The following is a 71,794-nucleotide window of genomic DNA, read 5'->3' on the forward strand; positions in this document are numbered from 1 at the left end:
CACCACGAGAGCCGTGCTGGCCATGTACCGCAGTTGGTCTCACGAATCAATGAGCGGGAACCTGCTGAACATTGTCGGGCGAATGGACTTCATTTTTAATATCCGGAACGTGTTCCAGCAATGTTTAAAGATACTTTACGCGTAGCCGTGGTTACGATCGGCATCTACTCATAGAACCTTTGCATGCAGCGGCCGTATTAAAACTCCAATGATTCGACGGACATCGAACAGCTGATGTTCTAAGAAATTCGGGAAGACGTAGGTGGGCAAGCTGGAGATGAAGGCATGAAGAACTTCAGTGCTCGGTTAGCGCATCTCACGTAGAAGCAAACGCCGAGTACGAAAACGACTTCAACTATGGCAAAATCTAACGCAGCTGGACCGGCTTCTTTCGCGCACTAATTTACGTCCTTGGGACGAAGCCTTAGACTATCACGAGCATTTGCTGAATATGCTGAAGTCACCAGCGACGACAATTTACAAGTGCAAGGTTCCGGACTCGCGCACTTTGCAGTACTCAGAGCTTCGTTTGTGTTCTCCGACGACATAATGTTCACGCATCGCCAAGTCAGCATAGCACAGGAGGCTACTTACTGCGACGGCAATATTATCAAACTGGTCCCTCTGTGGGATATGGCTGCGACAACCGAAATGACCTGCCCCAAAAGAGATGCAGCTGTTCTGAGCATGTTCGAAGCTATCGTCGCTGCTGTGGCGGCAGAGATGAAGGTTTTCCACGACGGGGCTCGCTTGGAACATCTGTGGAAGATCACTTTTTCCGTGCGTGTGCAACGAGTATAAAACATTCTCCTTAGAAGTGATTACCGGTAATTACCTTTGTGTCGCAACCTACGCACAATTACGCTTCAATGTGTGCCCTCACCACGACGATCGGCCATTTGTCAATTTCAATAGGGCAAAAATAAACCAAACCATAGGAAAGTTATGTACGGCGTGACATCACCGCCAGGATTCGCACTTCAAGTTTAAATAAATGCCTTGTTTCGCTTTTTGATTATTGTTCATTTTGTTGTAGTTTTCAGTTTATTTACGTTAATCATGTCTCTTTTCCCGGAACAGGAGCGCCCCCCCCTTCCTCCCCCCCCAAAAAATTGGGTGTACGCCTTTGTTACAGCATGCCTGTTAAAGCGGTGTACGTACGCGTGCCGACAAAAGAGCGTGATCTGGGCTCCTAACGCTTTACAAGCATTAGCAGCAGCAAACACAGGCTACAGTCAAATCTCGATACAACGAATTTCAAGGGACCGCTAAAAATAGTTCAGTGTTTTGAATAATCGTTATAGTGAAAAAATGAAAAAAAAAAAGTGCGCGGTAAAAAATTTGTCAACGTAACAAAATCATCCACCTACCTTTACTGGGAACACATGCACAATCGCATCAGCCTCTGACGCGGGTCTGGATGCGCGTTTATTTGCAGAAATCGGTGATCTTTGCCTGACGTGTGCCACTCAACTGCTGCAAGACGAACGATTTGACGTTGTTCACGTTCTTGTGCACTGCCTCGGTGGCATTGGCACACCTGCTAAGAAAAGTGCGCATTTTTGCTACGGACTGCAAAACATCGGTGTTACACACGGCTTCCTCGCCTTGGCTTGCGGGCACTGTCTCAGCGTCGTCGTCGTCGCTCTCGGCGTCCTCGTCGCTGGTTCCGTCATCGCGACGAACGGTGTTGATGATGTCTTCAGTGGCCAGTTAAGCAGACGTGCAAGCTTCATTGACGCACTGCACGTAACCTTCAAAGGTGACCGCAGCATCCACGGCGAGATTTTCTGCGACTTCATCCCATGCATCGCATTCTTCACTGTCTGTCACCATGTGTTCGGCTTCATGTGGCGTCTCAAGTGGGCCGGCCTTCCTCCAGCAGTTCTCGATGGTGGTCGCTGTCACGCTCCACCAGGCCCCGGTAACCATTTCCGCGGCCTGTCGCGCATTGATTGCGGTCGCGACCTCGTTCGTTCGTCGTTCACACCAACACGATAATTTCGTACACTCACATGGAATTCGTTATTTTGAAGTGTTGCTTTACATGTAGATGATAAAATTCGATACGGTATTTTGAAATAATCGGTGTTGTGAAATTCGTAGTAGTGAAATATTTTTACATAGAAATTAATGGGGGCTTGGTAGGGAATTTTCAACATGTTCGTTAATCTGAAAAAAAAAAACATTGTTAATCTGAGGTTCGCAATAACGGGATTTGATTATAGAAAGAATTAGCAATGGAATACTGCTGGGCTACACGACCATTACGGAAGAAATTCCCTCTGTAGACAAGATCCTAAACGAAACCGATGTGCTTCGCGACGCTTCCCATCTTGCTTGAAATACCGTAGCAGGTTGCTGCTTTGTATGCAGGCTTCGTTCCACCGCGCATAAAGCACTTCGAGAGGTTGGTGACAAACCAGTGTAGGAGCCGGCAAACTGGCCTAGCACATGAAGCTTAACCGGCGTTTATAAATTTTGTTACCGGGCATGCTAAATGTTACCACTGCGTAGCATTCTCCCCCCCCCCCCTCCTCGGCCTTAATTGTGTAACGCTCTGCATTTGCACAAGAATGCGCACTCGGCGGTGTTACCCCATTTAATCATTATAATAACGAAAATGGAGATAATTCCTGGAACGGAAGTTTAAAAACCGAAAAATAAAGAAAAAAAATGTAACAGTTATAAACGTGCATACCAATGAAAAAAATGTGCGTTTTCTACATGGAGTTCAGACAACGAAAAGAAAGATGAAAAATTTCGCGAAGGAACGACGGCCACCCGAATAAGAAAATCGCTAAAACAGACCAACCACGTGTAGCGACCTGCATTTGCAGAAAAGTGCGTAAATGACGCAGTTAACACGTTAATTCGTTTCAGTACCGTAACTGGAGATAGTTTCTCGAAAAAATTTCGAAAACTACAAATTATAACAACATAAAGTACTATGCAAAACTGAACTAACGAAATAAAAAAATCAGTATTTTATCCAGCTCCCTCCAAACAACGAAGGCACAAAATAAGGGATGCAGGAAGAAACGACGAAAACACGAATAAAACTCCGGCACCAAATTACGTAATTGGCGAAGTTAAGGCATCTATTAGTTATAATAGCGCATATGTACATCACTGACAACAAGAAACAAAGGAAAACGTCGGAAATATGAAATAACCCTAGCTCTTTGGCTAGCCATAGCCAAATCTGGCTAGCAAAAATAACGGTAGAGACTGCCGGGGTAAGAATGCTAGACGTAGACAATTCTCTGAATTTCCGCAGATTTTTTTCCCTTTGAGCAAAAAAGCCCTAAGGGTGTAGGGGTAAAATCAATGTAGGGTAAAATCAAAATCAAAATCATTGTCCACTGCGCCAGACTGGCGCAGTGGACAAACTTTAACCGCCATTTATAAATCTTGATACCGGGCATATTAGCAGCGTAGGGCCATACTGGTGGCCGCGGAGTGTTCAGGTAGTCTCAGCTATTTTCCGCGCACTCTATTTAACCCTTACAGGGGAATGGTCACAAACTGGACAACAGCTATACGTTTTATGAACCCAAGCGGAGTACCTTTTATCAGTGCGTTTTATGAACCCAAGCGGAGTACACCAGAACTGTACATCGCCCTCCAACAATCAATACGCTGTTTTCTCAACTCCCTTTTATTCCATGTCCCCCACCTTTTCCTCACCAGGAAGACTTGTCTCTTGTCTCATTAAAGCCTATCAATCAATCGATAACGACGTGCGTGACGCTATTATGCGTCGTCTCAATCAGCATGTAAACATCCCCCTCTCGGCCTACTCCGCGCACTAGTTTCATACGTGACGCTAGTAGGCGAGAGTTAAGCGAGGCAGTGAAAAACTGGTCCCGTGTTTACCCTGACCGCCGCGCCTGTTTATCAAGGCTACAACTTGACGCGCAGCGGCGCTTATAATGGTCCGGTTACCCTTCGCGCTTTTCCGAGACGGAGGAAAATTGCGACGACGGTGGCCTCGTCTCTCTCTCGTTCGTCTCGTATATCTGCTTTCCTCCTCCCCCGGTGTCCGTGTACGCGGGAATTGCGCGCAGGACGCGCGCTGTGGCAACCAAGCAGATACGCGCTACGGTGTACTCAGGAGGAGTGTACGATTAGCCGATCGTCCGTCGTCGTCGGTATCTGCGCTTCTGCTTCGCAGCGAGGCGGAGGTGTCGCGGCAATGGCGCTTTTCTTTGCTGTCGCGGACTGGATTATATTTGCGGTGACAGCTTGTATCCTGCTCTACCTGTGAGTATACCAGTCTCACTTGTAGCCCTAGACAATAACTATACCTCCCTCACTTGTTATAGCCCCGGAACAAGCATTTCGCAACCCCTGGTGATTTCTCGAAGTACAAAGTGTTCGCAGTCGGTTGTGTCGTTTCGCAGGTTCATTTCTCATGGCTGCTCATAATCATTGGCTGAATTTGTTTCGTTGTAAGGCCCAAGGCGTTATATACTAAACACTGGCGTATGCCCGAACATCTGACAGTCAGTCCTTACCTTGGATGTCAAACACACACGCACACAAACGCACTCTCGTTCGCAGGCGAACTCGCACGTACGAGTGCGCTTCCATTCATTTCAAATTCTTGCAGAAACGCGTTGATTCCTCATTTCCTCGCATTCAAGTCTTAAACTGAATGTATGATGGGGTGCAAACGCTAGAAACCTAATGAACACGGCGGATACAAGTGACGTCAAGATTCTTTTGCTTGCAAGTAATATTGCAATCAAAGTTTTCCCTCTTGCTCCACAAAGCAGAACCCACTCTTTTCTGGATTTTTGTGATCTAGACCGATCAATTACGCGAATGGTATTGCTTTACGTTCTCCTGCTTGATATTTACATCAATCAGAATGCCAAGAACCGCTCCAGAGCAGCTCGGTTTTTTCCCATTCCCATAGAACGTCTATGGCGGGAGCCGTTTTGGGCTGCTCAGGAACGACCTGGAGCTTGAACCCAACGTTAAATAACGTGGCCCTACTACTCCATTAAAACCTCGTTGATTCGGATCTCTCAGGTGTAAAAAAATTATGAACTATCCGAATGTCGAATTATCGAATGAACAAAAAAACAGCACATTTACAACTCTTTTATGCGTACCTTTACTTCGTGAAGCAGTCGGTAATGCTAGTTTACCTTTTGGCGGATAGCTTGGCAGAAAGAGGACGTTTTCGGAAACGAACAATCCGTGTAGAGCAACAGTATTGCATGGAGCATGATAGCGGAATTCTTCCCAAAACTGCGAGCATTCGCAGCTGCTTTTACGGTGCGACCCGCCGGGAGTACGACATCGCACAGGTCCTCTTCATCGGACGTTTCTTCCACACACCGAGGGCATTGTTGACGACCTCATCGCCCTTTAAAACGGGCCAGCGACAACAACACCATCATCAATAGCAACATAGACAGAAAGATATAAACTTCGGAGGGGAGTAGACTAACGAGAGCCCCATCGTCGTCCTCGTATTCTGGCGCCGTATGCGCCGGTTGTTTACATGCCGCGATGTACGCTCGCAGCCTCCCAACCGCAAGTGGGAAGGGGCAGGTGAACGCCAGACGATGCGTTGCGGCTCCCGTTTCGAGGCCTTGGTCCGAATAAAACGGTGCGAGCTTAAATTTGCGCCGAAAAAACAAAGCTCTGCGGCCATTTTTCAAGGGAGGGAGTAGGTACGCCGAATTATCCGAGTTTCCGAATTAACGGGGTCGAGCTGACGTGCTTTTAATGTACTACTACTAGCTGTGTTCCCACCTAAAGCTCTTGCACTGGTGGACCTTCTGCTTGAACAAATGTGCAAATGAACAAGTAGCATACTCATCGAATCCGGGCAGACTTGATGTTCAAGATTTCAAGGTATACTCTTATACCTCGGTAGAACGAAGTAGAACGAAGTCCTCGAGGCTAACTTTGTTCAAAACGATATGTTCTTAAGGGCTGGTATTATTTGCTTCGATCTCACTGCAGTAGGGGCCATGAAACACCTCAAATAATGCGAGGGTTCAAATACAGTGATTTTGGTGTAACGAGTATTTACTGTGTTTATTATGTCTGTTTTTGTAACTGTTCAAATGTCAGATACGAAGACGTTTTCGCGTTGAACGTTGCTAAAATGAATAAATGCTATTGTTGTAAAGTAGTGCTTCGAAGTGAGGGAATTAGAGAGCATGTAATTGTTAAGAAAAAAAGATTTAGGCTTGCCTATTTGTTTGCTTGCTGCAGAATACCACAGCAAACCACGCTTTTTGACTGATGGAAACGGCGAAAAAATGTCGATTTATTCAGGTTTTTACCGACGTTCTCTGCTTCGTGAAATTCTACCCGCAGTTGTGTATTTAAATAAATTTAGTTTTTTTTTGTCGTGCGAGCATGAGCATAATATTTTGTTGCAAATGAAATACAAGTATATTCAAGTATATTCATCATAGAGATCAGTTTTTTAGGCAGTAAAAAGAGCATTTTAGCGCCAAAAATAGGCAGGCAAAAAAAAAATGTTTTAGGCCTCCAATGTCGTAAAATAGAGTCACCATAAATATATATTTTTTCAAAAATCAAGTAATTTTGAAAAAACAGATGTGCACGACGTGTATCTACGACAGAAGAGCCAAAGATGTTATTGTTTATGATGGCATAAAGGCGCAAACAGGTGAAAATAGCCGTTCAGTTGTCCCATTTGTATAGAAAACTATACTGCACTTGTTTTGCACTACACTTATTTTCGTACTACCGTAGTAGTTTCGCGCTTGTTTTGTAACTCACTGCACTTGTTTTGCAATTCGTCTCGTCATGCTTTGCTTGCTATTCCGTGTGTAAGGTGGCAAGGGCCCTTCGTGCTGTTTCAACAGCTTTTTTTTTCTGGTCTCCCTGGAACAGGGTTGTGAAATAAACTCAATTCAATTCTATTCAGCTGTTGGCAATTCATTGGCTTAATTCAACAAGCGCACTACTCATATTCATGTTAAATGGTCACTCTCGTTTGCTGGAGGGTAGCGTACAGTTAAACCTTTATGAAACGACCCTCTATGTAACGAATTCATGGATTTAACGAAGTTTTTCACTTCCGCAATGCAACCCCCATTAAAGCCCTAGTGTTTGCGACCTGTATACAACGAAACGTTGCGGCGGTTAACCTTCATGAAACGAAGTCTGCAAGCTGATCAGTCATTTTTTTGGCACGTTTACCCAAAAATAGGCCGTAGAAGTGAACTAAATTAGCGGATACTATAGCACCACTGTAAGGAGCCAACAGCAAAGAAAAGGTCTGGAATCTCGTAAAAACAAAAGTTGTCTTGATGATGATGATGAATGGTGCAGCTAGTGCCATCCCGTGGATAACGTAGCATCGACTTCTTCTTTTGCTTGTGTAGCGTGAAAGCACACCAGGTAGCAAGAGTAATTACGCTTCACGTATTATCTCACCCGAATACAAAAACTACCGCGCGTTTCCAAGTGTGAGTGCGGTTTCGGTTCGAGACCAAAATTTCGAGGTGCTAGGCTGTCCTGTCGGTGTGTAGTCACGCGTCTCCACTAGATTCTGTGGTATCGGTTCGTCGGGGATGAATTCTGCTGCCAGAAAACAAAAAGTTGTGTCTTTTCAACACAAGCGCAAAATTTTAAATGCCGTCTCCGCCAGCGAAAAAGAAGAATGTCGCCGCCTGGTATAGTATCGTAACTAGCACCCTCTAAGCAATTTTGAGTGCGGTAAAGAGTACCAATTTCGTAAAAAGCATTCTTTCAACATAACTTTGGTTCTTGTAACGCGTTAAGGCGCCGAAAAGTGTCAAAAGGTGAAAGTGGTACTTAAGTTACGTTTGTTAATATAGGGGTAAGTGACCTTGCTGCTTTGAAACTCCATTGCGTGCATAAAGTCATGCGAAAGCAGAAGGCGCAACTCACGCTGTCTTTCGTGGTGAAAAAAACCCATGAAGGGTGACTTCACCTTCATTTTTGTCGATATAGTGATGTAGGCCGGCAAATGAATACTTCAGAGATTTAAATATGGATTTAAACAAAGCGCTACTTTATGTCTGCCTGACGCCATTTATATTATTAAAACAAAAACGAAACATCGCTGCTGCGCAGTGATGTTTCGCAGTTGGCTCTTCAACATACGATTGATCAGCTAACAAAGGCCTGTTCGATGCTCTAACGTTCCGTTGAAAATATATTTGGATTTTAGTAAGCTTCTATAAACAAGAATATGGCGGAACATATTTGAAGAACTCTGAAGAGCAAGCACAACATAGGCTAAGAATCACGGTTCAAATCGTGGAAACAATAGCACACTACCACCATCTGCTGATTTTGTTATTCAAAATTGTGCCAACTTCACTAAGCATGAGCTGCTTAGTTCCATCCTTCTGCTGCTAGCCGTTCTTTTCCGGGAGGTCATTGAACCGGAGGACCGGTTTAAACCCATAAAGTTCCGAACCATGGTAGCTGCCCGTAACATGAATAACGATCTCAAACTGCGTTCGAACTCGAGACTTGCGGGTAAACAGCGTTCATATAAGAGCCGATTTTGACAATAGGAATTTACAGCCATTTGCAGGCATTTGGGCATAAACGCCAGAAGAGGCATTTGTAGACACCATAACAATACCATACAGACCCTTCTGAACCTCTAATTCATGTTCATATATCAAAACGGGGCAATAGGAGCGCAAGGAACAAGAAAGGCATTTGTGTAAAATTTGGTCTCTAATTTTGAAGTACGTACTATAATAGTACAATGGTTTCTATAGAGTTCATTAAATTTTGAGAAAAAGCAGTCTGTTTCCTTTTACAAGATTGCTTTTCCAGAAATTGCGAGCAGGATAAGCTCAATAGTAATAAATGGTGACATCCAAATATCTAGGTATAATTATGCGCAGCCAAAACATCTTTGGCACTGCGTAATTATGGGAAGTGCATTACTTGAGGTAAGATTGGCGGTTGCATGTCGTCAATGAACATTATGTTTTTCTTTGTATTAGCTATGCTTCAAGGCATCGAAACTACTGGAAAAATCAAAATGTGGTCCACGAGAAGTTTTCGCTCCTGCTTGGCTTCGCTAAGATGTTGCTGACTAAGGTAAGAATCTCTTTCCGCGCCCAACACATAGCCGGATTGGCCTTTCCTTCTCAAAGATCAGAAAATAGTTAGTGAATACTTCATGCTCCTCTTGCTCACATGGTTGATAGGTGCTAATCAACAACAACAAAAACGAACTCACCAGTTTGATCTTAGGGATAAACAAATAATCGAATACATCTGGCTTAAAAAAATGAATGTCTGGGCCGAAGGCCATTAATGAAAGTTATTTACAGATATCTACGTCGGAAATTAATAATATTCGTGCCCCATTCCCGCGGTTTTCTGAAGAAGTAAACAGTTATTCCGTATCGTTTAATGCTCCGCACAGCACTTGCTAGGTTCAAAAGTATGTGCATAGTGTGTACTGTGAAACCTCGGCGTGTAGTCGCGCGTCTCCACAGCTATTTGTGGTATCGGTTCGTCGGAGATGAGGGCTGCTGCTAGAAAACGAAAAGTGACTTTTCAAGAAAAGCGCACAATCTTAATTGCCGTGTCCACTGGCGAGGAAGAATAATGTTGCCGCCTGGTGTAGTATCCCAACTGGCACCCTCTCAACAATCTTGAGTTTGGTGAAGAGCATCAAGCTCGCAAAAAGGCATCACCATTTGAGCATAAGTGTGCTTCCTGTAACGCTTTACGGCGCCTAAAAGTGTCGAAACGCAAAAGCGATACTTGTGTTACGTTTGTTAATATTGGTGTAGGTTACCTTGCTTCTTTGAAGTGCCGTGCAGTACCTAAGCTCGCCCAAAAGCAGTCGCCGCAACTCCAGCAGTTTTTCGCTGTGAAATGAATCCGTGGACGGTGAGTTCCCTTTCGCTGATTTCTAGCATTTCGGCTTCGTTTCTGCTTCATTCCCGGGAGCTTAAACACGAAACCTACAGGTAACGAGAACCTGGATGTAACAAAAAATGGCGAGCATTTGTCAGCATCGTTACATCGAGGTTTAGCCGTATTTCTTATGAACGTTGGCCGGGAATGAAAACAAAAAAGCATATTAGGGTGGAACACGTATTGTGCCGAACGTAACAACGAGATTCCATTGTATAGGGTAAAAAATGGTGGGCGTAACGTGCCGGACACAATATTCCTGGAAAGGGCTTTCCTAGCTAGACGCCTTTTCTTTAGCTGTATGGCCATTTTTTTCTCGACCGGCTTTCTTTATGCGTTCTCGTACTGTCCAACAACATCATCTCTCGATGTATTTCTAAGTGATCTATTAGAGAGAGAGAGAGAGAGAGAGAGAGAGAGAGAGAGAGAGAGAGAGAGAGAGATAAAAGAAGAGAGCAGAGAAAGAAAACCCGTGAAAAACTTCCCCGCCATAATGCCGTGATTCGCGTAACCGGTGTACCAAGAAGGTCCAGGTGTAAGTGTATTTCGGGCACAACACTTCCCGAACGCCTCGCATTGCGCTGGCCCTGCACCTCTTGTCCTTTTGATTTTCCAGCCCCGGTGCCTGGCCGACCAAGACAGATACCAGAAGATGGGACGGCTGTTCGGGTGAGAAGTGCTCTCAAGTTTCTCTTATCAGAAGTCAAACTGGCAGGGCGAGCGCCAAAGTCAGTATCTTATGTTGATCTTGAAAGCCTGAAACTCAATTCAAACAAAGCAGTATACGGATTACTCCTCTGCATTTCTTTTGGCCGTAGTCACACAGAAAAGCACGCTTTGCGGCAAAAGCTACTTCCTCCCGAGGGCTCTGTATACCTCTGCATGTTATGTAGAAATCTTGAAAAATTCTTAACGCATACAGTCGAGGAGAGAGAAAAGAAGGACGAAGCACAGCGCCAGTGTCCCAGGTCTTTTCGGTTCTTGTCTGTGTGCGCGAAGAATTTTTCAAGATTGCCACATCAACTTGCCCAAGACCGTTTAATAATGTAGACATCTTGGAAAAACTCATAGTGAAGTTAGCCGAAATGGCAACGCTATCTTTCGCCGAGTTCGAATTACTAGTCAATGATTTCACCGTAAAGTCGCACATATTTCGGAATTCCTTTCTGCCTTTAATACAAGGCTTCTGCGGGGGGAGTACGGGTGAAAAACTGCTGTAAGTCGTGTTTTAGAAAAACTACCCCGGAAAATTATTAATCACGTTGGACTGTTCAAACTTCTGCATAACCGTGGGAAGCTTTATTTCCACGGGTACCCCGCATAACTACCACTCGTGATTTTACACGCACAACACGAAACCAACGGCACCAGCCATTCCAGCGGTATCACAATTGTCCTCGTTGCACATGCACGGTTAAATAAAACTGCTGTCTTTTGAAGGGAAAGAATTTAAAATACTCAATCGCAAATTAGAAACAATCGTGATTTCTTTCTCATACTCTTTGGGAACCGGTGAATATGCTCGTGAGTAAAGTAATGTACAATTCCAATTCAAGGCGCATGTGTCGTTCATTTTGTACTGCAATTTTTGTTGGTGTTTTAACATCTTTGCTTTTCAATTATAGGAGCGTGCCAATAGTTTTTTAAGCACACACTGAATATAACACGACTTTGTGTAATTACAAAGTTTGTACAGCCAGATTCGGTTACTTCCTAAACATGCAGCCGCAAAAACGGCAAAGGAAACATTAGTTTGATCAATCTATGTATAAATAAAATATATGATGGGGGAAATGAAATATCATACTACAACCAAGGGCTTTACGCAAAGCGTACCTTTTGTTGTAGTGCATTATTTATTTTCATCTAAGTTTTTGCCAAAGCAAACAGCGTTCTGGTAGGGATTTTTGTATCATAAGATGTGTGGGCGATATAAATTTCCATTTGTGTCTTATCGTAGCGATGCCGCCAATATTTTTATTTTGCAAGCAAACCTACAAATGCGCTCGCAGAATAATTTAAAATCGGAATTGGACTTAGGCATGCGTCACACCACGGTAAGAGGAGAATAAAGGATGTCGCAGGGAGGTTTTATACAAGAAGGTTAATCACTCTGATGCCACGAGCATTATCGGTTTCAGTCATCTCGTTCTGTCCTCGGTCTAATATGTTGGAAGATCCCTCGAGAACTTTTTGATAGCCCAATTTCACTCTTCGAATACGTTTACCACCGAATGAAACAAAAAAATTCGAGTGGGTATAATAAGCTTTCTTAAAGTGACAGTGATTGCTTTCATTTTTGTCGACATAATTCACATAGAAAACATCGCCTCCCCTATTTCCGGGAAAGCTTGACTGGGCTTGACTTCAATCTTTGCTCCCTAACCCATTCCCTTTCTTTTGCCCGTCTTGTTGCAGTATCTATGAGCTGGGCCAACCTAACCTGGTGGTTGGCGAGCCTGAGTTGGTGAAGCAGGTTCTGCTTAAGGACTTTTCGTCCTTGCCAAATAGAAGAGTATGTTTTTTGCTGCCGTTGTGAGATATAGTTGCATGAATAGTCACCAAACAAAAAAAAACATTACGCTTAGGAAGAGGCGTTGTAAATGGGCGATCATTCACTTCAGAGCTTTATATGTTCCGATATGCAAATTCTGCTTGCTATTTCGACATGCGTATTTTCTGTACTATATAGTGGCCTCAGATTCACAATAGCATCGGCTACAATGCTGACGCAAGTAATAAAAGTGGTTTTGTAATTTTCACGGGTATCCTGAAGCCTGTATGTGAGACCGAGATCAACGTCTGCAACCAGTGGGTTCTTCATTATTCTAACAATAGAAAAATTTTAATCGAGGAACGCAAGAAAAAAGAAAAGACAATTATAACATGATTAGTTCGGCTGCCAGATATGAATACTAAGGCTTCCGGAGTACCTTATGGACTTTTCCACATTCGGTGGGGGATTTTCTAAGCAGCATCGATCTTTGGCGTATGCTTGAGAAGGCTAAACTTCGGAAATAGCATGTCGATTTCATTGGCGGTACTTTCTTAATTTTTGAGGACATATTTTGGTCCAAGTACCCTTTAAGAAACTGAAGAAACCATTTTTTAGGTACAAATGCTACCAGTTTAATCAGTGGCATTTAGCAGTTAGTAGTAGTGCTGTTGCTAGAAGTTTGTTATATATATTTGCTTTACAGCTACCGGCCTTCGCTGACCCTATGGTCAGCAACATGATGGTTTTGGCACCCGTGGAGAGGTGGCGAAGAATCCGTCCCACCGCCAGCCCAGCGTTCTCAACAGCGAAACTGCGGAAGGTGGGAAGTTGGCTTGGGAATCTCATATGCATACAGAAATGCATTTTATTAGGAGCAAAACAAGTATGAAGAATTTTTTTTAACTGTCTTCATTATTGCATTCGATAAGTTTCAATAATGGAAGAGACAGAACAAAGCTATCTTGGTTTGTAGAAGAGAGGTTGATGTTGTGGGCCTTGTTCCGTGAAAGGCAGTCAGTGATTCCTTGGCTTCGACCGGCGGTCCTCACTCGAGTAACCAGGTTAAGCTAGGTATCGGGGTCTGAACTGGCAAGGGAAGCCCTCCACTGCTCGTACGAGTGGTTCCAGAGAGAGGGCAAATCGGAGGCGTGTTAACATGCTCATACTGCATGGTATAGCGTGCCAGGCTGGGGCAGTAAGCACAAAAGGAAGATTTTTTGGTGGGAAATATGAGGTGGAGACCGGTGGAAGGGAGGCAGGTGTTGGTCTGGAGTCGCCGCCAAGTTGTAATAAAACAAGAACAAATGGAATAAAAAAATGGCTCCAATACACGCTGTAAAGGTGGTTGGAAAGCAAAACTTTAAACGACACCTGCAACGCAACGCCACTCGACGCCACTCGATGCAACGCCACTCGAATTCACACACGTGGTTCTACAAAGAGTGAAAGCAGAGATTCTGCCATCCGTTACCTGGAATTCGCGGGGGCGACGTCCCGAACGAAGCAGAAGCGTCGGCCACGGCCGGGCTAGAGCGGCGGACGCCGCCGCTGTAGCCCGGCCGTGAGTCAGTAGAAATAAAACGGCGAGGGGCGTCTTCCGAAGAGTGAGACAGCGGAACCAGCCATCCTGATGTGCTAACTTGGGGCTACACCACTGTGCCACAAAAGCGCAGACACCGAAACAATTCGGCATGTGAGCTTGGTGATTCCCATTTATAGCGATTTAAACTAATTAGTTTAGTAAGTTTGGGAATTGCGAGAAAGTTGAGGGAACTTTTATAATCGCTATTTATCAGGACCAGTTGCTACTTTCGCCTCTTAAAACACAACGGAATTGGTACTCACCAATTTAGAAAACGGAGTCCCATTCGTGGCAAGCAGGGCACAAAAGGTAGTGTTTCTCCAGCGGCGAGATGTCTGTATGTGGTTTGCACATTTTGTTTTCCCACCCTGCAAGCATATCATTAACGTATGTTTGCCGTACAACCACTTGATTCCGTCAGGTGCGGGTTACCCTAGAGGTGCTGTCGAACAAGTTAATCAAGCCGTGCGAAGACAGCGTGCAATAGACGCGAAGCTGCGGCAAAACTGACCCAAAACAACCGTCGCTAAAGCAGACGAGCAAGCCTTACCACCGACGCCGCCGCCGGCGAGCAGGAACTTCCGCGCGGGGAATGCTCGGTAAATTCGCCGCGCCATCTACTGTGTGCTCCGTGAATGAAACTCTCCGCCCGCCGCTCCCCCCTCCGCTCCGCCGCCGCCTCCGCCGCGTTGGGAGTTTGTTGTCCCGCACGCCATGAAAGAACCGTTGACTGGTAGAGCTAGAAAGCTTTGCTTTAAAAGGTAAAAGCACTGCATGCGAAGATTATTCGATGACGAACTTTTCATAAACTTCATGTTTATAGTCCGACCTTAATTACTGGTTTTTGTTTTAAACCCAGGGTTTATATCCTCCATTTAAATTTCTTTATACCACCTAGATAGAAAGCGTGCAAAAGTTACCTTATTGATATACAGTTCAGTAATAAACAAACGCGGTAGATGCTGTTTAAATTGTTTTATGCCATCTAGAAATAAAGCGTACGAAAGTTATCTTAGTGACATACAGTTCAGTAATGAACAGATGCGATAGATGTCGGGAGCTGGAAGGTATTGTTTTGCTGGTCGGCAACGCGAGTCATGCAGGCATTGCGTAATCAGTGTGTAAACGAGCATTGCGTTAGAATACTAGAGGATATCTACAATGGGTGCACAGTTCCAATATCGTCCGTAAGGAAAGCAGTAAAATACCTACAAGGATCGGTGTCAGACAAGAAGACACAATCTCTCCAATGCTTTTCACAGCATGTTTGCAAGAGGTATTCAGGACGTTCGATTGGGAACGGGGGGGGGGGGGTGGAGAGGGTTAATGGAGAATACCTCAGTAATCTCAAATTTACTGGTGACGTTGTCTTGCTAAGTAACTCAGGGCACGAATTGCAAAGCATACTTAATGCACTGGACAAGCAGAGTAGAACCGTGGGCCTAAGAATTAATATGCAGAAAACTAAAGTAATGCTCAATAACCTCGGGACAGCACAGCGGTTTGAGATAGGTGGAGGCAGCGGAAGTGGTAAGCGGACATATCTACTTAGGCCGAGTAGTGACCCCGGAACCCCTTCATGAGGAAGAGATAATTAGGAGTATAAGAATGGGGTGGAGTGCATTCGGCAGGCATTCTCACATAATGAATGGTGGCCTACCATTGTCCCAGCAGAGGCAAGTGTATAACAGCTGCCTCTTACCGGTACTCACCTACGAGGCAGAAACTTGGAGGCTCACTAAAGGATTCAACTTAAATTCAGGACGACTCAGCGAGCAATGGAACGGAAGATGGTAGGTGGAACGTTAAGGGACAAGAAGAGAGCGGAGTGGGTCGGGGATCAAACGCGTGTTAGAGACATATTAGTATAAATTAAGAAGAATGAAACGGGTGTGCGCCAGTAATTTAATGCGAGGGCAAGATAACCGTCGGTCATTAAGGGCAACAGAGTAGATCCCTAGACACGGCAAGCGTGGTAGGGGGCAGCGGAAAGTTAGGTGGGCCGATGAGATCAGGAAGTCTGCGGGGATAAATTAGTTGCGTTAGCACAAGACCGAGATAATTGGAGATCTATTGGAAAGGCCATAAATTAGTTGCAGTTAGCACAAGACCGGGATAATTGAAGATCTATTGGAGAGGCCTTTGCTCTGTAGTGAGCGTAGACAGGCTGATGACGATGATGATGATGATGAACACAAGCGAAGCAAGCAGAGTCCGCTTTCGAAAAGTTGGCGCAGCCAGCACTAGCGGTACAAGGCTGGAGAAACAGCAGAGGTGGCGGACCCTCTCTCTTCATCGGAGACCCGGCTGTTGCACCTGACATGGATTTCCGAACTTGCCGCTGAAAGTTCTCCATGGCTGGCGCACCCGGATCGTTTAATCAGCAGGCTTTCACATCTCTTCCAAAGTGGACCACTTTTACACGCACTACGGACGGCAACCGGCTTCGCGGACTCAGTGTCTGCAGCGAGTCAATTTCTGTGCTTCTCACTTCAGGACCGAACACATGTGAGCTGGCGAAGAGTAGAGATCGCGAGAGATCATGCCGCGAACGCTGGGCAGAGTGTTCTCGAAGGTCGAGCTGAACGATTCCGGGCATTCCTCGCGAAACACACCCTCACGTGCACGCGGTATTTTTTAAGTAATACACTTTATAAGCGACCCCAAACCATCCACCGCCGGCGGCGGCGTCGGCGTCCGCAGTGCTCCTCTATAAAGAAACAGCATCCGGCGCCAGGTTTCGATCCGCGGACTTTGCGGCCGCAGCGCGACGCTCTACCGATCAAGCCACGGACGCGACGTGATATCAGCGTTAGTGACGCGCCTTATATCTTTAACGCATTCAAACTACGTCGTCAGCGGCGTGCGTTGGCGACTCAGCGGCGTTATAGCGGCTTGATAACTGCGTGGTGTACACGTGATACTACAAACCCGATGGAAGAGATGGAAGAGAAGGCGGCGAGGCGGTGGGCTGCGGGGGCCGAGCGCAAGCGCCGCAAGCGGGCCGACAACCGTGCATTCGCACTTTCACATTCTCCCCCTCGGGGAAATGCGGAGGAATTTTTCATTGTACCTTTTGCGAACGCCACCGGACCAAGCTCCTCTGTTCTTCTGACCAAGTTCTTCTGTTAAAAAAGGCTGATATTTCATTGGATAGATGAAAAGCAAGTTTCACCATCACTACAAAAGGGCAATTGACAATAATGGGTGAATCGCAATTTCCCCGGGACTCCTATTTTTTTTTTATTTTTGTAACTGCTTGTGCATTATTCGCAGATGTATTATCTGGTACAAGACTGTGCTCGAGTAACGTGTGAACATCTCAAGGAAGCGGGCAAGAAAAATGCTGAAATTGACATGAAGCAGTGAGTACACACGCATGAAAAATGATTTCTTATTTCTTACTAACCTTGCGATTACAACCGTTTATGTAAGCTCAGTTTTTTGAAACGCCGAAAAGCGAAGCGCTGAAAAACAAATCAAAACAAGAAATACGAGGAAAGAATGCTAGAAATTAGTACCGTTTATGCGGAGTAATTACTGCTATGATTTTAAATAAAGCTTTCGGGGGCAAATAGGTGAACCCTGGGGGATTATTCGAATTCAGATGCATGGTTGCGGTGCCTAGAACCCCAGCTTCAACTGTATAACTTTCTGCGATACCATGCGGTGCATAAATAGGTCAGGCTAGCACACAAATGGATAGTGGACATGCTTTAGGCAACGACTGCTTTGATTTTTAATTCATCGAATTTTACCTTCAGTACACCTTGCACTGAGTCTTGAAAATCTACGCAAGAATTTTTTTGTCACCTGTAATCGCACTTTTTCGCTGTTTTGTCAAGTCCACGAGCCATGGTAGACAGGACTATTTTATTTCTAAAAGATTGTTTGCTCTTTGTTTAAAGCCGGATTTACTGCGCAGGTTTTTCGGTCACTACGCATTGGACGTGATAGCACGGTGCGCGTTCGGCACCCAGCTCGATTCCCACACGGATGCAACGAACCAATTCGTCACCAAAGCCAGGGTTGCCATCTCGCCCAAAATGACGTGGAAGCTCGCCATAGGACGTAAGGCTGCACCCATCGAGAAATGCACACTAAAAAGTGTCGAGTCAATCAGTGAACAACTCATTAAGGAATTAATGCTCCTTAAGGTACAACCCCTGCTTGCCAATAAACAGCCGTACGTGCATGTTTTTCAAATGCTAGCTACTTTGCTCCACGTAAAACGTAGGTAGCTTTTAAGTGCTTACGTACGTAGTACAGATGCAAACTGGGTCTCGGCAAATTACGAGTGTTTTTAGTGCATGCCCATGGATTCTTGGCCTTCAGGCATGTGCTTGATTTTACTGTCTGCTGAAGTTTACCTCAATGGAGCTGTTTTTTTTTAAATTGGCGTCTTTTAAACGTACGTCGTTTAGGGCCCCACATTTATGATTTCACCTAATAATACGGTTTGGCTGTCTATAAACATCCGCTCTTTCAGTTTTGTTTCCCGCGCTCGGAAAGCACCTCAATGTGAACCCAGCCAGTATCGAGGTACTTCATTATTTTAAGAAGCTCTGTCAGCGCATCATCAACGACAGACGGAAGGATGAAACTGTAAGTACTGATTATAACGTTATTAAAAATAGAATCTGTTTAAGGCGCGAAGGGGCCATGCAGACAAAATACAAGTTTATCTTATTCGAAATATTTCGAGTTTTATAGTTCCCCAGCGCTTGTGCGGCAGCAAATGATGCCGTATTCACTGAGAAATTAATCAATTGAGGTTAAAATTTTAATTCTCCGGCCGAATCATGTGTTTTCGTGACGTCTGAAATGAAGTGATAAGTGCGCGTTTCAAATGAACTTCCACTGCTTTATTCGGCTCTGCAGCCTTGCTTGCCGTCAGTCCTGCCAGATGGCGCTACCACATTCATCCACAGACTATTGCCCGCCGTTGCTTTCTTTTTGACCATATTTGCAGCTGGCCTATTTTTGTTATTCTAGAAAGTAATCATTTCGTGAAACCTTGGGTATCCTCGACAAACTGGGTCACGTAAGACCGCGTCGCTTACGCCAATCGGCCAGTGTCTTGTAAGACAACTCCAAAGTGGCGGACTGCTGTGCAGCTAAAACAAGCATAGTGCACTCAGCACCAACAGCAGTGCGCATCGGTAATTTTATGCTAACGTGTATTTTCGCAACTGTCATTGTTTACCGACCCATTCTTACTGCTGTAAAATGAATATGCATTACATTTAAGCTCAAATAGCTCGTTCGGCAAGCCTATAAGCCGTGCCTAATACGCGTTTGCTTTCGCCGGCCTCAGCCAATCACACACCCGGGCACATATGACATCATTGGTTCTGTTGCGGGAAATGAGCTAGTGGGTCGCATGGCCATTCCCGTTTTAAGTGCGAATGCACTTCTTAAGCGAGCCTGAAGCGTCCGCCGCCGTCCGCATAGCAACAGCTGCGGGTGCGCGCGCTCCTCGTCTTCCTTGGCAACGGGGGGAGATGGGCGCGCGCTGCCTGGCCGCTGACATGGCACATACCCACGCGGGGGATTGGCCACGAATCTCCTCGTCTTCCTTGGCAACGGGGGGAGATGGGCGCGCGCTGCCTGGCCGCTGCCAAGGCACATACCCACGTGGGGGATTGGCCAGGAATCGGGCGTGAGAAGGGCTAATGCACCCGCTTAAAGGAGTACTGACACGAAATTTCAAAGCTGAGATCCGCTCTAGCAATCAAGTACAACGACAACACAAATAGGTGTCTGTGAATAAATGCATCTTTCCTTCTTTGTAGTTGTGTGTGTGTGTGTGTGATCTCTCTTTCGCGAACATTACCGAACCGCGCAAATTCAACTCGTGCATTCGCACTTTCACATTCTTCCCCTCGGGGAATTTTTTCACTAATTATATAGCTTATTTGAGCGAAGTGTCTGGTAAACGTGGTGTCACTATGATTCTAACGAGGCAATCTTTCGAATGAACCAAACTTGTGTTTTGTCTGCATGGCACCTTTAAAGGGCGCCTTTAACATACAGTACGCCATAGTGTTCCTGAATCATAAGAGATGACAGCGGTAGCATAGCCTAAATGCATTATTCAGTGCACTGCTTTGTTCTTATCTGTTTCGCTCTGCAGGAAAGGATGCAAATGTCTGGAAGGAATACAAGTTTGAGACGATGCTTTTAGGGACCATTACATCGCATGCATTCTCCAGTGTTTAGCAATTGTTTTACACAAAATATATCAGCAAACTTGGGAGTTTTGACTCTCATGTGAATACATATAATGCACTGATATCCCGTCTGTTTTTTGTTCTGTATTTGTGGCTTGCAGCGAAAGGAAGACTTTCTGCAGTTGATGATGGATGCTCAAGATGGCAAACTGTCTGGCGGCACTGATATCCTGGCCGATCAAGAGGGAAGGCTATTTGACATCGGCTCGGAAACAAAGCCTGAAGCTACGCCCTCAGTAAAACGTGAGTGCGCAGTACACAAAAGTGACGGGCTCCTTGGAACGGTTCAGTTTACGCGAATTTAAAGTACACCAACGGTGTTTGCCGGTGAAGAGTCAATGACTTGGCGTGCAGAATTTAATATAGCCGCTAGAGCAATTTGGAGAATTGCCGAGACCGGTAAAAACAAATTGGGATGGAATATTAAATTTACATAGAATATCACATGCTATTTACGCACAATATTCTAAAATTCTGCACTCTTTCTCATGTACGCACGAACCATAGTGACCGAAATCCATAAAAAAATTTGGGGCCCCATGATCGCTTAACATAAATCAATTCTTATAACGGCAGAACTCTTTAAGCTTCCTTTTGTCCGTGCGGATCATTAAGAGGGAATTCTGCTCGGCGAAACGGAAAGGGGAAACTGCTAGGCCATGAAGTGTGAGAGAAAGTGGCGAGGAGGCAAGGAGCCCATGAGCGGGGGTTCGGAGAGCCCGCCTCAAGAAACAAAACTCTTCCATTGGTCGGTATCGAATCTGGGCCCCTCGCGTTACGAAACCGGTGCCTATGTTACTGCGCTATAATCGCACTCGGGGCGCGTAGCATTTCCTTCGGGTTCGTAGCGCGGGCGTTAACTTTCGTTTTGGCTGAGTTGAAGCGGTTACTGCGCTATAATCGCACTCGGGGTGCATAGCATTTCCTTTGGGTTCGTAGCGCGGGCGTTAACTTTCGTTTTGGCTGAGTTGAAGCGGACTTTGACTTTGAACCTTGGCAGTTTGTATTTGGGACTTTAGGGCGGTGGATTGCGGACTTCGAGTTAAGTGAGTTTGCATGAAGAACGCTTCGCTTTTTAATAATCTATCTCTTAAGGAAAGGGCACACGTAAGAAAAGCCACGTTAAAGCTAGCGAAGACAACTAGCTCCACTGCTTCTTCAGTCTTCGTATCTCAATTGCGAATGTCGCCGAATATTTTTGTTTGTTTGTTTGTTTGTTTGTTTGTTTTAGCTGCTACGTGTTATCCTCAGAGTACAATAGCATGGCCTTTGTGACATGGCTGGCACAGTCTCGGTCGTATGTATCCAGGGCATACAAGAAGTTACTAACTCACAAATAATTAAAGAAGCTTAACTCTCGAGCATCATAAAAAATTTTTTGCTGTAATTGCAATAAATAATACTTTCTCGAACTTTAAGGAATAAAACCTTCACTTTACATTTGATAGTTAAGCTTCTAGCTACTTTTAATTATTTTTGGCGTGGATACTCTTGACATGCAGTTGACATGCAGTTCTTGACACGCATGCAGTTCACGTCAGCTAATAACTGTCAATCAGCATTTGCTAAGGTAACATCCGGCGTGCCGCAAGGGGCCGGTTTATCGCCCCTCCTGTTCCTCATCTACATTAATGACTTGCCGGCTAACATTAGGTCTAATATCCGACTTTTTGCTGACGATTGCGTCATCTACACAGTCATCAATAGCCCTGATGATGCTAATAAGCTACAACGCGACCTCGACTCAATTGCTTCATGGTGCGATAAATGGCTCATGCCCCTAAACATAGATAAGTGCAAATCATTATCATTTACCCGTAAGCGTGGCGTACTTGCCAACATATATTCTATTAACACCGTGCCCATCGCTTCCGTATCATGCTACAAATATCTTGGCGTCCACTTGACTTCATCGCTATCCTGGACCACCCACATCGATTCCATCTGCTCTACAGCATCCCGTACACTCGGCTACCTTCGACGCAACCTCAAGTGCGCATCCCCCGACATAAAAAAACTAGCTTTCATCACCTTCGTCCGACCTAAACTTGAATATGCTTCAGCAATCTGGCATCCTTCACAAGCCTACCTAACAACTAAATTAGAGTCCATCCAAAATCGTGCAGCTCGCTTCATATCTTCGCAATATTCACACAAAACCAGCGCTACCGAGCTAAAACATTCTCTTTCCCTCCCAACTCTTGAATCCCGCCGCTTGATCACCCGTCTATGCCTTCTTCACCGCTTCTACTATCATCCACGCTCAAGGCATCAATTGCTCCAATCTGCACACAGAACTTCATCGCGCATAAATCACAGCAGACCCATTGCACGTATAAATGGCCGGACGGCAGCATTTATCACTTCATTTTTTCCTAATGCAATAGCCCTCTGGAATGCCTTACCGGATGACTCCGCATCATGCGCCGACAGGGAAACATTCCGCGCAAAGCTGAACGAACGTTTTTTCTGATAATTTCAACTACTCCGTGTATATCGCTAATCGTTTTAGAATTGTACTTAGTTTTGCTCTGCAATTGTTTAACATATGTAAAACATCGTTATTCTTTTTTTATTTTTGTTCTAGTTCGTTCATGTGATTTCTGATTCCTGTCTCCTGTGTAAACTTATTTGCTTTTTTTTTTGCTTTTTTCTGTTGAACATTGTACCCTATCTTGTCACTTGTCCCCCCTTATGTAATGCCTTCGGGCCCTTAAGGGCGAAATAAATGAAATGAAATGAAATGAAATGATCTGGGGACTTTTTACCAATACAAACCCTTATCAAGGCACATACTTAGAGCAACACACACATACGCACACGCGCACACACACACACACATGCACAAACACACACACACGCACGCACGCACAAACACACAAACACACGCGTGCGCGTTTTTTCGTTTTTTTTTTTTTTTTTTGCTGGAACCACGCATCCACAACATTCTAAGGTAAAAAACGGAACTGTGCATGACGTATCCGCATTGTGGGTGCCACACCGCTTCCTGGCGCGAGGAGGAGAAAGCATGAAGACGACTTCGTAGTTTCGGATTCTTTCGGGGCATACTTATTCACTTTTACGTCTGGTGGCTTTGTGACGCTCTAACTGGTGCGTGATGTCATTATAAATCTGGTAACGCCAGGGTAACAGGTCGGCTGCTTACCTATTTTTTCTCGCAGATAAAGCGAGCAAAATTAATGATCTGAAACACGTGCGAGCACAGACGAAGTAGGCAAGCTAGGAAATAAGAAAAAAAAAACGTACTTCGCTCATCTTCAGGTGAACAGTACAAGGGGAATGCAGTTGTGGATTTATTTTATGAGGCCCTGCCGCCAGACGTGTGCAGTCCGTCAAAATTTTGTAGGGCACGGTGACCGTGGCCGGAGCAGGCGCACGGCCAAGTACGTTCATCGTGCTTGCCGCTGTAGCCAGGTTATACACGGCTAGAGATCGCGAGGGGAACTTTCGCTACTGCTTTCGTAGTATGGCTGGCGCGATAAGTGCAGCGCGCAACCGGTATCTCAGAGCAGGGGCACTTCGTTTCAGCGCAGGCAGCAGAAGCGTCGGACACACTACAACAGCTAGAGCTAAAGGTATTCTTGCTCTCTTTAGCCGCGCAACCAGCAGACAGCGGCAAGCGCAGCGCCCCTGCTCGGCCACGCGCCTGCTCCGGCATGGTCGCCGTGGCCTAGAAAATTTTGACAATGTCTGTACATTCTGACTCACTGCTTCGTGCCTGGAAGTACTGCGAAAGTTTACGTCCAGCCAGAACGGCACCCCGTCTCATTTGCTCGACGCAGCAGATACATTTTTAATTTCTAATATACTTTTATGGCGATCTTTTTTAAAACTGCTTTTGAATGGTAATATTGCCACAACTGAATGGAAGCCAATTCATAAATAGGCGCACGAAGAGTTCTGAATGGAAATGGGCCATTCATCGATTAACTTTCCGGTTAATAGAATAATAGTTTATTCACGACTAATTGTTTTTGTCCGGTTGATTGGTTAAAGCAATGTGAACACACAGAAAGAAGAATGCCATGTACAAAATGGGCTCAAGTCTCTAGAGGATCATACTCTAACCCGACTTACGTCAGAACAGAAAATGATGTCAGTATGCTAATGGATGATAATTATTAAAACAAAAATCTTATAGATGAGACAGACGAAAAACGCCTACTCTTAATACAATTTCATCGACAACTCTTGGACATTATACACGAAGTCTACTTGTTTTTATACTTCTGAACTCTTGTATCCTTATGGCTCAAAGCAAACTTTCGAATAAAAAAATACAAATATGTGCGATACAAAAAACTGCGAGCGGACAATTATACCTTTTGGACGTTGTATAAACTGCTGATGTGGTAAGTCAACCACGGTTAATCGGCGCCCCCTGCGATTGCGGCTGAGGCTGGTCTTACCGATTTTAGAAACGTGTGAGTGACGAACGCGGTGTTAGGCGTCTCGCCCAAATCAGAACAGTGATTATGATCTACATGCCTCATCTGGAGTGTCTGTGAACAGGCCGACGCGCATATTAGCCTGATTTTTATTATTATGGTATTATGAATATTGCTACAAAATTTTTTTTGTTTATTTTTCGTCCTAAACCAACTCAGCCGATTAATCGATCAATTAACCAATTAACGCCACCCGAATAATGGGGGTAAAATTTTTAACCGACGCCCGGCCCTAGTTCTGAGTTTTCACAAAACACCAGGAAATAGCGAAACAAGTTTTTGATGAGATTCCAAGTTACCTGGTAAGCCAAGACTAATAATATTTCTCTCACATATTTCCTGACCACGTAGCCTAAGAGCTAGACGCAATTGTTCAGCGTGTTCTGGAAGCTCTTCCGATTTCCGAAAAAGAAGCAAAATCTTTCAGGGGCCCTTTAAAAACGGACCTTTGTCAGTTATAAAATCGAATTTTTGAAGATGACTTGGGCGCGCCCAAAAGTTCGTATAATCACCATAAGGTTCGATTCGAACAAAGTGCTTTGTTTTGCTGCCTCATAAATTCGCGTTGTGCATTTCTCAGCGAGGGTTCCGTCACAGTCGTCGGACTCGGTGACCTTCGCCTGTACAACAGTTTGTTTGTATGTTTGAGAACAAAATAAAAATAAAATTGAATTTGAATTTGAAAATGGCAGCTATTCACACTGCGCAGGCCTGACGGAAGACGAAGCTATGGCTCAATGTATACTATTCTTCTTGGCCGGCCTGGACACCACTTCGACTACACTGACCTTTGCCACCTACCTGCTGGCCGTGCACCCAGACGCCCAGGAACGACTAAGACGAGAAGTGGATGACTGCATCGCTACACACGTTAGTGTTTACAGAATACATAGCGCCGAGCGCTGTAAATGCAGATTATAAATAGCGTATGGTATCTGGTACAGGTTAGTGAAGCCTGGAGAATTGTCCGGAACACTGCGACTTGTATGCATGCACTCTGGGTGTTTACCTTGGCGAACTTGATGCCCATTCTATCTTTTTGTGGGGGAAATACCAGAGAGGATCATGTCTCTTTATGGATTCTAAGTCAAACGTTGATGAAACCGGAAGAGGGGAATATGAATATGAACACAAAAACGAAAACTGGGGTTTTGTGGAGTAAAGTAACATATCATGGGTCTTGTATTTTTATGTACATTGATGAGTACAGTTTTCACTACATAAGTTTGTCCTGGTCATGTTTTCCCTGAAATAATAGAGGAATTATATGTTGCATGTTCAGATTCAGAATTCACTATTTTCGTTTGTAGCTGCTAGTATATATAAAGCCAGCGGACATTGTCAATGACACACCAAGACGTGACATACTATCAGGGAGTGCCCGTAGTGCAGCCTGTGTCAGATGTAGGCAGCTATGAAAGAAACGCCATTAACATATGAACGCAGCTTTTTGAACACAGGGTCTGTAGTATGTTTATTAAGCCTCCAATAATAGCATGGACCATCGAAACTCTGAAGCACGGCCATTGCACGCCGTAGACCTACCGAAAGCACGAAACGTTCCCCAAATATCAAAGTTTGGTCTTTCTAGCACGTCTTCTCGGCATTCCTGACTACACATGCATTAATAGACTACCCCCCCCCCCCCCAGCATAAAACGCAGCTATTAGGAATGAAAATATTTCGTGCTTCAGCAAACGAGTCACCTAAATTTAGAGACAAAAAATTGTGGCTCAAAAAACATTTGTGGTGAATCGCTTTCGCGAGAATTTGTGGTAGCTGTACTAAAATAGAGCTTAACGCTTCATTTCAGGGAGGTCTAGTATTTTACCTTTGTAATGCGCTATGCTACCCCCTTTGAAAAGGACTGTATTTTGTGTAGTATTCTCGTCAATGCATACCATACGTAAACTATCGAATAATGAAAGCTACTTGGCTGAAAGAAAATCAGGAAAGCTTGCACTCACTCGCAAAACTTGAATGGTGAAGCTGTTGTAGGTGAGCATTGCCGGACACGTAGTTAAGTTTCAGTATGATTGTTTGTTTGCATAGTTGTGGTGCTATAGTAATCGTCGTCGTATACATCGAAGACGTCGTCGTCTTCTTCGCGGGGAGTGGTGGATGCAAAGGCATCCTCAGCATTGTAGACTTCCACCAGCTCTTTGTCATCGACTCGAGGCAGGGGTGGCGGGATCTGCAAGTCGCCTCTTGAAGGAGTGGCACACTCGTACCCATGTTTCTAATTATCCATAATGGCTTCTAGAGAATGCCCGGTAGCGAGGGCTCTTCTGCTGTGCCGAGGGCATGCGCAAGACGACATGACCACGAACAAACTTTTTCGTTCCGAGCAAGTGTTGCCACGATTACGGCAAATGGTGGAGGCTTTCTTTTTTTGGCTGAAGCCACTGCGCGAGCCAGGGACTCAGCCGTCGCCACAAGGCAGGCGCTCACGAGCGCTCGGCTTTTTCTTAATATTTTGTTCCTGCAACACGGAACTTACGGCCAGTAACAACAGCTCCGCTGTTAAAATAAGTCTCCACGCCCCTAACAATGGTAACACGCAAGTTGTACACGCAGCTACAAATGTAGGTGTAAAGGTGGATTATTCGAGGCACTTTCACCTGAGCTGAAGCACACAATCTTACAAGGTGTTTTGTAGGAGTTAAGCAAGTATTTAATAAAAAACGCTCCCCGGCTCTCACATTTCCACGTTTTTTCCGGGCACCAAGTTTGGCGCCTCCTTGTGTAATATTAACGCAGGGTCCAGAACCGAACCTCGACGTCATCTCCAAGCTGAAGTACCTCCACTGCGTCGTGTCGGAGACACTACGTCTGTATCCCCCGGCAACAAGGTAATAAAAAAGAAGAACGGATATACGTACACAACGAAACTGACCACCCCTCGATACAGACAGAAAAAAATTACCGTTAGCCTACACGTACGTTTCGTGCCGCTCCTTGGGCATCAGCGTATACGATCGGTAGTATCAAAACAAAGCCATATAAGCTTAATTTCCCTAGATATACTTTGAATTAAATGAGATTTGATTGAATGAGAAAGAGTGCTTTGTACGTATGGACGGGGCTGACCAGACTCACTTAAAATTAGCTTGAAGAAATGCTCTTGTAACTTCTCATCCCGTTTAGAAACTTGCCGCCATGCAAATTTTCAATATTGATCCCGCTTTAAAAAAAAATAATTTGCAAGAAGAACTGCCCTACAGCAACATTAAGTAATAGGCGGGTCAACCCCACGTAAAATTTTGATTATTGTGCACGCCGGCCACACACAGTCTCTTGTAATAGAAAGGCTACTTCCTCCCCCTGTCTAAGTGCATAACCCATTACATGAAAACCGTGCTTCGCTATATTTCTTACTGTTCATCCAGAATTGAACGCGTTGCAAACAAAGACTACGTCATTGGTGACACCAGTGTCAAGCTTCCCAAGGGTTGCGTCGTCATCGTACCCGTCTACTCCATGCACCGCGATCCGGAATTCTTCCCGGACCCGGACAGCTTTAACCCAGATAGGTAAGCGTCTCGTCTCATAAGAATCAACTTCATATGCTTTCATTGGCCGAATGTTGTAATTTCTTGTGCCAACCACGCGCACTGTCTGATTTGAAGGCCAAAAGCGTGCCTTGTTCCGGCGCCGCCCTTTTCGGCGTTTGTTTCAAGGTTTAATTGCGCGAAAAATCGGCTGTGAAATCCGACACAGACGATGGCCGCCCGTGTAAAAAAGTAAAAAAAAAACACCTCTATGTACGTTTCGAAATTGAACCCGGTTGTTTGAAGGGGGAGCCGGCGACATTAGTGCCACTCATAATCAGCACGTTTCCAACTAGGGAGCAAGAGTTACCGTATAGTGCGTGCGGTGCCGACGTCATATCGCGTGAAAAGTGAACATGATGTCACGCGAATAGAGCAGGTGCACCCCAGAAGCAGGGAATTTTGATTATAGTGAAGCTGGGGCGTCGAATGTCGCCAGTCTACCTGTCAAAATATTTCATGCCAAAATACAAAGGAGCGAGAGCGAAGAAAGTGGCACAAACTAGATGTAGCAGTGAAGAAGTACTTGATAATTATCGCTAGGCTTTTTTTAATGAACGTAAGCATACTCAGGTGCTCAGAGCAATTTTTGCTCCATGCGCGTGCAGTATTAGGAAAATTGGCTGGGATTTCTCATACCAGCGTGCGCACAACGAGTTTGGGTGGCATGAAGGGCCGTGCTTTATCTCATCGCCTGAATTGATTGATTGATTGATTGATTGATTGATTGATTGATTGATTGATTGATTGATTGATTGATTGATTGATTGATTGATTGATTGATTGATTGATTGATTGATTGATTGATTGATTGATTGATTGATTGATTGATTGATTGATTGGTAAATATACATCGGGATCTTCCTGTTATTTACGGTAAGGTACGGTTCGAGATATAATGAAGTGTGCGTTATGACTCCGCGGACGAACTTCAAAAGACATGTAGTACGTGGACGACACATGTGATAAATACCGAGGGAACGTTTGAGAAAGAGCTAGGATCAGGCGGATAGTCGCTGATATGAGGCAAGATAGTTTGATCAGCAGTGATGGGATGGAGGGTACCATGAAACCGAAAACCGGGAAAGCTTGCAGAAGGGCTCTTTTTAGAGCTGTGGGCACACAATGTATGGTAATGATCATGACAACGACGGCTCCGAGACGATGCATAAAAGCGGAAAAAATTGATCTCCCCTTCACTTCCTTTTTCCGCAGTATTTAGAGTCTTGTATGCGTTATTATATGCGAGTTGGCTAGCTCACCTTTTTTTCTCCCACCCCTCGGGTTGCAGGTTCAGCGACGAAAACATGGAGTCGATAAAGCCATACTCGTACCTCCCCTTCGGCGCTGGACCGAGGAACTGCATCGGAATGCGCCTGGCGATCCAGACGGTCAAGCTCTGCTTGCTTCATTGCATCCACAACGTACAGTTCGTACGCACCGAGAACACACAGGTACACCAAACCTTGCAGAGTTCGACCAGGGAGGCTTTCTTTTTCACTTTTTCTGGACTTTCAACTAATTATAAAGCCGCGGCGCGTGAAGGATGAGACAATAACACGAAAATGGATGCCGAGGGTTTAGAGGAAGTCGGGGCACTAAAGGGTGAAAGCAAGTTTGATTATATCGGAGTGCCGTGAATACAAATATACAACTTGTAGGCAGAAGTTGCTTATTAGAGCGGATAATGCCAACAGCGGGGAAAAGAGGTATTGCCGCCCCATACACTTTTCCGCACTACGATGGCTTAACAAATCGCGAATGCTTGGCGAAACGGGAGTGGTAAAGGTTGTAGAGGAGTTTTAAAGACGATTGTCCTTGTTCGCCTAGTTCAATGCGAAAATTGTGGTCTCTCTGTGAGTGTGTGTGTCTACGAATGTTTGTCTCTAAGATGTTGTGCAGCTGAGCAGAAGGACGCGGGTTCAATTACCGGCCGCGGCGGCCGCTTTTCTGATGGAGGCGAAAAGCAAACACGCCCGTGTGTACGAGATTTCGGCGCAGGTTAAAGATCCCCAGGTGGTCGAAATAAGTCCCGAGCACTCCACTACGGCGCCCCTCATCGCCTGTGTTGCGTCGGCAGGTTAAACCCTACAATCAATCAAAAAATCGAAAAACGAATGTCACCCGCTGCGGTGGATCAGTGGCTAAGGCGTTGCGCTGCAGAGCACGAGGTCGCAGGTTCGATTCCCGACCGCGGCGGCCGCTTTCCTGATGGACGCCATAAGCAAAAATGCCCGCGTGTACGAGATTTCGGCGCACGTTAAACATCCCCAGGTGGTCAAAATTAATCCGGAGCACTCCACTACGGCGCGCCTCATCGCCTGCGTTGTGTCGGCGCGCTATACCCTGCAATCAATCAATCAATCAAACTTTTGCTCGTCATGCGTTTTTCACACGAAAGTGTTTTATGCCGGGGTACATCAAGACATCACCGACGTCATATCCGTCCCGGAAATCCCATCCACAGAAGAAGTTTCACTGAAGCGGCGGCGAGAGGTTTCGAGCCCACGACCGCTCTGCCCGCAACGGGAGGTGCGAGACGCTCTGCCAACTGGGCTATGTACTCACGCCAATTAAGCACTACGAATGCGCCTTTTGTCATTCCGTATCGCAATCTCTATTCAGATGGGGCTGCCGCCTAGGAAAGGTGAAGCAAAGTAGTGTGTCGTGACGCTAATGAGCACCTATAGTTGGCGCTACTGGATGGCCTCGCGTAAGAAAAACTGTCAACGACGCCGACTGGCGATTGTCGCGCTCATTACTGCTTTGGTGCGACGAGAAACACGCCAGAGGGAAGTGGAACGCGTTCACGGATTCACAGTCCAAGCTGCGAACTCTGCCTCTCGCGTTCCCCAAGCTGAGCTTCTCGCAACTCAACCGTCTACCCAACACGCCACGGAGCTTGACCGATGTGGTGGCACCTTTGGTGAAGCGACCCGCCAGCAGGACATCGGTCTCCAAGCACACCCGCAAGACAGCTGCCGACCCGCAAATCATGCTCCTTTCGCTGCAGCGGACCGTGACTTCACCAAACGATTCCCTTACAACCAGTTCGGTTTCGTTCGCACGCTCTGCGAGCGCCTGTAGTTTGACCAGGATTTACGCGGTACTCCTGCGCGTGTGATCCAGTGTCTAATGTTGATGTGTCTAGCGGCGCCATACCGATGAAATATAAATAGCGATGTGCAAGTTCATATAGATGCACAATAAACATTCCACTGCTCCTGTGGCGGCACATTTCACTTTCACTCACCGCATACTATCAAAGAGGGACCAACCACATTTTTTGAAGACACAAAACTCAGATAGGAATCATTATAAAATAATGCTGCTCAGCCAAGACGGTTGGCTTCGTTCAGTTTCGATTTCGTTGAAATGTTTTGCTTTATCTACAACCGCTGTTACAAGATGCGCAGCATTCAGGTGAACGCGACAGCCTGGCGTACCTGCTTACCAATACAGCAGATAGCTCAGCTGAAGCAGCCAAGGGGAAAAACCAGAGAATTTTAGTGCAGCAGCACCTTTTAGAAAACCGTCTCCGGCCTCTAGCCCTGCCCATAAAGTGCGTGAATTGGCGGCCGACTTTGCTTGGATTTCGCCACCTAAAGATGGCGTTAAAATGTGCTTCCTGATCGGATTCCCATCTTTGCGAAGAAAGCGAAATCCAATACGAGCAGTCTTTCAGGAAAAAGGCGATGATCACGTTAAGTGAGGCCCCGGCTCGCTGTCGAACAAACGTGGAGAGATAGCTACGAAATGGGTAATTTTTCAATGAAAGCAACAATAAGTTATGCAACCTTTAGGTATACCTTTAAAATTGCGTAGTTCTGGTCTGCTACTGTGCACTACGGGAATGGGATTCATGAATAAGTGAGAGGGCACACCAAAAAAAGAGGCACACGTTGCACTCGTGCTTCTGCATTCTCACTACTGCATACCTTAAACAGACTAATCCTTTTTTCTTACTGCGCTAATAGTAGTAGTGCTATTTCGCAAGAAACCCACAGGCGTCGTGATTGTCTGAGTTAAGCCTCTTTAAACATGGACAAGAGGACAGAATGGTGAGGAGGGAGGAGGGGAGAAGACGTGAGACCGGGAAGTGAGTTCAATTCGTCAACACAAGTATACAACACTACCGGAATAGCCCAGTTCAATCGAAATCATGGTTCGAAATTTTTTTTCATTCGCAAGCATACGGACGCAGGTTTAACTACACCATTCACAGTGCTCCTCGATTGTGAATGTTTACTTCGTTTTTTACGTCTGCTTCTCCTCGACTATACCGCGGTCCGCTCGTAAAGACGTAACTACAGCGTCCTCCAAGTTTTATTTTGGACATGTACACATTCCGTAAACTCCCAACTGTAACATACCTGAATGTTTTAGTGTTTGCGTAGGTGCATCGCAGAGCAAATGTTCGTGTTGGGTACGGGGTAGTTATGAACCCGTTCCGCTACCTAGAGAGGGTGTGCAAATTAAAATACGTCGTTCCTTGCTCCTCTTTGCCCTTCCAGGTGCCACTGAGGCTGAAGAGGGGAGTTGGTATTTTGAGCGCTGAAGACGTCATTCTCGGCGTGCGACAAAGGCCGGACCACCTCCCTTGACTAAGCACGCACAGTCATGACAAAGCGTGCTGTTACGTATAGCATTATGTTTGCCTACACCCTGTCGTAGGCAAAAGAAGGACGGGCTATTAAGCGCCTTCGCTGTGATAACGAGAGCTATAGTGTAAAGTGTCCGCTTGAAAAGAGTGCTCAGTGCCTGAAGAAACTGATTAAACAAGGCTGCCCACACCTGTCGGAGCACTGCCGAAGACCTAGAGCAATGGAGCTGCTTTTGTACTTCGTTAAAAACATGGAGAATAAAGAGAGGAGAGAAGAATGCATAGCGGTGTTTAAGCTATCTCAGTTAAGTAGCGAGAACACAAGCACACAGCCTAACGTATCTAATGATGTCAATAAGCAATACGTCATCAAGGTATGCAAAAACACTTTTTTATACGTGATTACAATGCAGGCTCTTGAGTAACAAAGTTCAACATAAATAGTTGCTCTCTAAGGAAATAGAGCATGTGCTGAAAGCTCCCAAAAGCCTTTATTTTTATAGAGTTCGAATTGAGGATGGGACTTAGCGCCATTAATCTTTGTGCCATCAGTCTTGCAAGAAAAAAATTCGGATGAAACTACAATAACATTGATAAGCAAATTGGCGAACCTAAAAAAGGTTTAAACCCGATTTTAACATGCAAATAAACTCTCAATGCGTGCTCAAGGATATCTGAGCTCAATATTGATTTGTCGTGAACAGCCAGCAGAACGCTCACCACACTGCAACGATTGCCGCCTGATAGGATTCCCAGTGATCGCCTGCTGGCCAGTGATGGCGTTGCTGGCCTGTTAACTGTGCCTTCACGTGTACATTTAAGGAGATCCCAATACAGCTATCCTGCTCCGTGCCAGGCTCTCACCATGTGCCTGGCGCCAGGTTGGCATTCGTTCTAAGATGCTGTCAAAAGTGGGACGTGAAAGACTTCAGCACACCCGACCGACCCTCGCCCTGGAACCGCATGCAGACTTCAACGTGGCGATCCTGACGCATGCGCCGCAGTTACAACCCTTGCTTCGACTATGGCTAATGATCGAATACGGACTTTCCTGCTTCCTTCGCGAGCGACTAATCCTCGATGGACCGGGAGCGCGGCATCCGTTCCCGATCACGCTACCTGACCCATCCACCTTCTTCTGGGCTGGAGACTAGCGTCAATGGAAGGGACGGTTTCAGTGCGGGCAGCAAGCGACATAAGCAGAAAGCAGAAAAGGACAAAAGATCCACCTATATATTCGGCACAGGGAACGAGAACTTCCGGATTCGGACCCTTATTCTGACGTCTAGAGCGTTGACTGCGATAAACTTGGGAAGGTCCAAGGCGAGACTCATGAGCCTATACGGTGTTGACACGTAAAACTTGTCTGTTCGCCTCAACAAAACCCCATCTGGTTGATAATCCTCAGTGCGCCAGCGAGTTGTAGCAACAGTAGACAGTCCAACGGCAACCGTTGGGCACTGGCAGTGACAATTATCTGAACAAACGTAGGCGGTGCCCAATTCTGCCTCCGCAGTTTGCACCAGGACAGTTTAGTGCAGAGGCCTTTGGTTCGTAAATCACGAAAAATCTATGTTCCTATTCTAAAGCCTGGGCGCGATCTGTGAAGCTTAGCACAGGGTTACACAACCGCATAAGAAGCACACAGCAGCAGAGGGGTATTGGAAGACGCTTATTAAGCACGAATCTATGCCGCTTTGATATTCCGTGGCTGCGGGGCATCGAAGCCTGATGTCAACTTTTTCCCGCCATTTACGCTGATTCGAAATTCGTTTTAATTCCAACACTTTCGTTGCCTAGCGGCCTTCGAATCAACGTGTCTGCATGACGGAAAAAATCACAATGTAACGCGATTTGCGGAGGCATGCTGCTCTGAGGTATCACTTTAACCATCGCCTCCTGTATTTTTCAATGCCAAACGCATCAGCACCGAGCGGCCAACCAAGCCCTTCCCTTCTACTCCGGCCACTCTCCCCCAATTGCCAGCCTTTCCAGTGCTTTGGTCACGTGACTGGTTAATCTTGGGGCGACGCGTGGTGCAAAGTGGCAACGTTGGCAAAACGTACTCAGCCGCGGGTCTGAGTTTTCTAACGCAGGCGAGAGCGCCGTCACTTCGGCGATCTCAAACATCGGTTGTCTTGGCAACAAGGCACAAGCCGCTCTTGAATTTAGTTACAGTCGGGTGTTTCCGGTTAAGCTCGGGGCTTCGCTTTACGACATGTGGGCACTGCAGGCATACCACTCACTCACTTTGGGAAGCGGGCGATGCGCTTGGCATAGTAAAATACAAGAGGTGATGCTTTAACACTAGCTTCCATATTGTGCAGATACCGAATAGGTCATTGATTCAATGAAGTCGTAGCAACTTGCCTCTGGAAGAACTGTGCCGCCGTGCACCATGCGGCTTAAATATTGTTTTCTTTTAAAGCAAAGCTGTACTGCTTTCGTCCAGCGATTTCGTAAAGGTTGCGCAAATGACCTTTTGACCGGGGACACCCCCCCCCTCCCCCCCAGCGACACACCCCTCGAAGCGCATCGCGTGATTCTCCGGGCCCGCTGTTGGCACCCGCAGGCGCCAACAGCGTTTGGTAACGCCTCTGCGGCCGAGCCAGCCAACCCCCCCTCCCTTTCTCCCCTTGAGCCTCCCACGCATGCAGCGCTGGATCGTTTCGGGCAACGTGACTCGTCTCGCGCCCGACGAAGAGAAACGGTGCGTTCGCCATGAATGAACGCCGCGTTCGCCCGGCCTCGTTCTGAGAGCGTTGCACGGAACCGAACGGTTTTGAGACGTGGTCGGCAATACAGCTAAATCAAAGGTTTAACCAAGCGAAACGAAGACTCAAACAGACTAAGTCAAGCTTTTGTTTTGCATATCCAATGTTAGCTGAGCTAAGCCGCAGCCATTTTAGCTTATAACGCTCCAAAATTTGTCAGGGGAGTTAGTAATAAAATTTGGAAGAGTATGGTAAAATTAGTGTCATTTAGCAGAGCCCACAGCAAAAGTTAAAGCAGACTGAGTTGCTTGCATTGCCCCTACTCATGCAGGTTCTCTCTTTAATCGTTTGATTTTCTTTCCGGGTGCGAGATTTTTCGTGTAAGCCAGGGATTTAGCTCCGAGCTTCTTTTTCTGTAGAAAAAAAAATTATATAGACAAGACGGGACATCTTTTTTCCCCTTTTTTTTAAATTTAGACCCCGGTTACCCGCCGCCGTGGCTCAGTCGCTAAGGCGTTGCGCTGCTGAGCACGAGGTCGCAGGTTCAATTCCCGGCTGTGGCGGCCGCTTTTCTGATGGAGGCGAAAAGCAAAAATGCCCGTGTGTACGAGATTTCGGCGCACGTTAAAGATCCCAAGGTGGTCAAAATTAATCCGGAGCCCTCCACTACGGCGCGCCTCATCGCCTGCGTTGCGTCGGCGCGGTAAACCCCACAATCGATGAAATTTAGACCCCAGTTCACAAGTAGCACATCCAGTAAAATGGTCAAGACAAAGTTCCAGATAATCTATAATACTTTCAAATCTTGCGTGCGAGTAATCTTTAACAGATATAGCTTGGGCAACAGTGACGCAATGGGTAACTTCAGTCAAGCAAGAAAAACAAACCATTTTGTGATCAGACCATCCATGATAAACTTTAACAAAACTTTATAAAGACCGGATTACGAGCACAAGATCAAGTACAGAACCCGATGAATCCTCAACGCACTTGGGCTGAGTAACAACCTGTTGCAAGCTGTGGCTTAACATGATATCAAATAAAAATTTTGCATGCGTGCCAGAGACGGGTTTGGGAATCCAACTTCCCGATCAACACCGGCAAGTTAAAATGATCGCCTAGAAATATTTTATCATGCCTAGGTGTACTCGTGTGTTCAGAGAGGGCAGGCAAAAAATTAGATGAGGCGTCTTGGGGGAGGATTGGGGCGATAAACAGCAAAAAAAGAATGCGTCGTACTCGATAATAAAGCTAGAACGTAATACACTTATGATCATCAATTTTGCCGAGAAAGAAAGGCGTGAGTATTCTGTTTACCTAAAACAGCAATACCGCATCCTCAAGTTGATCTGTCGCGCCGGAAAACCTGGTAGTCGGTGTAAAAAACACCACTATCATCAATCTCGTCACGCAACCAGGTTTCAGCAATCACTGAAACATGTAGATCGTGACCCAGAAAAACAGCCTCCAAATGTTCACTTTTGCTGGCAATACTGGGGGAATTATTGTTTAAAAGTCGAAACTCTTTCACTTTGAAAGAGTTATGTCAGGCGTTCTCTATCGCACCTGAGGTAGCTCATTCCATACCTATGTCAATCCTGTCTTTGTTTTGCCGCTGGTAGGATTTGGGAAGTTTAACCCTCGGCCCCACCGTTTTCTGCTGCAGAGCAAACTTTCTCAATAAAAAAAAACTCGTTTGTTGGCGCAATCGTCCCATGCGTATATAGTTCATTGTCAACAATAATAATCTTGTAGTTTATAACGTTACTTTCTCACCGATTAACTTGTCGTTGTTGGCGTTTAACCAGAAAAGTTTTTTCTTCTGAAGGGTGGATTTTGAGTAGTGGTTTTGTGTAGAAAGTTTAGTTCTTTTAAGTTTATGCGCATTCTGAAGAACATCTTGCTTTTCATTGTACTGCCTAAAAAATACGACCACTTGATTTGTGTATCCACTCGGTTTGCCGAGGTGGTGGATCCTTCCCACACAACTGCAGGGAACACCAAGTTTTTCGTTAAAGAGCTCGCTGAGAACTTTCTGTTTTAAGCTTTAGTATCGGTTTCTTTTGGCTTCTCGGGCAGCCAAAACGCAATCAGGTTCGAGCGCCTGCTACGATCGTCTGAATCAACCACTTTTGCCTGCAGATAATACATCGTTCGCTCAATGGCATAAATGCGGGCGGTTTGTTTTTCTGAATCAACAAAGCGTAATCTGTTATCAGTCTGTCAACACTGGCTTGTTGTGCCCTAAGAGCAGCAATACCGGACGATAATTTATTTGTTTTGCCTGCAAGTAACTGATTCAATAAATTTCTGGCACTGGCTTCGGGCGTCCTAGGTCTGGGGTTCATCTCAGCATCACTGCACATGAGCAATTTGCATGCCCAACATGCATAATACGCAATGAGAGCACGCTGCTGCGGTCGCGGCAGGACCAGTAAACCGCGGCAATCGCTCCGAATAGTGCTGGAATAATTACAAACCTGCACGAAGCAGAAGAACGGCTTGTAAATCCACAGACCGCTGGATGGTCCGCCGTGCCCACTCTGCAGGGCACGGATCGCTCCCAGCCGGCCGAACTACTTCGAATGGAGGCACAAGCAGTAATGCCCACGCGCCTGTCACGTGACTACCAGTTATAGGGACAGGAACGGGCGATATCGCGTCATCATGCTGTGGGAGCAGCATTATGCTACTGCTGCTATGGTTGATCTGTTGCTGTGGTTGTGAAGTTGGTATGGTTGGTTGCGAAACGAAAGAGACGCCGAGCAGTTCTGCATCCCTTTCGTGCAGGCTCTGGTACGATAGGGAATTAAATATCGGTGTTTGCCTGCTACGTTGGCAGAGTTTTTGTTTACAGCGTTGTCTTTGACGGCGAAAGTATGGCATATGAATCGTTACAGAAGCACAGATTGGCTTTCTCGTGGAGTGTCCATACGAATACTTCGCATTTAATACACCACGACGATTACGACACATGTCATTTGGCATGCCTGAGTTGTTACAGCTGCGCTACTTCCAGGCGAAACGCTCTCTTAGAAATGCAAGCGTTTTCTCAATTGAAAGTGGCCTGGCATGGATAGTCTGAGATGGGATCTGCGCTACCCCTCCCAAGGTACAACGCGCTATCTCCAAGGAGCCATAATGATGACGGACTGATCACCACCTCCTCTTCCATCCCGCTCTTTACCCAACTACGCCCACTTGACCCCCCCCCCAAAAAAAAAAAAATGGCGGCGTACCCGCTCCTTTCATTACAAATGTCGACGAAAGGTGAAAGTCGACTGGCGCCTCTGCCAAGCAAATGCCTCCCTCCTCTTTCCCGCTCCCCTCTCATGCTGTGTCGCTCTCGTCTCGTTCCTCCCAATATAATACGCTAGAGGTTTGCTGAAGTCCATTTAAATTTACCGCGTTCCACTGGTACAAGTCGGGTGCCTCAATGCCAGCGCTGCCGTACGGCGGAGACACACGTGAATCGAGGCACCCTACTACAGCGTTATACATAGAACCCCTTTGCCCTACCCCGCGAGCGTTCGAAGGGGAACGTGGAGGCTATGTAGTGGAAATGCCGCCGGGTAGCGCTGGCAACAGCAGGCGACGGTTTTCTGCCGTTGATGTGGTATCTCACTTTCTATCCCAAAAATCAAGCATCCATGAATTTTTTTTATAAAGGAACACTGTAAATGTTCCTTATGTATTGATTTCCCGCCTTATATTTGCGTAATGCCTTGTTCTTGTTCGACAATGTTGACAAGTATGAACAATTGCCACCGGACGTAGACGTTTAGGTTTGGCTGTGGGTGTATAAGACTATTGCGCAGTTCCTGTTTCACTTTGCCCGGGTGGCTGAATCGAGTCCCAGACAGACAGACAGACAGACAGACAGACAGACAGAGACAGACAGACAGACAGACAGACAGCCCAAAATTTCTGTGTTTAAGTAGCCCAAGAAATACCATCGTCTTTAAAAAGGTTAATAAAATCCATTCGCATTTGTTACACAGTGACGCATAGCGCACGACACTTTCATTGCAAACAACCTGAGAATATAGATCACGTATTTCTGCATTGCTGGGTGGCCGTCTTTTTGTCAGACGTCATCCAGAGGACCATCCCCGAGGACTTTTCGTTACATCCCCGCGGCATCCGGTTTTGAGCGTGGACAACGAAGAGGGGGTTTTGTTTGGCGCTCTTTGCCCTTAGTTGGCCTTACGCCATTAAAATCGAAACATGATCAACAAAGCGGGGGTGCCCTACGATACGGCCATGTTGTTGGGCCTCCACAACATTTAGTGTTCACGCATGACCTGGATCAACGGTGACGTAGACGCGAGGTCCACAAGACAGTTTTTTATTGAGAGTATCTCGCAATTCGTTGAAGTGCACAAATCAAAGGACTGCCCCCCTAGTGGCTGTCAAGGGTAGAGCCCCTGAGGGCGCTTAAGGAATTTTAAATGATAATGCCAGCATAAGTCAGGCTCGCAGCCCTACGTGTGATTTTCTATATCTTGTGTGCCCCTTATGTAATGTCGAAGACCGGCCATAAAGAAAAAAATGTCATTGGAGCTCGACGATTTCCTGGCGAATGAAGCACTTTTTACTCCTTTTATTTTAGAACAGAAATGGAGGAGTGTTTTAGGGCACTGAGCACGAGTCCAGAACGAAGCCAGAAGATTGTGCACAATGCACGGATGCATGTTTACAGTGAGAGCCTTGGAAGGAGCGCTTAACGTGTCAGTCTGCCAGAGAAACGTGAACTGCCACCTTTTGAGTTTATTGAAATACTCATGAGGAGACAAGCAGCACCTCTGCTATTAGCACGGTGGCAAACCAACGATCGTGTAAGGAAATCGTCAAGTGCCGGGTGAACAGTCATTCCACAGTTTTTCCATGCTGTAATGGAACCTGCTTTGGATGAGGCGGAATAGGTGTGCTGGGTCAGGGCATTGCAGATTATTTATTGCAAGGTGGCCTGCGATGCTGGTACGATGATGATGTGTGGGTGCAACCGAACTCCCTGTGTGGCCAGCGCGGCATGGCTCAGGGAATCCACGCATTGCGAGGTCCTCGAGGTGTCTGGCTGGAGTGAGTCAGGCTTGTAGTTAAGCCGCCTAGACAGCACGATAGTGCCTCACATGTCCTGAACGCTGATTTCGTTTCATTTCTATACGACCATACTGGAACCACTTCCCTTTGGAAAACGGCTGCCAAGCTGATGCATAGGCGCATAAATGCATTTGTGGGCATGTAGGTGAGTGTCTACATGTGGACAGGTGAGTAGTATAGACAAGACATGTTTTTATTTTTGTAAAAAAAGTAGTAAGAGAAAGAAGTACCCAGTTGTGCAAAACAAGTTCACGCTGAGAACTGTGAAACTCAGAGAAGCACACCTTATTGGGGGACGTGCAGGAAAAACGTTTCACAGGCCAGCAATATAACTGCAGCTGACCGAACTTGTACAATCCAAACTGTGCTATGGCTACCATTTTCTTATGTTCCTCAGTTCTAGTTTACGAAGCGCTTGAGGCAGATAGAGAGACATGGAACTTTAGTAGGAGTTGAAGAGTGCATATTCGTTTTGGGGTCTTTAGTTCTAAAGTCTGCTTCAGGCACAACACGAGTTATCTTTGCGACTTGGTTAAATACGGGGCGGCGAACGCTTAATCCCCTTCATTTAGGTATATGCATGAATGGAAAGTGCCGACGCAACTCTTATACTCGGTTCGACGAAACGTTTGCATTCCTCAAGGCCGCCTCCGGCTGGCTGTAGCCGGGAAAGAGCCGTGAGGCCTCGAGGATGCTGCAGACCCGTTCCACGTCATCACTCTCGGTTCTGTAGTGGACATGCGGGAAGCCGCAGCCGTTGAATCCACAGGCTTTGACCATAGCGTAGGCGCCCACGTTATCCAAGAGCAGCCACTCGCCGACGGACACGTCGAAGAAAGGCACGCCATTCTCGATGACATCAAGCGGGTGGCACGTTGCACCCCACAGGGTTGTTAACTGGTTTAGGGGCCTTTCGTACGGGGGCTGAAAACCGGAAACAGTTTTATATCGTATGTGGTTATCCTTAGGTGGAGTTGACATGAGCACTTTCTCCCAGTTAGTATTACCATAAGTACGGCACATTATACTATGGTTACTTATGGGATGGTGCAACATATCCCTGTACACTGTTAATAGCGTGTACATGCGAAGCAGCTACTTTTTCACTTCACCTATCTGCTTGTGGTACCAACAGTACTACATTCCATACCGTACCGTACTCTTCACCCATTCGCCGTGCGTCCATTTGTTTAGAAAGTAAGCTTGCCAGTGTCTTGATTGAATTTGACATCGACTGAAGATAAGAAGTAATCCTTTCTGTATTTCATGCTATATCAACTACTAATTTAAGCCAGTGAGCTTTAGAATAACGTTGTATGTGTCTCAAGTTTAGATTTGAGGGATTTGGACAGATAAAAGTGGACTTTTAGGCTGACGTTTATAGTAGTTCTTTACAATGAACAGAAGAGGTGGTGATGGCTGTGCTAATTCAATATCAGAGGTGGAATAACTAATCGTTAGGCAGTCACTGTTAAAGAAAACGTAATCTTACACTCAGCGGCAAATGCTTGATATCCAGAAATGTGTACATTTCCCGTGGAATGCAGTTTTCTCTGCTCTCATTGACGTAGACATCGTGTTGCTTTCGCAGCGTACCTGTGAAGGAAAAACAAAGGAAAATGGAGCAACTACAAAGCTGGAATTGACAGATGTTTCTGTTCCGGGTATCAGTTGCACACACATACCACCAAAACGTTTCCCTAGGGAACACTAGCTTCTAGTATCTGGTGCACGTATTTAAAGGGCCGTTTATTAAACATGGGTAATTTTAATAAATATCCAGTAAGGCTTGTATGTTCCTTTGGAGTGTATCTTGCCATGCGCTACGGACAAACGTGCAGACGTACGGACACGGCTCTGGGGTGGCTCACCTAGAAATGCTTGTGCATTAAACCACCTTTCTTAATCAATTTTAATGCGCGCACTTCTTGAAAGGGTTTCCGGTTCTCAAATAGTGCCCGTAAATTTGTAAAACGAAGGTATGCTTAGTGGAGCGATAGCGTTCTGTCAAAAAACTGTCTTTCCCCATAGACCGGTTGGTAGGCAGAGAGGCTCTGATGAGATCTTTGGACACATGGCGCCTACACGAAACCAGGCTTCCTTTCTGTCAAAATGGCTACTTGAAAATCCCGAAAAAGCAAAGGTTACAGTTAAGACAATCAAGAATGGATCACAAAGGAGTATAATAGTATTTTATCTCACAAACCACGTATCGGTATACATATAGTTCATGCGTAGATGCGTTTATTTAGTTTGTTATAAATGCTACCATGGGTTGGTTCTTCGTTAGTGATTTAGGTCTTTGATGGATTGACGATCTATTGGACGCACTTCTAGCTTTCCCGCTTCTCTCAACTTTCTTTGGGAAGGGATGGAAAATCTTTAAGACACCTTGAAAGCGTTGTTTCCATTCGACATTTATGTGCATTCATGCTATATTGAAGATTTGTGAAACTAATTCGACAGTGAAAATGACGTACGAGAAAGCAATGCAAGTCTGAATTTATGCATTTCGTAGCTGCTTCCCCACAATACACAAATGTTTCATGATCCCAACATTAATGATAAACTTATGCGAAGCTTTTGAGTTGTTAAGAAGGTGCCACTGCTTGACAGTATAAAATCTTTATGGGCTTTTGTGAAGTGAAATATTATTTACACTTCTAAATTAAGATTATTGAGAGCCACATAATTAGCAACTACACGTTATCGCGGGAAACTACACATGTGTACATATAATATAATATAATATAATATAACAAGTTTAAGCAGAACTAAACGAAGGCAAAAAAAAACCAAACACTCATAAACGTGCACTTAAGCCCGCAATGTGTAATATTACCAGACTAAAACATTAGAAAATATGCTTTTCTCTTATGTCATTGTGGCTTCAAAACATGAACTCTTCCGCAACAAGTTTACTTTCCCATGCATTATTGGAGACGATACCCTCCGTCTCACCATTCCCTATCCGCCTACGGGGTTTATATCTGGAGTAGACCCCAAACCAGCGTCTATTATGACCACACAATTCTCAATCGCCCTTCCTTTAGAGCCCCTCATGAAAGTACTGTGGCTTCCCCCTTACCACTTCACCACCGCTCCCCTTGAGCAATAGGAGACCATGCTGGCAAAATCGCTGGAGGAACAGCTATACCCTCACTAGATTCTGGAAGAAGCGTGGGTTCGCCCCCTCCTGGACTGGAGGCTAAACTCACATCCCTACCCTCCCTTAAACTGAAGTCACTAAATGTTCCTTACTACTACTACTCCCTTCCAAAGTTGGCTAATACCATTTGTAACAAGATGAAGGCATCAGTACAGAGCTCGTTCTCACGTCAAATGGCAGTTACTCGTTGTGAAGGGACCAAAAAATTTGCAGCTTCTGCAATTCCACTCGGTTACAAACACCTAAATGTGGTTAACGACAACACATACCATCAATGGTGGTCAAACGGGTTCTCTTGGCGACAACCTTGACCGCCAAAGTATAAGGCGAGGTCGCAAAAAACTGTCCTGGCTCGGCTATGACGACCGTGCCACTAGAGGGCGGAAAATGCGTATCCAGCGCTGACCGTACACTTGCGCACACCTGCGTTTGAAAACCACAGACAGTGGGGGCAAACTGAATTTCTAATAAACAACAAATATTCCTGTTCCTACACAGCGTGCGTACGTAGATTGGCCTATAGCATGCATTACTACGAAAAAAGATGATCTGATAACTGTATACCGCATTATAAGCAAATGCCTATTTTGTTCCTTGCCCTGCTGTCACACCATTTTGATGTATCAGCGTGAGTTAGAGGTTAATAAGGGCTTTTATGGCGTTTTTATAGCGCTTATAAATTCCTATTTTGGGGTTCATGCCTAGCTGCCTATAAATTGCTTTTTTCAATGTCAGCGCCTTTATTAACACTATTTCGACTCAAATTTTGTTTTCGGGAGCAGTTTGAGATCGTTATTCCCGTTATAGAGCCACATTGGCTGTTCAGAACTCCATAGGGTTCAACCTAATCCTCTAATTGAACCAACTCTCAAAAACAACTGCTAGCAGCAGTAGAATGAGACGCTCATTCTCAGTCGCAAGAGGCACAATTTAGAATTAAAAATGTGGAGATGGGAATAGTTGCTATTGTTTCCACAATTTAACATAGGTTGTAGACTAAGTACGTCCCGCGTGCTTTTCAAACACATTTATTCAAACATGAGCAGTCCCATCTTTGTTTCTAAAAGCCTACTCAAATCCAACTCTATTTTTAACGCAACGGTTGAGCATCGAACACGCATTTGTTAGTCCATCATATCCATATTGAAGACCCAACAGCGAAACATCACTGCGCGGCTGCATTACCTTACGCCTCAACTTTCCCACGCTCGCGATGTGCTCTAAAATTCGATTTTCCATCAAACATTCGTTCGGATGCTCAACACCTTTTGAAAAACGCTCTTCAATAGTGTGGAAGAGTATTTGGAAGTGTTGGGATGCGTTATTGTCAATTTGTGGTATCATTGCATATGACGAAATTGTTAGAGCTCTGCCTAACAGACCTCAAATAAGAGCGTATTAGTTTCTTGATAAATCGCTGTCTCTCTTGCGTTTATTTCTGTGCCTGTTTCTGTTTCGTCACAATTAATGTTCTTGAATTCACAGCGCAAACAAGAAACAAGCTCTCCCTATTGTTCTTGTTACTTGTTAGCGCTGTGAACTCGAGAATATGGAACACCAAGTCGCCTAAGCATCAACGTTAGTCGTAATTAAATTGCGTCAGGCAGACGTAAACGTGTTTTTCTAAATCAGTATTCCAAGCTCTCAAGTATTTTTTTTTTCGTGCCTGTTTTGCTATGTGCTGCGCTCGAGCAAGTGACAGTGGTCACTGAATCTCACATGACAGTGTTCATGCTCACATGACAGTGACCATGTGAGCAGCGCTCTCGCTGAATTGAGCCAGTGGATCATTAGTACAACAGTATTGTGGCACAATTGAACGGCCATATACAACTGTTAATGTCTATATACCATAATAAAGAACAACATTTTTCGTTTTCTGGTCGTAGATACACAAACAACCCACCCGTCTTCGTTTCAAATGATTTGGACTGATATAAAAATTTATGCTAGCTATATTTCCGGTGTTGGAAGCCTTAAATCGTTGTATTGCTTGACCGTTTCTGGCGCCTAGATCGGGCTTTTCATGCCTACAAATCCGGTTTCTAACGATAACATAGAAAGCCTATGATACACTTGTACTCTGAATCATTAGAACGGCAGTCACAGTAAAAATCAGGGTAAATATGTGGCAGCTGCGGACGTTATTTTGTGAAATTGTATCGGGAATAACCTAGTGGTCCCTTCTTCCGTTACTTGGCAACATTCTCTTTATCAGGTGTGCAAGTACGCTAAAACTGATGCAAGAACAATAGTTTAGAAATAAGTTTTATTGTAATTGATTCTTACTTGACGAAAGTGGTCGAGCTTTCGGGGACTCCCTAAAAACCCTCCGCCGATATCAAGCACGCTCATTTTGATCCCGAGGCGACCACCTAGGTCAAACAGTTTCCTTGCTTGCTCAATCGCAACTTGGAACCTATTCACGTCGCAGGAAATGCAGCCAGCATGAAAGCTGCCAAGAAAAAAAAGCGTAAAATAAAACACTTTTTATTGTCAACAACATTTCTCTGTTACGATTAGCGACACGTCGTGCAACATCAAGCTGCTTTTTTAGTTCTTCGTTGATTCCTCTAAGCTCCGTCTTACAACCATTACATTCCCGCCGCCCTAGTCGGCTCAAATGTTAAATTTCGAGCCCGAGAGCTCCAGCCTTGGCTCATTCGCAGAAACGCTTAGAAATATCGCGAGGTCTAGGTGCAGCTGCGAAAAATGATTTGCAAAAAATTGGAGGATGCTAAAACGTCGACTTTAGCATGGAAAATGGAACGCGATAGCATTATCGTATTCGGCAAAGAGGAAGTCTACATCGCGCCAGGCACAGATATGCGGAAGCTCATATATAGCGCGTGTATCAAGAGCGTGCGCAATCTATGGCCTCAGTGGTGACGTCAACAAACCCCCTTGCGGCGCCAGCGTCCGGTGGTACCTTTCCACTCCTGCTCCCACGACATCTGCTGGGGTAGCGCCTTACGATTCTGGATTTTCATTTGGCAGCCGCAAAATGGCCCCATGACGTTTTTGTTCACTATCAATGCCGCCGCCTACACCCGCGTTTTTACGCCATGGGAACAAATGTCTAAAACACTTACTGCTACGCGTCAAAAAGTCACAAACATCGAGTAGTAAACATTGTAGCAATCTGCAGAGGATACCTAAGCACATTCTCGTAAGATGATAGCACGAAAGCGCTCCTTTTGGCTGACGTTTTTACGAGTCTTTCGCAGATGTCAAAGTATATTCTCCGAAGGAATCAATTTGAAAGATCCGCCCTCTGGAGCGCTGCCTAAAAATGACTAAACCATGCTCAAAATCCGGGTTACATATCTGTTGGAATTCTGGCTGCACACTTCTTTACGGTTCTTACGAGGTAACCCCCAGTCAAAGGAATCTCGCACCCGTTCCGTGGAGTTCTGCCGGTACTTCTCTGTAAGCGGTTGCCTGACTATAGAGTTATCCACACTGGTGTCTACTACTGCAATCATATTGCCCTCGATAGTAACGGGGAGCTCATCACTGGCAACTGCATCGTCGTTTGGCGTTTGTCATCGTTGTTTACTGAAATCGTGGTCTTCCCTTGGGCGGGGATTTTCGCTAATCAGTTCTGCGTCGGCGCTATATGTCCGTCAGCCACGGTTGTCCTTGAAAGTCTTCCGGGCGTACGCCGTAAGCAACCTTGCCTTCTGCGGGTGTTTTAACCTCTTCGTTGCCAAACACTGCTTTCGGGGCGTAACCAACATTGCACGTGTTCAGCGATGCATAGGTCACCGGGGATGGCGAGAAGGAGAGAGCGAGAGTCAGCGGGGCCTCCTCACGGGCGGAGAAAAAAACATCCAAGGTCAGCTAAGCACTGATAAGTTGTAAGTTCTAAAGCAATGCACTAATGCCTAACTGTATGTCGCTAAGTGCTCCTTCGAGATTCGGGTGGCCAGAATAGTCTTCGATGTTTGCTTTGGAGTGTCTGCGGTGCGCTGACGTCGACGGCTACCTTTCTCAACTCCCGACCGTCAACGACGAAGGTAATTCCAACTTCAGAGCTGTGTGGTACGTACCGCCGCGCCAAAGTCATTGCCAAGCATCGCGCATTCCGTTATATTTGATGAATGCAAAATACGTGCTGTGGAAAGCGTCGCAGCCGGTGAATTTGCCTATAGCAGCGTGGTCATACTATCGGTTTTGATAAAAGCAGAGCTCGCCCTATGAACGCTGCGTAGTCCTGGTGAGTTTAGGGGCCATTTAGCGGCTACAGACGCTAGGAAACGCGGGCTATTTCGATGAATGGTCCATTCATTGCATGAGCGTTGAAATGGTGGTTGATTTTTGACAGTTCCGTTAGAAGCCATCATTTTAACATAGCGCGTACGGTAGGGATTTCATGAAAGAGTATTTCACCAGGACCTATATCTGCACACGAAAATGTTATCGTTGGTGTTCCAGGCACCCTTTAAAACGCACCCGCTTACAGGGTCGTGTATACACCTAACGCTCTTATTGGTCCTCGTTCCCTGTTATCACGGCTGGCAGCACCGCGCGTAAGACAGCGACAATCCTGTATTTGTCACGTTTGTCTTGCGGCTTACGAAAGCTCGGGTGCACCTAAGTGTCTTTACCAAACGTCAATATTTGCGAGCGTTCTTAATAGAAACAAGGAATAAACGAATTTTTGCGGAGCTGCGCACTAGCTTCAAATACTTCAGTAGCGTATTTTCCTGTGTATAAGTCGTGGTTTGTTTTCTGAAATTTTCGTTGGTGCGTCTTATCCACCGGCGCGACTTAAGCATGGAATAAATACGGTTCGCGGCAGCCGCGCGTGATCAGCGCATGTTGAGACACAGCTCTATGGTCTAAAGGAATCAGAAGCCCACCGCTACGACGTTTCTCGTAGCCCATAAGTCGCTCCGGGACGTTAAACCAAAGAATTGGCAGCTTTTTATAGCCAAAAACAATGATAATGGCCTGCGACAACCGCGCGCCACTTTCGGCCACGCGCAGTAACTACAGTTCTGAATAAATTCAGAGTAACATCAAACTGGGTTGCAAAAACAAGATGCAGCTTATAAATTATTACAGAGAGTTACTCTGAAGGAAGTAAACATGCTGCTAATTTTTAAAATGACAGCTTGCTGATAATTTTCGATTTTCGGGCCGATTCCGTTGGCGTCCCTTCCGTCCGCCATGACACCTTTGTTGCGCTGATTTACGAGAGTACGCAAGAGACGCGCGATGTTCGGAGAGGTGGCGAAATGGGTCGCCGACTCTTGGGACTCCATTTCTACAAAAACAGTTGTAGCCGGGTTGATAAAGACCGGAGTAATCCGGTCCGCGAGAGTGGTGACGATGTTGGCGAAGAAGACATCAGTGAGTCGGACGACGACAGCGATGCGCCGGCGGAACACCCACTTGAAGTTGCTGAATTGTTTATTTGTTGCTATTCGGAGGAAGTCCTCGATGGTGTTGCCTAAACGCCGTCTGTAAGTACATGCCATCTGTGTGTATCACTAAACCATTTTTGAGAAGCTCTGTCTAGACTTTGGACGGTATATGCACGTGTCTAGCCATCCTTACCGGGGGATGCGTTCATAGGCGGCGGCCGCCGCAACCATGTACTTTCGTCGCACTTTCTAACAATATGATTCCCTATGAGTTTACCTAATTAACAAGTGCGTCTTGTACAGGGACTCCCAGCTATCATTCACCAAGATTAAAAAAAAAAGCAATGGCGTTACTCGAAGAAAACATAGCGCGTAATGTTTGCAGTACTCTGGAGAAACGGACAGTAATTTTTTCGTTAATGATACTTAACTAATTATTGTAATTATTTATCTAACTGGAGAAGTACTGTACTAATCACTGAAGTGTCAATGAGGCACTTGTAGATACCCACGAGGGGCATCTAACTGCGGTATTTTTAGCGACGAACTCATTGCGTACTCATTTATTCTGACTGATAAAGAAAACCCGCGAAATATGAAAAATGCCATGTGACGGCACTTCCGCGCGGTCACATTCAAAGTTTGTAGGTCTCTCTCTTGTCACACGGTGCGCGCTGATTGGACGCCGGAGAAGAGCCGGTGGGAGGCGCTATCGCGCGCTTGCTAAGGCGGTGGCGCCGTCTCTTGCATTGAACCGTGTTTAAGCAATCTGCATGCCCCATCTGCTCAAGTTTGGGGTAGTGGCAGGGGTCAACGCGAGTGCACTGCAATGCCCATGTCTCGCCCTGGGGGATCGTCCACGGTCGTCAAAGAGGCCCGGGCACCAGATAAGTATGCCTTTTCTTGCTTTGACCAACCACCCTACCCGATCAGGCCTAGCGTCGAAAGCCGGAGGGTGTTTGAGTGTAACACAAATTATAACCCGTCTACAAACACCTTTGATTGTGCTTGACGTTTTTTGAAGCGGACAGGGAGCATTCCTAAAATCTTTAAATCATGTTAGTTCATTTTGAACCGGTTTTATCCATTCTAAACTTTTCTTCTAGTACGCGTTACGTTCTCGCGCGAGGCGTTGGAAAACAAGCGTTCCGGTGTTTTAGTACCGTGACAAATGAGACGACGGCGACGGGAGACGCCAACAGCCCGAGCCCTTATGGGGCTTCGCCCCTGAAACGGCGCTGCGAATAGTTAGTCATTTGTTAACACAGCTATTGCGAAGTCATAGGAGAAGCAAAAAGTTGTGAGAAATGTCTATTTTTTTCAATATCCATTTTTAGATGTGCAACTGTTGTACACAATCATTATCAAAAACAGAACTTCAAAGCAAATGTGATAAAAACTCACGCAACGCCGACCACAGTGTGACCCAGTTTGCTAGCCGTCCTGAGGATTATTTCAGCGTCGTGGAGCGAACAACCAAACTTTCGCCCCATTTTGGACTCTTGCGTCCATCCATCGCCTGCGAACCTCAAAAGGAGTCTGCAAGTGATGGGGCTTAGCGTCGTATACTTGTGTCTCTTGAATGCGCCGAAACCACACGAATTCATCACAACTGAGTAGCGTGCGGAATATTTTTTTCAGTGGCAAAATGTGCTACAGGGACCCTGCAAAACTTTCTTTTACTTTTTTTTTTTAAATCTAAATGCTTGCAGAACACACCAAGTACCTTGATTAGGGGGTCGCCAAGTACCTCAGCCAAAAATTACTGCTCCATGCCCAACAGATAACTTGTACATTGCTCAAAAGATTTTTCTCTCTTTCCCGGTCTTGACGTTCTTCGACGTTTCGCATTACGTCACTAAGGCTATCTAGCGGCTGTTGGCCGGTTTTCCTTCAGTTGCAGCAATGAACGCTTTTCGACACCAAATTAAAAAAAAAAGACGAAAATTCTCAGACGCCACCCACCCGACTCCCCGGTAGAAATTGTCTGGACTCCGGCGCATGCTGGCCTCGCGGGTAATGAGGCTGCCCACAATACGGCTCGAGGGCTCACAATCCGAGCCGGGGCAAGCCTTGAACCCTATCACGGGGCCAGATCCGCCAGAGACAGACTTCTCACGTACACAGAAATAACCGTGCATTACCGCCTCGACCGCCGTAGGTACCCCCCGGCTCACGTCAAGCTAACTAATTCCGAAGAACACACGTGGCGTCTCCTTCAGACGAACACGTTCCCCAATCCCGCTATACTCCACCGAATCCACCCTTCATTATACCCTTCCCCAGAATGCCCTACATGTGGAGCCCTCGCCACCCTTCCCCACATCTTTTGTGGGTGTCCTAAAGATCCCTTTCCCCTAATTTCCTCTGATGAGCAGTGGGAGGAGGCGCTGGGGAGCTCAGACCTAGAGGTGCAAACTTGCTTGGCCACCAGAGCCGCCGATGTCGCCGCCCGGCACAAGCCAGCGGCCACAACCGTCCCCTGAGCCACATGAAGCTCAATAAAAATGTTTTTTCTCTCTCTCTCTTGTACGACGAGCAAACCACCTAGTGCCGCTCCCTGCTGTAGATAACTATAGCTTTCGCAGGGGTTCCGGACGCGAAGGAAAGCGTGAAAGCGTTTATTTAAAGTATTGCAGGGTCCCTTTAAAACCGCGAAAAGAAATTCATGTAAGCAACAGGTCAGAAGTAGAGTTATTTGAGTTGTGCTTTTTCAAAAGCAAAAACAATACAAATATAGCAAATTCTTGCTACAAAATCTAAAAGAGTGAGTGAGTGAGTGAGTGAGTGAGTGAGTGAGTGAGTGAGTGAGTGAGTGAGTGAGTGAGTGAGTGAGTGAGTGAGTGAGTGAGTGAGTGAGTGACCTGGTTTTCTTCACCGTGGTCGGCCTCAGATTGACTACTCATGCCAGACCGTTTTTAACTGCAAAAGACTACGACCTTGAATTCTTGTCCGAAATCTTATCCAGTTCCTCCACGCAGTCGAAAGTCATCAGGGTGACTCCAACACTTTTGGCATAGTCCAGATGTGAAACTTGTTTCGCAGGATTGGCGTACACAATCCTGCTGGGGTCCACACCAGAATTCAGAACCCACTGAATCTCTCGCTGAAAAAAGAAGGAAGGAAGAAACCGCTTGTGACATAGAGTAAGCTCTTCTTTGGATACTACAGCTTGCGTTACCCAGCCAACGGGAAACAGATTTGACCGTTACATTTTGGTTGCTTCAAATGTATTGAGCTATTCTGGCTTTTTGTAGCGGACTCGTGAGCAACTTATAATGAAAAGCCAAAAATCCACTTGGGCCGTGACATGGGGGAAATTTTTAAGGGGTGCTCTGGGGTCCTCGTGTTCAATCTCGTCACTATCTTCTGTTTTTACTATGTGCTTATCAAGAGAAATCGTGTTGATTATGCGGCGCAAAAGTGGGGGAATGAAAAACAAGATACATTTACCGCCTTTTGTCCACACGTCCACTCGGCTACCTCTAATTAATAAGCGAATATAAATTTCAAAATTTGTACCTACCAGGACCATTGTTCCCATCTTTTCTCACCTTGCTCGAGCAGTCGAAATTAACTCCTTCCATTTCAAGGGTTTTCATAATGACAGGGTCCGTGTTAGCTTTCATGGCTGAAAAATGAGTACTAGATCATCGTCGTACACATTTTGGTATCTAACTGTGTCTGAAAATTTCCAAAACTCGCCAAAACGCAAAAAAATATACAGGGTGATCAAAACCAAGCTGTCAGGTTTATTAAAAATTAGGCGTTTAGATTTACGTGAAATCCACCCCTACCGTCAGGTTATGAGTCCAGGGGTGCACATAACTATGTGGTAATGATTGGTGCCGGTGGCTTAGTTAACTAAAATTGAATAACTACCTTTTTAGTGGCTGCAGTTAGCAGGCATTTTTTATTCAAAAGTTTGACGCAATCGTGTTTATAAGCAGTTTAATTTGGCAGAATTCTTCTAGCCCATCCATACTCCGAGATATCAAACTGCGAATTTTGATTCAGTCACGAAAGGCTCCTCCCTTTTTTTGTGTGTTTTTATTGCGGTTTCGAGTATTGCAGATTGCGATGACGCCAGCCAGGAATAAATGGGTGCCATTTATCACTTTTGCCTCTGCCTCCACCACGTTCTGAAATTAAACACCGTACACGGCAGGCACATCCCAAAAGGCAGAAGCTTTGCGCCGCTCCTCGTCGTCTTGCATGCATAATCATGCGAACGGTAATCAAATTTCGCAGTTCGATATCTCGGAGTACTGATGCGCTAGAAGCATCTGCCAAATGAAACTGCGTAGAAACACGATTGCCTCTAACTTTTCAATACAAACATGCCTGCCCACTTCAGCCACAAAAAGTTAATTATTCAATTTTAGTTAATTAGGCCGCCGTCAATTGTTAGCATCTTATGCTGTGTCACCCTGGGCCCATTACCTCTGTGTAGAGGTGGTCTTCACGTACATCTAAGCGCCTAATTAAAAAAAAAACCTGTCGACTTAACCTTGATCACCCTGTATATCTGGGTGCTCAACACAACACTTTAAAACGAGGGGCCCGTTGGATGAACTAAGGAACTACAGCAGTTCAGAACGCCAAAGGGGACACGGGGAAATTAGTTCGTCATTTCATCACGTGAAAGCGCCTGGAAGTTGAAATTTAACAGGTTAAAAATAAAGAAACAGAAAACCAACTTAGGGTGCATGTGGGGCTGGACCCCACAACCTTTTAATTGCCGGAATTACCGGCCCTCATTTGAAACTCCGAATTACTACATACCTAGCGAGTGTCTCGGTTCTGGCAGTATTAGTGTCATAGGCAGCATATGAGGTGAACTCGCTACTTGGCTTCTCCGAACAAGTCACAGACGCACCATTCCCTGTCCGAGTGCTAACACCCCAAGGTGAACACCCCATGAAAACCCCAAGGACATTTTAAGAACGCTAGAGCAGCCCAAGGTGTTCTAGCGTCGCTGGCTACCACAGCCATGCGCAACATGTGCTTACATCATATAGATGCCGCAAAAGGGGGGGCAGCACAGCTACACCTCGTAAGTCATCTTACACGCAATCCGGTAGTCCTGAAGGTAAACCGTGGCCGTGGCTCATCAGGAGCTTTCGACTCGCGCTTCTGGCTTATTTATGGATTCTTGGACTTCCTTACACTACGAGGGTACTACCCACTGCAAGTGTGTTGTCTTTCAGGAGTTCAGAAAGAGGCTCACCCGCAATTTTTTTTTCTGTGTACACTATGCCACATAATTTTTCGACGCGGAAAGACATATTATGTGCTGAATGTCTCTTGTTGCTCTGGCAGTTTTAAAGAGGTCTCTCACCGTAGAAGGGGATGACGCGCGGCAGCTCATTTCGCCAGACCTGCACAAGGCTCTTCAGCTTCCGCAAGTCACACACGTGAAAGGCGTTATCCTCTTCCTACGAAAAAAAAAAAAGTAAGTTTTGGGTAGAACGAACGTGGCCCGTATTTATGGCGTACACGTATTTTTCTAGTGTAACCAGTACAAGAAAAGTAGAAAAGTAGCGCGCTAGCAATGCCCGGCTTGTATACGAACCTTTTTCAGGATTTGGCGGGTTCTATTGTGCTCACAGCGCCTGCTGCCTTATAGTCTGCACGATTTCGCTATTATCCCTTTCAAAGTTTATCTTCGTACGAACTACTGAAGAGGGAACGCTAAGCCCGATGTTCTTAACAATGTATGCCATAAACGTGGTAGCAATCACGCATGGCCGCTTGACTGAAATATGCAAACTTGCAAGTGAAGCCGCCCCTAGATTGGTTACGCCGCGGCAGTGTAAACCACGTGGCCGCCGTTGAGTGATACAGTTTGGGAACAACTGACACCATCAAGAGCACCCTCACTGGGAGAGATAAAGGGGGATCTAAAGGTTTCCCACACTTTCTATCTCTGACTTAGAAGCAGTTAAAATTATAATTGATTTCGCTAGTACACAGTTTCAAACAGCACCTGGTGCAAAACAGCGGCTGCTTCGGATTGACGGAGAATTCACCAAGCTCAAAATACGTGAAATGTTTTGCCCAATTTTAGGCAATGGCAACAGCGATTAGGAAGCTGTTTCATAAAATTATGCGCCGTTTACGCATGCTGAAGTTGCCAGTGTGTGACGTTCGCTTTCCCACTAACTGTTTACAATACGTCATATCTTGGCCTACTGTAAGTGCTTTTGTTGAGCTGCAGAATCAAACACATACTCATGTCATTTGCAGCTCTTCTTAGGAGCGGTGTACTGACACGTCACCACTACGCGTGCCCCGGTGTAACGTCCGCGCTAAACCACGTGATCAAAATCAGTATCAGCATCCGAAATATTGCCCTAAAGGATTTTAGACGTGCTTAAACCAGAAAAGTAGAAAAATTTTGAAAATAATTATTTTTTGTATGGTACTGGATTTCAACGAAACTTTCCGGCCTGCGCTGTGACATCCTATCCTTGCTACATGTTTTTTTCCTTCCATCTCACCTGTGTTTCCACTACTTTCATGGCAACATCCCGAACGCTCCCCTCATCGTGGACAAAGAAGCTTCCAACCTTGCCCTGCTCCATTTCTGTGGCCCCTGCAAACAGTGTCATGAATTAAATAAAGAACACAGGCGCAAAATGCCAGTGACGGCAATTTGAAAACAACAAATTGACAGCAAAATTGTGAGCAGATATCCCGAATCCTCTCATGCAGCCTCGCTTGCTGGATGAAAGTACAATTTCATTAAAAAGGTAGATTATTCGCACTCACCTACCTGTTTACTGCCGTAATGTAAATGTCTTTTTCTTCACTCACAGAAAAGCAAAAATGTATTGAGACACTGTTTGCCATGTCGTTTCGGCAGGTATAAAATGGCCAGTTGGGGAAGATTTTCTTCGGGTTAATTTTATGTTAGCGTAATATGCACTCTCTTTGTTAGACCAAAGTTGCGCAACAGAAAGATGAGCGCACGAACCGCGGCTGAAACAGAAATTTAACTTTTTGGGTCCCAGAAAAGAAATCGAATTTCAGTTTACCGCGCTGAGGCTGCATCCGGGCGACTGGGCGTGCCACAGTGGCACGGCTTCCAACCAAGGCATGACTCCTAAACCATGTTAAAGAGACTTTGCACACTTTCTACAGGGATATTCAAGGTTGGCTGCAATCTCGCAAACACCAAGTATTTCGTATCGGGGTTCATCAGAAACACAACGTAAGCTTCCATGAAGCTAATTCGTGAACTCGTGCGCCAAGGTACAGCTTTTTCGAAACCGAGGGGGGTCACTCGGAATAAAATTAGTTGAGAAACATTACACGCGCAACCCCTGGCGTAAACTTAATACGGGCTGCTCATAACGAATTTTGCAGGTTATTTATGTAAAACACTGGCATTTCTAATTTCCATCTTATGGACACCCTGCACTGTGCAGAGGCCGGGGTGAGCGCAGAACTTTTCATGCTTAATCTGCCGGCATCACGTGCTAGGCCTTTGACAACCTAGTGGCAGTTTGGCCAGCAGTGATCCCCGACTTACTGATGAGCCTCGTCAGAGTCTTGCGGGGCCTGCAATAACGTGTCGCTTGAGAAGACAGGCAGTAAAGAAAAAAATAATTAAGAGCCATTCCACTGTGAAAGCGCGTACAATTGCTCGGAAAGACAAAACACGGAAGCTGACGATGATTACGAGGTTGAATTCGCCGACGCTACACAGGTGATGAGGCGCGCCGTAATGGAGGGCTCCGCATTAATTTTGCCCACCTGGTGATCTTTAACGAGCGCCGAAATCTCGAGCACACTGGAGTTATCGCTTTTCGCCTCCACCCGAAGAGTGGTAGCTGCAGCCGGCAATTGGAACCCGCGTCCTTGTGCTCAGCAGCACAACGCCATACCCGCTGAGCCACCACGGGGGACACAAAAGAGCCTGTTCAGCGCAGTGGACGCCCCAAGCGCGAACGCACAGTGAACATGCATGCAGCCAGCACAGCATTGTATTCTAGCGTAACGTTGAGACTTGTCAACAGTAAGAAGTTATTTTAATTATAACAAAGGACCTAAATACCAGGACAGTCTAACGGCGACGCTGGTGGTTGGTTGGTTGGTTGCCTCATACCATGGCACATACCCACAGGGGGGGATTGGCCAAGAAGCTTTGTACGTAATCAGGATGTGACCTATAATTTTTTAAATCTCAAAATTTAGGGAAGAAAATACAGAACAGAATTTTTTTAATATTATAGTGTGAAAGTAGAGTCAGGAAGAAAAACTAAATAAATGTGAAATGCTTAGCTGGCTAGTAAGAAAACCGGCCTGTCGCCGCAACATAAGAGTGAAGGGCGGACACAACATCCCTGTGGCAGACGCCTAAGGCGTAAGCGCCTAGTGACAGAACCTCGGAAGTAGATAGCGGTAGGTGGAGGCTGTTAAAGGTTGACTCCAGATGCTTGCGTCGCATTGGGAAGAAGCTGCGGCAGTTAAACAGGAAATGATCTATATTTTGCAGTTCTTCGCGGAAAGGGCATTGCGGAGAAGCCAGACCAGATTTATAACGATAAAAATTTAATGGAGGAATTTTGCACCGACGTTTATTGATTGCTACCTCGCATAGCCTTGATTCACAAAACATCGGCTTCGATGCATGACGAAGGTGGCTATAATCTCGAGAAGAGAGAAGGGCGTCTTTCCGATAAGTCTGGAGTAGTTGTAAACGTCTAAATCTCGCCCCCAATAGAAAGCTATCGTTTGGACAATGCACGACCACAGGGCCACCAAGGGACATACTGGCTAACTTATCAGCCACTTCATTGTAAGAGATTCCTGCATGTCCTAAAACCCACACTAGCCTAACCTCACAAAGCTGATGAAGAACAAATGACCGGAATGTGCGGATAATTGAAGAATCTTCTTCGGACGTTTAGACAGCTCCCGAGAGGAAAACGTCCTGTTCTTTTTCAAGCCGGGGCGCACACACCCGCTATCGTGGAAATTACGGATTGATGGCATCGCCACTCTGCGCTCTTCGAATGTCTCTGAGCTGCCGTCGAATGACTGCACCTTGGCAGTATCGTTTTCTGGGGCGCTATTCCAGAAGGCCCGAGATAGCTCGGTCCCGAGTTTCCAGCTGCTCGAGTTAACAAAGTAGCGATAGTACAGCATCAGATAAACCTCAAGCGGTACCGGCGCAATCGCGCGGAGCACGCTTGGCGTTATCAACACGCCCTGTTGAGGTCGCTCGCGTTGAAAAAGCACGGCTTGTACGAAGATCCGCGTGCAGCGCCGTCTAGAATCGAGTTGCAATATGCACTCCGTTATGTAGAATAGATAACCCAGCTATTTATTTTACAGCTCCGGCCTGGCCCCAGCCCAACGTTTATAGAACCAAGGTTCTATAAACGTTGGCCCCAGCCTTTTTTTCAAAGCTCCGCCCTCTAAAAGCGACGTGGGGCGGCTTCGATTTTCTCGGTGTTTTATTCTGCCACTGAAATGCGTTTGCTACGTGGTTTGAGGGTGGCTCCAGTGCAGCTCAGCGCAAGCCCAAACCAAGTAGCGAAGCAGTTCACGCGAAGCAAGGAATGCGCCCTTCTCCCTACCCGACTGTCCAACTTGACTGGCTTTGTTTACGTGCGGATGGCGGGCGTAGTATCAGCCATATTTAGCATGCCATGAGCGTGTTTCAACCTTTTACGAGTGCGTTTTAGACTTTGAAGGTGTATCATCTGTCGTCGATTGTGTATTTCTTGGGCATGAATGCGGCTGCCGTGGGGAAAGCTTGTCTTGGCCGATCCTATCGTCCACACTAGAGCGAGAACTTGGTTCGGACCGACCCCCCCCCCTCCCTTCCCCCTGCGACTGTGGCAGCATTTGACTGACGGTGGCCTGGGAACTTCATTCGTTCATTGATTTCTGGGCTGCGACGCTACCCCACCGGCGATGTGGATGCCATGGCAGCCATAGTTTGGTGGGGCTTCGGTCGCTACGCCGCGCCCCCGAATGGTCTGGGTGTGTGTGATTGACACGAGAACTCGGAGGAAACTCGGGAGCGATATTTCACGGCCGAGTTGAACTCGTGACGCCCGTTTTGGGGGCTGCTGCGGCGTGGTTCATTGTTCACTGTCGCCGTAGCAGGCATATATCTGTCCCGACAGAGTTATTGTATTAGCGGAGGAGGAATTTCAAGCCCTTTTCGTCTGTCGAAAGCCCCACGCTTTGGCTGTGCGGCCATCTGGCTCCCGAACCCTTTGCGACGAATTTTAAGCGGATTTCGCTACACGACTGCCGAGGTGCAAGTGTTGCGTGCGCTGCGGTTTTCCGCGACGGACACCTTCCACGGAAGCGTTGGTAGCGAGCGCACCAGCGACTGCCCTCAGGCGACAGCCACTCGGTGTGTGCGCAATAGTATTACTGCAGACAAGTTTTTGCCGTTTTTAGGTGGTTGGCCGGACATGGCTTCTGCAGATTCTACCATGCGCTTATCTGTGTGCAGCTAGAGCGTACGCTTCAGTCGCGACCACTCGATGGAAAGGTTTCCATCGAGTGGGCGGGCTTCAGTTATCGTCTGCTAGGAAAACTTTCCAATGTGGCGTTGCACGACCATGCGCTTCATTTATCGTCCGCGCGGCAGACGGTTTCTCTTGAGGCGTTTCGTGTCACACCATTCTTCCAAAAACTTTACTCGCAGGGTAGTATTGGACCCAGGCAGCACAGGACTGTTCGGCCTAAAACAGGCCGGTGTACTTTGGCCGGTGATTTTCTGTCCGGCCGTTTTCGGCAGCCATGTTCGGCCCATGTCCAAATGTGGGCCTTTTGGCCGTATACGGCCGTACTCCCATGGCTGTCCAACGGCCAGTGTCCGTCGGCCAGTCGACGGGCTTACGGTCATAGGGCCAGATTCCAGCCGTAGAGCTCCGGCCATTCCAAAGCCACCCGTGTACGGCCGAAGTACGGCCGCCGGAGGACAGCCGAGATGCGGTCGTCGGACTCCAGCCGGACTAAAGCTACCGGAAATACGGCCGTGCTACGGGCATTGGAGTTCAGCCACAGTACGTTAACTGTACTGAGGCCGGTCACTGCATGTCGAGCAAGCAGATGACTCATTCGCGCAGTGCAGAAGCAGCACAAACCCAGCATTTGGGGTCCAATGCAGCCACATCAAAGTGAGCTCGCGCGCAACCACCAGCCGTCAAGCTTTCAGCGCAGCCTTGCCCAATTACCAGCCTCAGTTGACAGCAAAATTCATTTATTAAACAGTGCTCACAAATTGTCGTTCCTTTAATTGCTGTGCCTCTTTTACTGCCGAACACAGAAAATATTCAGTTCTTTGTCGAGCTTGAATAGATGTATTGTCCAGGTCCTGATATCCTCTGTGGGGCGGCTTACCTGTAATGAACGGGGAAAGAGGAGGTGGGGGGGAGCAACGGAGGGCGCATACTTTACTGGGTTGAATTTCGGAGAGATAAATTGCGCCGCTTTTAGCCAATTACTTTTAGGGCAATATTCCGGAACACTTTCATGCGATGACTACATAAACTATTTTTATAACAGTTGCTTGACCAATTTTGATGTATATAAAACCGGCGTGAATACCTTTACGAAGCGTTTTGGTTCTCAACAAAACACTCAGGAGCATTTAATATAACTCCTTCACAAAAAAGTATGCCCAGTTTTTGCCCATTTTTCTTGCAAAGACATTTTCTACTCGATCAACTTTTCTGATGATCTTGCGCAGGGCTGATCCTAAGAAGGAGCGAACAGGTACTTTCATTTTCAATCTATTTTAATGTTGTTTTCATGAGTATACGTCCACACCACCTAATAGTCCAAAAGAACTTAATTTTCTTCTAATGTCATACTACGTTCAAAAAATTCTAGACGCGTTGCGAATGACGCCCTGCTTCAGGTGGCTGCAGTTGTATCCCTATGTGTTCACGCAAGGAAAGGCGTAAAATTAGAGTTACATAATTTGTTTCAAACCAATAACATAGCAATGGTAGCATGCATACAGGAAACCTTGCATACTGCAACGAATAGGGCAATAACTATTTTATTGGTCAAGGTTGAATGCGTAGGGTTCTCAACCCGTCGGAGGCAAACTTGCGCCTCTGGAAGTTTTTATTTATTTATTTATTTATTTATTTATTTATTTATTTATTTATTTATTTATTTATTTATTTATTTATTTATTTGATGCCTGCTTGCCTTTGCATGCATTACAGAAGGGAGATACATAACACTAAGCATTAAATATGAGACAAAATAACAAAATAATTCTACAAAGCGCGCTGAAAATCGTCAATATAAACAGTTAATGCAATCATACGTGGAAGATAATTACACTGCAGTATTGATGTAAAATAAAATGAATCGCGCAAGGCGTCACCTTTAAAGGAAATTTAATAATTTGCTTCAAGCTAGCGATCCCACTTTGGGATATGTAGAATGGCGCTTGGACATACTTCTCCCCTTTTATTCCAGTTTTCGAATGATAGATATTGCGAAAAAATTTCAAACTCAGGTTTCGTCATTGATCTTTCCCGTCTTACCATTTCAGTTTACTTTTACTTTTCCGAATCCTAAGTTGCAAAAACCAATACATAATACGAATCGCACTGCCCTATTCTGTATGTTTTCGAGCGTATCAACCAGCTCTTTGGTGTAGGGATACACGAAAACACATGCGTACTCCAACATTGAGCGCACATGAGTGAAATACGGTTGTTCTTTTCAGTTAGATGAAGGTTCAATGAAATTTCGTCTCAGAAAGTCAAAAACACATGCAGCCGTAACTTTTATGGTGTGAACCTGCCTATTTAACCTCTAGCCACTCCCTAAATAAACTCCTAGGTATTTATATTCCTCGGCCGTTGTCACAGCATCATAATTTACGGTATACGTATTCAATTGGAATGAAGGTTTTCTTGTAAAGGTGCCGTTAACACACTGTTTAACATCCAAAAACTTTTCTGAATCAGCACACCAGGATGTTATTAAATTCGAATAAAGCTGCAGGTATACGGAATCACGTTCATTCGTTATAGTCCGGTAAACTACACAGTACTTTTGAACAAAACTATAGGGCCAATAGTAATAACAATGCGAAAACCGATTCATTTAGTTCATAGGATGAAATGTACTACGCAGAAGGTGATATGGAACACCATCATTTGCTTTTTTGCAGTCCAAGAGTAAGAGCCATCGTACGTGAACTCAACAATCTGCGTTGAGCAAGAAAATTCTGACAAAATCCGTGTTTGCTAGGATGCTGGCGATTATGTTTAACCAAATGAGTCATATACCAGGAGTAGCTAAGCTCACCTTCAAACATCGAAACTAAATTAACAGCTAGGCTTCGTCAGTGACAAGGCTTTGTTGTTATCGCAAATTTAAAATAATTTTTTTCTAAATAGGCAGTTGTAAAATCCCATGAAGTAACATAGTGCAGGGCATGATGTTGATCCTACCAATGTACGAGCGAGTCTCTTCAACGTTTATCACCAACAACATAGTGCAACATTGCTTGTCGCAGTTTAATTGTAAGCAGATTTTGCTTGCACTTGCCTTTCTTTGGTGGGGAGTCCTTGACATGGTGGCGGTTTAGCTCCTGTGTGGTTGCCGCTTGCTCGACGCCCTCGAACGCCAGTTATTTTGGTGAACCATCTCCATCTCGGATCGGACATCTCTGCCGGGTCGATGTCTCCAATGCTCTCCCTTTCTTGAGAGGGCGAATAGCCTCGAGCTGATGCGTCGACGAAGCCGGCGGCAGAGGCGTGGTAGCGGCGATGTCTGGCGACGCTTAGCTCACCCGTCGGTGTGGCACAGTCTTCTTGTGGCAATAAATGACATTTCGATGGCCTAAAAGGTTCCTTGCTAATGTCCAGTGAGTCCTTGCACCTTGCCCGTTCACCGAGAACACACATTACTGTTTGACAAACGATGTTCGTTCATTTAAAACGTAGAAACATGGAGCGGATGAAAAACGCGTCCCCGTCGTTCGGCTCACTAACGGCTTTTTCTCCCCCCAGGAAAAAACCGGTCGGTCTCCTTCCAAACACGTCTGTGCATGAATTCTCGGCGTCCAGGCGCGTGCCGTTGTTCGGCTGTATGCCGTTTGCCAAAAAAATGACGTATAACCAGATACCTTACGTAGGCCGGTCTCCTCTTGAACACCGGTTGCCAAATATTCTGTGGCCATTCGCTTGCCGTAATTCGGCCGAGGACAGCTAACCGAATGAAACACGTATATTCTGGGGCCGTACGTCGGCCGGTATCCTTCATAACACTGGTTGCCCGAAGAAAACGAATATTCTACCGCCGGACGCGCGGTTCACCGTTGAAACAACGAACGCACGGCAGCCGCGCTCCGGCCGGTCTCCTTTCGAACACCAACTGCCGCAAGAATACGCATATTCTGTGGCCGGTCGCTTGCCGTGCTTTGGCCGATTACCGCCTCCCGAAGAAAAAACGGATGCCCTAAGGCCATACTCCGGCCGTTCTCTTTCTCAACATGGGCAGCCATAAGAGGACTGAATATCTGGCAGCCGGTTAGCTGCCGTTGTGCGTCCGGACACGGGCGGACGGAAAAATACCGAAGCGCTGGTTGCCGAATGTCGGCCGTTCAACGCATGATCAGTGGCTGCCAGAACCTGGATGCTGGCCGGACATGCCAAAAAGCGGCCATAGACGGGCCGGTCTTGGGGCACACTTTCTGTGCCGCCTGGGGGAGAGTTTTAGCTTACCGTTTTTCACGGTCCGCTCCGCTCCGATAGCAAGCGGGAGCGCCATTGCGCATGCGTGCCGCGCTTGGCCACGAACGGCATTGGCTCCGGTTGCGCTGAGCGTGCCGCTGATACCGGAGCGGACCGTCGAAAACGGTTAGCTAGAACTCTCTATTTATTCAACGGTGTGGGTCTATTATCGAGGGCGATCTTTACGCATTTCAGCTGGTGTTGTCCAGCGTATTTGTCGTTTGGCAGGAAGCGGATCATGCAAACCTCGTGAAGGGAAGATTGAGACCGAAAGAAACAGCGTGACGCCAAAAGGGGGGTGAAGGTGTAGAGTCCATAAAAAAAAACGACTGTGGGGAGCTTCATCGAACAGGAGCTGTGAAGAGAAAAGTGAAATCAAAGAAAAAAATGTGAAAAGCTGTGGTTGTTGCTATTCCTTTCTTCGTAGCAAATGCCAAATTTGGTGACTTGCCCGCAATTGCGAGTTTTGAGGAGCGAATGGGCTCCGTTTTGAAAATTCACAAAACTGTGAATTGGAAAAGTAAAACTTGTAGAAGAATGCGTGACACGTGAACTTGGTGGCACGTGAGAAGGAGAGGTGTGCACCAGCCGCGCAGAACCCCGATTATAGGGAGGCTGTGCTGTGTGCCACTCTTCTTGCTGACGAGTTCACTACAAAATGGAAGAGAATAAACTGACGCAAACATGGTATAGCAGAAAAGAAGGCGGTCTAATGCCAAAATTCATGCCGAAAGACAAAGAAATAAAAGCGAGGAAGGAAACGCAAGCGCAATATGTCACTTAAGAATTGAGCAAACTTTCGCCATTGAAAAAAGAATTATCGCAAGTACAATCATCAGTTGCTAATAAGTATCGCAAGTACAATGTATTAGTTGTTATTAGCAATCGCCAAGCTTTCGCCTTCAAATCATGTAAGCAGATGAGTTGCTTCTAGGAAATGGCGTATCTGAAAGTGGACGGGGGGTTTCGATAACACTGAGCAGCAATTATTTTGAAAATGGCGTGTTTCCATCACCGGCTTTCTTTTTTTACCAGTCGGCCTTATGCACATGATTGCATTTCCTGCCACCTACGGCAGAAATGGGCAGGAACTGCTTCTTAGGACAGCTAATTTGAAACAAGAACTCATAAGAACGCCTAAAATAAAAATAATGAAATTTGTAGTGTAATACAGATTAGTAAAATAAAAGCGCGATAAAGTAATATAGTTGGATTTGCTTGCTCCCAGTATCCACAAGTGCAGCAGTGGAACGAGTGACAGCAGTGAAAAACGGGCCACGCCCTAGCCGCGCCTCCTTGGAACGCGCTGCCCTGGGCTGGTTACGTCACCCCAATAATCGGCAAACAGCAGGAATTCCATTTTTAAAGCGCTTGAACTCCGCCTCGAAATATTACCATTACGTTACGTTGGCATCGCTAGAGCTCATGTTTCTCGAGGTCCGCTCAATCTTGGGCCTTCTAGGTCCGATATTTTCTCTTAGGTCTTGAATGGCGTATGTCAGTGAAAAAAAGATGCCTCAAAGCACCGCATACCTAGAAAATTGGGTCCACCAAGGGGTGAAGTGCTGATAAAACAGCGACTCAAATAAATGAGCGACACTTCTTTTGGAAAGGGCGCCCTTGAGCAAAGTTGACGCAGATCCAAGCATTTTTAGGATCCTATCCATCCATGCATCGCTTAAGGGAAAGTAGTGACCGCAACTGAATTATTTGACATGCAGAGTGGTACGACGAAAATTGAAACACTTTAAAAAAAATTGCCTGAGCGAACACCTGCTTGTTTCGCGCTCAAACTTCACACGAAGGTCCCATTTTTCGGTCTCTTTTGTTTGACGCCGGGAACAACGACGGTGATTACCTGCTTATTCGGAAAATAAATAAAAACCATTTTCGCTGCGCATACCACAGGTGGCGTCGTCGTTCCAAGATCAGCTTGCACTTGCTCGCACGTTCAAATCGGCCGCCATTTTCCCATAGGCGAAAATCGTCTTTATCTATTATCAGAATAAACAAGTAAGTACCGTGGGTTGTTCACGGTGTCAATCAAAATAGGCCACAAAATGCGACCTTCATGTGAAGTTTCAGCGCGAACAGAGCGGCGGTTGGCTCAGGAAAAAAGTTTAAATTGTTCAAATTATCGTCGTACCAGCCTGTCCGTTTAAAATGCCTAATGCTTAGATGTATTCGTCCAGTGGATACTGTGACAAGGTTTTGCTTGCATGCTCTAACACCTATTAATTACACGGTACAACTGGCAACATAATCAACGCTCCGCTGGCATTCGAACCCGGCCGACGCAGGCCTCTTAGGATCTCATTTGTATGACGTGATGGGTGTACATTAAATACGCTAATAAAAACGCGCCACGGGCACAGTGGCAGTTCCCTCAAGAGCGCTCACCTCGCCAATAAAATATTGAGTATGAAGACACTTAATAATTCTTATGCGCCATTACTTTTGTTTCTGGGTGGATAGCGTGGCGCCCTCTTGCTTTCCCAGATCCCATGTACTACTCCTAAACATAAGTACGTCTGGTTTTCGTAACTACAAAATAAAACAAATAATCAAAATTTCACCCTTAGCACGGTACTGAATCGCCCAATTCTGAACGGTAAGTTCCAAAAGCGTACCTCGCTATTCCGGAGTTGGTGGGTGCTCGCCTGGACGTTCTGTGCGTGCTTACGGCAAACGGGTCGCTACAACACTTTTTTCCTGCTCGTTTCCGTGCCAAAAAGCACAGCTGGATTCGCCCATGGCACATGTGTGCTGCGGGTATCTGATGCTTAACCACTGGCAGGTCGTTGCCCCTATTCTTTGTTACTCTCCGTTGAAACCTTCGCAAAAATTTTGGTGTTCGGCTCTTCGGCCACTTAAAGGGGCCCGTAAAACTAATAAAAAAACTACCCTTCGGTGACTCACTGAGCTGCAATGCAGCAACAAATGGCGTTTTTTAACCGAAAAAAACACGAGAAATTGTTAAGGACTTTGAAATTTCGCGCTACAGTGCAGCACTATGGGCAAGAGGGACGCAGTAGAGGCTAACACTTAAATTATGGCTATCAATCTCTTAACTGCGGGTTAGCATTGAAATGATACGGTCAAACACAACTATCGACCCGCTACAACCGCTCGGTCGTGCTTCTCGGCGGTGGTGAGGTCGGCTGCCGCCAATCGCACAAGCAAGATTCTGTGACGTCATGGACAAATCGCCGGAAAGTGGCAGGGGGTCGCCTTGTGGTTCACTATAGGCAACGTAAAACAATTCTGTATACGCAAATATGTAGCTCGTACGTAAAGCTCATACCTTAATAAAATTTAGAAAACATTGCTGCTGCCACCGAAGTGTTAGTGTTCAATGTTCAGCGCGCCGGGGTGGGGCAGCCCCGATCCAGACCACCAAATCTCCCTCTCTCTCTCACTCTTATATTGACTGATTGCTAGTGGCATCCCCTTTTAAACGGGGTGATGAAGTGTCAACTTACCAAGAAAAAATTAATATATCTATGTTGTATACTCTTCGTTTAATGCTAGCGCTGCTCGACGACAAGCACAAAATACTTTTTTTTTTCCTGTTGCAGGTGGTACCTGTCCAAGGGATTATTCCCCTCTCTAATTTTCTTGCACCAGCATTTGAATCTTCTTTTAGTCGTCTCAACAGCCTTGTAGTTAACTCCCTCTGTTCTACCCCTAAATCCGAGGGCTTCTCGGAAGCCGAATCTTTCCATTCTTGAAGGTCCGGGTGGATACACTCACATTCTAAAGCATACCCCGCTTTTTTTGTATACTTTCCCACAAAGCTCTCAGCTATCAAGCAACCCGCTGTAGCCTCAAAAAGCAAAGCAATGCCCTTGGAATTATCACAGAATTTTTTTTTTCTGATGCCCAATTTCCCTGCACTGTACATCTCCAGCGACGTTTTAGCTTCCATTCCTTCCTCTCCATTGATTCGTTTCTGTCTGCCTTGCTTCTTTTCAGGTTATTTTATAAGTGCCTTCGTCTGCCTCGCCGCCATCCCGCCGAAAATCACCTGCATCTACTTGCCGCGGACAGGTGCACACTGTACCAGCTTTCTACGCGTGTTCGTCATCTCGGCTGCAAATCCGACGCAGCGAGAAAGAACCGTGCAGGTAAGTACTTTGTTTCGGTTTTCCTACGTTTGCTGTCCTTCCGGTCTCCTTCACTGCCGTACATGCCTTTGCCGGAACGCACAAAAAAACAACCGCCAACCTCAGTCTCCTTCTCTCTCTCTCTCTCTCTCTCTCTCTCTCTCTCTCTCTCTCTCTCTCTCTCTCTCTCTCTCTCTCTCTCTCTCTCTCTCTCTCTCTCTCTCTCTCTCTCTCTCTCCAGTAAGCATATGGTGTACAATGACGCTATCAGTGGCTTCGGTCATGCTTCTTCGGGTGAAGCAGCTGACTAGAATTGGGCGACATGAGCTCACAAGAACAGCCAGAAGCCCCTGAGAAAATGGTGGCCGTGATTTGTTCTTACTTTGTTTGGTTTCAGAAGCTGCTGCAATGTTACGAGACACCCTCAGGGGCAAGAACTCGACACCTCCGAGTCACAGGCAGAGGCCTCCGCCCTGGCAGGTCGACCCCCCCGGTCATCATTGGTGCATAAGGGGACCCCACCAACGCTCTCTTGCCTTCTTCCGCAAAACGGGAGCCAACATATAGTGTAATTTACGTTTTATTCTATGAGGCATACAATCGCACCGAGAAAAAAGCAGACTATTGTTCTTGGCTGATTCTAGATCCAACGTACACAACTGCCGAGTGTCCCACGTACGGCACCAAATGTGCAGCCTTGCATTTCGGCAGAAACGCTATGTGGCGGACTTAACATAATTGATCGTTACAAGAGCGTAAAGATAAACATAATTGGGTGAACGTAATTTAGAAAACAAAAAATACGGAAAGAAGAAAAAGAAGTGTAGAACTGACATTAATAAAATAAAAATATAAATCTTATACAACTCCTCCACAAAATAAAGCCAAAAATAAAGGAGCCGCGATAGAATGACACAAAAGTGAAAAATTACGCCCACCTATACTCGCGGGAACCCTGGTGTGATGCAACGCATCTCATGGGGGGTTCCATTGGCATTTTCCAGCGTATTGATTACGCTTATAGCAGGGATTCTCACGTGAAGGGGAGGTGGGCGGACGACCATCGACTGAGACCACCGGAGTGCGGCATGCCGCTTTATATTCACAGCGCCCGAAGGAGAGGAGAGCGCGGAGAGAGAGAGTACTGCACATGCATGCACATGCGCAGCGCGCGCAGCGCCGAGCGCAGCGCCGCCCACCGGCGCCTAGCAACGGAGTGAGAGAGCGCTGCGCCAACCCGCAGCTGTTTGGGAGAGAGTGTTCGCTATCGGAGAGAGGAGAGGAGGAGAAGCGCAGCTGTGCGGACAACGCCGGACAGGCGCAGGAAGGACAGAGGGGCGTGCATGAGATGCGTTGCATCTAATAAAAAAATTGTCTGGTGATTACGATACTCCCTAATCCAATATTTGGGCGCCGCAGCAGTGCGCTCAGGCAGCACTCAGTCGTGGGTTCTCTCGACGGCAGCGATGATGAGCTCTGCGTCGGCGGCGCGAAATGCTTCCTCAGGAAGGGACCTCGAACTGCGTCTTAAGCGAACGCACATCATAGTCACGCGTACTGCCCCTTTCCCTCCTTTCCCACACTTCTTCGCAAAGCGCTAACTGGTGCCGCCATGCCGAACCGCATATCCTCCGAATTTCGTGACACCAAGACCGGCGAGTGAAAGATAAAGCGAACGATGAAGTTCGCTTTATCTTTCACTCGTCGGTCTTGCCGTCGTTCACTCTGTTACGCCGACAACGCGGTTCATTGATTGATTGCATGGTTTAACGCGCCGACGCAACGGGGGCGATGAGGCGCGCCGTAGTGGAGGGCTCCGGATTAATTTTGATCACCTGGGGATCTTTATCGTGCGCCGGAGGGGGCGCTGCAGTAGCGCCAGAGTGAAGGATCACGTTTTGTCACCCGCTTCCTTAAATTAGGGTGCTCTGTCAGAAGATATGGGGAGTCGACTCAAGATAGCCAACAAACCCCACCGAATCCACAGGGCACAGGTGACAAAGGGGGGTGGCCGTCTGATGTGCGGCTTTCGCCGACCAGAGCGGCAAGAATGAGCAAGAGCCTTGAACGAAAAAAAAAACAGCACAAAGACTTATATTTAGACAGGCAAGTTACAAACACAAGCACGAGGTAACAGATCGATAATGACAGACAACCTAGTTGGAATTCTAATACAAGAAACAGTTCAAAATTCGACAAAATGATGCAGACAGGAGCGTTAACAAATGAATATTACGAATCGGAGCAGTTAACTAAAAAGAAACGAACAGTTCGATGCATATGAGAGACAGAGTCCCAGCATATTCACCGACCGGGCCGGACGATGCACCGCTGTCGGAGGCGATTCGGCTACCTGGGAAGCGTGGCTTCGCTGTAGGCCAGGCCGTCCGAGATCACGGTGATTCGAGGCCCGGGAGTACGTTGGAGTCCTCCAGGGCGCGGGTCGCCGATGGTGTGATGTACAAACTGGCAGGTGCAGTTGTCAATCACGACATCCAAACGTAGCTGGTTTGCTTAGGCGCGGCTTCTCTTTTTATAGGCGCGCCAGTGCGGAGAGGGAGAGCACAACACACAACGCGCCAGCCGCCGTCAGCGAATAACTTCACTCTTCTCCCTTCTAGAATCATCGACGCTCTTTAGAACTGGCAAGGCCACGCGCACCTCCTCGAAAGTACTGGAAGCTTCGACGAAACCGGAGCGGCGGGGGTTTTATTTTTGTTGTTTTCTTGCCGGCGAACCGGCGGGTGATCGTATTACCGCCTCTTCGTTCGCGAAAGTTCCAGCCTTGTGTCGGGGCGAATAGAACCGGACTGAATGAATCGGACGAGTGTGTGAAGAATTAGGCGCTGTACAATAAATGAAAAATTTATACGGTACGTTTAGACGTCGTACGCTCGAGTTTGTGACACGTTTATTTGGTGCTTCAGAGGAAAGCCTTACTTCATGGTTCCCGTCCTCGGACATTGCTGTGCCTTTCTACAATCGGGGAAACCGACCTTCCGCACACGTGAGGAAAATTTCGTTCTTTTTTGCGAACTCGTTGGGCACCCTACGCCACTTTCCTTTCGAGCGTGCACGACCGGACCAAAGCTAACCCTAACGACAGCGGCGGCGGCTGGGCCGCCTGCGGCGGGATGGCGTCGCCATCTATCGCTGGAACTGGCAACTCCACGCCTGCGATTTCATCAGGAGAACTGACGTCCCACCCGCCCGCTGCGCCACCCCACGGAGCGGAGCCAGCGGAGCTCATGGAGGTTGCGCCGGGCGGCGCACCGACGACGGAAGGGGCGCTACGCATGCGGCGTAAACCATCTGTAGCGGCCGCTGACGGCCTAACTACGAGAACTAGAACTGACCGCAGACAGCAGCATGACAGCAAGCGACGGCGAACAGAATCCGAGGATGCCGGTGAAGCCACATTACGCAAAGCGGCAAGTTTCCAGGCCGACTGGTGCAGCCGAGACCTGGAAGATGGCGCTGAAGGGGACGGACTTTGGGAGCGCGCAACTACTCGCGCCAAACGAAAAGCAGCGCTAAGCGCAGCGGGACGTCCGCAAAATCGGCAAGAGCCGCTGAGCGCACCGAACTCGGCACCTTCGTGTTGTCAATACGACCCAAGGAGCGATGTAGTATCACATCTCTCAACCCTCAGGAAGTGAGACGGGCTATCTGTGCCCTTTCGCACAACCAGCAGTTAGCGAAGCACCAACTTCTGTGCTTCAACAAGGAGTCT

The 71,794-nt window shown here is 46.4% G+C and overlaps 2 protein-coding genes across 2 annotated transcripts; one reads left to right on the top strand and one right to left on the bottom strand.

The window, feature by feature from the left end:
* The first annotated feature begins 4,080 nt into the window (after positions 1-4,080).
* On the top strand, positions 4,081-33,138 carry LOC144179204 (cytochrome P450 3A24-like). Its single transcript, XM_077707466.1, has 14 exons — positions 4,081-4,266; positions 8,994-9,090; positions 10,538-10,590; positions 12,340-12,436; positions 13,122-13,238; positions 17,277-17,365; positions 17,926-18,071; positions 18,490-18,605; positions 20,335-20,476; positions 25,412-25,572; positions 27,463-27,554; positions 28,092-28,235; positions 29,545-29,707; positions 32,768-33,138. Exons 1-14 carry the CDS (start codon positions 4,199-4,201, stop codon positions 32,855-32,857), a joined length of 1,575 nt encoding a protein of 524 aa, XP_077563592.1. The 5' UTR covers positions 4,081-4,198; the 3' UTR covers positions 32,858-33,138.
* A 7,825-nt stretch (positions 33,139-40,963) lies between these two features.
* Positions 40,964-56,044, bottom strand: LOC144180468 (ornithine decarboxylase-like). Its single transcript, XM_077708808.1, has 9 exons — positions 55,718-56,044; positions 54,556-54,652; positions 52,769-52,845; positions 52,154-52,320; positions 50,619-50,753; positions 46,132-46,297; positions 44,112-44,265; positions 42,166-42,269; positions 40,964-41,597 (listed from the first exon to the last, which is right to left on the bottom strand). The coding sequence occupies exons 1-9, from the start codon at positions 55,826-55,828 to the stop codon at positions 41,280-41,282; spliced, it is 1,329 nt and encodes a 442-aa protein (XP_077564934.1). The 5' UTR covers positions 55,829-56,044; the 3' UTR covers positions 40,964-41,279.
* Between the last annotated feature and the right edge of the window lie 15,750 nt (positions 56,045-71,794).

Source organism: Haemaphysalis longicornis, unplaced genomic scaffold (assembly GCF_048455015.1).
Source record: "Haemaphysalis longicornis isolate Haplotype H1 unplaced genomic scaffold, Haemaphysalis longicornis Haplotype H1 scaffold_4, whole genome shotgun sequence".
Taxonomy (NCBI): domain Eukaryota; kingdom Metazoa; phylum Arthropoda; class Arachnida; order Ixodida; family Ixodidae; genus Haemaphysalis; species Haemaphysalis longicornis.

What these genes read in the sequence shown, in the direction of transcription:
- LOC144180468 (XM_077708808.1), bottom strand. Translation starts at nt 55,828, where the DNA reads ATGACACTGTTTGCAGGGGCCACAGAAATGGAGCAGGGCAAGGTTGGA. An exon ending in GCGCGTCATCCCCTTCTACG is followed by an intron (nt 52,846 to 54,555) that starts GTGAGAGACCTC and finishes CTCATTTTTCAG; the next exon opens with CCATGAAAGCTAACACGGAC. An exon ending in TCAAGCATTTGCCGCTGAGT is followed by an intron (nt 41,598 to 42,165) that starts GTAAGATTACGT and finishes TCCGGTTTTCAG; the next exon opens with CCCCCGTACGAAAGGCCCCT.
- LOC144179204 (XM_077707466.1), top strand. Translation starts at nt 4,199, where the DNA reads ATGGCGCTTTTCTTTGCTGTCGCGGACTGGATTATATTTGCGGTGACA. An exon ending in ACAGACGGAAGGATGAAACT is followed by an intron (nt 18,606 to 20,334) that starts GTAAGTACTGAT and finishes TGTGGCTTGCAG; the next exon opens with CGAAAGGAAGACTTTCTGCA. An exon ending in TACGCACCGAGAACACACAG is followed by an intron (nt 29,708 to 32,767) that starts GTACACCAAACC and finishes TTGCCCTTCCAG; the next exon opens with GTGCCACTGAGGCTGAAGAG.